General features: G+C 39.9%; 4 protein-coding genes and 1 long non-coding RNA gene across 5 annotated transcripts; 3 read left to right on the top strand and 2 right to left on the bottom strand.

The window, feature by feature from the left end:
* The first annotated feature begins 3696 nt into the window (after positions 1–3696).
* On the top strand, positions 3697–12947 carry ldhba (lactate dehydrogenase Ba). Its single transcript, XM_062383292.1, has 8 exons — positions 3697–3846; positions 8022–8157; positions 8506–8623; positions 8947–9120; positions 9249–9422; positions 9515–9632; positions 10251–10374; positions 12200–12947. Exons 2-8 carry the CDS (start codon positions 8029–8031, stop codon positions 12365–12367), a joined length of 1005 nt encoding a protein of 334 aa, XP_062239276.1. The 5' UTR covers positions 3697–3846; positions 8022–8028; the 3' UTR covers positions 12368–12947.
* Positions 12948–13114: 167 nt separating this feature from the next.
* Positions 13115–15449, bottom strand: kiss2 (kisspeptin 2). Its single transcript, XM_062383291.1, has 2 exons — positions 15254–15449; positions 13115–14140 (listed from the first exon to the last, which is right to left on the bottom strand). The coding sequence occupies exons 1-2, from the start codon at positions 15363–15365 to the stop codon at positions 13887–13889; spliced, it is 366 nt and encodes a 121-aa protein (XP_062239275.1). The 5' UTR covers positions 15366–15449; the 3' UTR covers positions 13115–13886.
* A 2287-nt stretch (positions 15450–17736) lies between these two features.
* gys2 (glycogen synthase 2) lies at positions 17737–35645 on the top strand. The gene is made up of 16 exons (XM_062382445.1): positions 17737–18045; positions 19997–20178; positions 24136–24327; positions 24413–24598; positions 25603–25747; positions 26001–26118; positions 26298–26418; positions 26563–26669; positions 27507–27566; positions 27707–27785; positions 30411–30524; positions 31394–31520; positions 32268–32363; positions 32514–32677; positions 33100–33180; positions 34996–35645. Exons 1-16 carry the CDS (start codon positions 17922–17924, stop codon positions 35212–35214), a joined length of 2115 nt encoding a protein of 704 aa, XP_062238429.1. The 5' UTR covers positions 17737–17921; the 3' UTR covers positions 35215–35645.
* Positions 35646–37240: 1595 nt separating this feature from the next.
* On the bottom strand, positions 37241–40067 carry spx (spexin hormone). Its single transcript, XM_062382447.1, has 6 exons — positions 39944–40067; positions 39418–39501; positions 39199–39256; positions 38668–38730; positions 38413–38499; positions 37241–37375 (listed from the first exon to the last, which is right to left on the bottom strand). Exons 1-6 carry the CDS (start codon positions 39947–39949, stop codon positions 37311–37313), a joined length of 363 nt encoding a protein of 120 aa, XP_062238431.1. The 5' UTR covers positions 39950–40067; the 3' UTR covers positions 37241–37310.
* Positions 40068–51370: 11303 nt separating this feature from the next.
* On the top strand, positions 51371–54101 carry LOC133948955 (uncharacterized). Its single transcript, XR_009920107.1, has 3 exons — positions 51371–51620; positions 52250–52303; positions 52565–54101. It is a non-coding gene; the product is annotated as an uncharacterized LOC133948955 (long non-coding RNA).
* The last annotated feature ends 6847 nt before the right edge of the window (positions 54102–60948 follow it).

Genomic DNA, 60948 nt, shown 5'->3' with positions numbered 1-60948 from the left:
CTTTGGGGAGCGTTGCTGTTGCAAAATCTAATTTTAAGACCTTTATTCTGTGCTGTATATTAAAAATGAATATGTGTTCAATGGGGGCAAACCTTGGGCAGGCTATACTACGGGACTGCGCAGAAATGTAATCAACAAGGAGTTAATAGGGCCCCAGCAAATCGGTGGCTATTCCCTCTTGCCTGAAAAAAGGATTTTCAGGATCAGTGACCGACAAAGATGGTGCTGAGCAGTGAGCCGAAAACTAAGGTTTCCTAATAAAAGTTACTCTGGAAATGTGTTGCTGATGTGACAGATGTTATGTTCAGGTTTCACCACAAGCTGCAGTTGAAAATAAAAACAGAAACCAAAATCTGATTCTTCTTAGACTGAATGAAGCTGAGAAGATACTTACTCGTTAAGCGAGCACCACAGACACTGCTGCAGCTTCGTATCCCTTTAGCTCCACTTACATAGAGTCACTCAGGTTTATCTTGTCGTAGGATTGTTCTGTGTTACCCAGTTGGCCTTCGATCGTGACTAACTTCATCCCTGCCTGCCAAAAACACGACACATGCTTTCGTCCACCCACAGCTGTACGAGGCTTTGGCCAGCTGTCTGTGCGTCCTGATTGGTCAGAGGCTTTCACGTTGCCTATCCAGGTCAGAAGGCTGACAATGAACATACACTGCTGCACACACCACTTCTCTTCCACGTTTAAAAAAAAAGGACTGACTGCAAGTGGCTGTATTAAATAACTGAGCTCACAAGCAAAAGCTCACCGACTCATTATATAATCCTGGCCAGTGTGTTAAACCCATAGACTGTATATAAGGTTAAACCCTACATTCTCCTTGCTGCTTTACTTCCTGGTGAAATGCATTGCTTACATAACTGATTACATGACAGACAAGCAAAATGAATACAGTACAATATTAGCATATAAAATGTGTTTGTAATAGTTACCTCATGATAAGGCTCAATCCGAGTGGAGCAAAGATGGTACAGTGTAATCCCATTTTGATGTGAAAGGACTATTTGACATAAAACCTACTGAATTAATTTTGTACTACTGATGTAATACATTATAGTTACCAATATTTTGATTCAAGTCAGGAGAGAATTAAAGAGAAACAGAAGAGAATGAGTCGTTAGAATAAATGTAGTTAAGGTCATTTTATTGTTTAATCAGTATGTGACCGTACAGTTCTCTGTGTTCCTTTCCCTTAATGATATTCAACTTCTTTGTTTGGGGCCTTTTCTTTCTTCCCCTGGCTCAGAGAACTATCCCTTTTCTGTGCGAATGGAAAATAAAGCCCCTGGAAGAGTGAACTGGAACTCGAAAAAAATACCAGCTTCTACGTTGATTACAGCCACAACTCACTTTGTCTTTTTTTCACACCAGGCAGCCTTGTTCCCTCTTGCATGGTGCATCCAGCTCTGCAGCCTCAAGGATAAACCCTCTGTTTACTCATCACTGAGACCAAAAATGTGGATTGTTTTTAGACCTAAATAATTGAATATTTGATGAGGTTTGCATGTCTTAGATTAAAAAGAGCAGGGTTGACTGATGATTGGAAGACAGAGAGAGTAGGCTACAAAGCAGGGGGGCCGTGTGTTATGTAAGAGCCTGTTAGTCCCGCCTTCTTCCACCGGCCAATCTAATCCTCCCCACTCATCACGCGCTAGGACCTCTCACGCAATCAGACACACAAAGGCCCTCAGCATGGCTGAGCGGGCGCCTTTAAGGGAACAGCATCCCCTCGCCCCATTGGATGACAAGGGAGGCCCAACAGCAGCCTACTATTGGGTACCAGCCTGTATCCCCACAGCCGTCGTCATCATCCTGTGTGACGTGCATGCAGCATCAGCAGGGCGATGCAGGGAACAACGTGTTCCCATGGATGGTCCAACACTGGCTGTCATTTCAGGGCAACGTGCAGTAGTCTCACTGTGGAGAAAAATGAATACAGGTCCAAGAGTGTGTTTCTAATGTGTGAAAATATAATATTTAACGTATTTTCCGAGACACATCCAATCAAATAGAGTCCTGTCTCCTGCTGAGGATTGTAAGTGAATAAACGGAGGTGAAAGTGGGAGGCTGATTAAGAAATTTTTGAACAATGGTGGAGACTGAGGGAGGGAGGGAGGGAGGAAAGGTCAAATCCTGTGTCTGGGTTCCTCTTTTTCTCTCTAATCCAGTGGATGAACCCATTAAAACTCGAACTGAACCTTGTCTGACCTCTTATTAATGTGCTGAAACCTCAGAGGGGACAGAACGTGCTTGATTACGACGAGGCAAGGTAAACATCCTCTAAACTTGTGCAGGTTGATGAGGATGAAGATGAGGTTGACATGATAAATGCTCTGTATTTAAATAGAGATTTCTACTCTTTGAACAATTTGAGGATACTTTGAAATGCGGAATGAGAAAGATTGATATAGGACCGACTCCATATCAGGTTAAAGGAAATTGAGATCTTATTGCTCTGTGCAGCTCATCCGCACATTTGTGAGTCCAAGGAAAAATAAATTATAAAAATGTAATAATAATAATAAAAGAAAATGTTAGCCATCTGTGAACATGTTTCATTGAGTTTTCTTGCGTTTCAATAGGATTTCACTCCATCCACAGGCGTCTCTTAACTCGAAGACTGAGGAGAGGATTGAGTTCTGTGTTTCCTGGTTAGCTGACTATAGCTGCTGCTGCCTTACTGGTTTAAAACCATACATAACCTTTACACATTTCTGCCTGTGTGGTTGTTGTATGTGGATTAACAAGGTAACTGCACTGTACTTGTGATAAACGTGATAAACGTGGTCACATTGTGTCCCTGACCGCCCCCAGAGGTGGTTTAACTGATCGCATCACAATCTGTCCTCAATGCTTAAACCTGTATCTAAATCTCTCGGATTGTAATCTGATTACTGAAACACAATGTATGTGCATGTGTTAATAGGGTAATAGAGGTTGAGATGAGTCTAATGATCAAGAATTTGATCCTGTCCATGAAGGAAACATGACATTACAAAATGGACCAAAAGTTTGAAAAGTAAAAGTCCTGCTTTCAGGTATTATCAGCAAATTCGTTAAAGTAGCCTATACAATAAAGATAATGGCGAAAAACGATTTTTTTTGTCATAAGGTGTTATTATATATTATATTACTACATTACTTTTGCTGTTTGGTAGCATTCAAATCTTGTACCATGTAAGTCAAAATGTAAATAAGCAAAGTAAAGTAGCTGTTCGTCAGAACTGCAGTTCTCCTTCAGTAAATGTATCAGTATGTGAGGACGACACAACAATGCAGAATAAAGTGAATATCGCTCTCAGATTTTTGTTATAGACCCTGGTGGCCCATTAACAGAAGGCCTGGGGGTCGAGTTACTATTGGATCTATCTGTCCGAAACTCAGAGCCACCTTTAATTACTGCAGTGTCAGCTCCAGCTGGAATTCTGTAGATGCCTGCAGTTTGAGTTGCACATTTAAAATTACCCTCCTCTCCACGAGGATGTGATGCCCTCAGATGAAGTTTATCTGTGTCTGTAGAAAAATAGGGACAGCATGAGGGAGATAAGCTGTTGACTCAACCAACTGGTTTGTTGGAATAACCCCAAAATTCCAGCAACAATGACAGGGAGATGAAAATGTCAATGGTTATTTTAAATACATTAACCATCAAAGATCACAGTGTTCCCTACGAGCATCACGCACAGGCTGGCACCTTGCGTGCGCCCCCCCGCCCCCTCACATGGTACAGTAGAACTCCAGCATCCTCCTCCTCCTCTTCCTCGCTGCAGCGCGCCTTCTTCTCCGCACTCTCGGAATAACTAACATCAAACTCAAGGCTCCTCAGAGAAAATGTAAGTCATTCCGCTTGTTTCCTCAGATCACGGAATTTTGTGTGCGCGATGGTCGGGGGCTGCCGCCGCCGCCGCCGCCGCCGTCACAGTGATGCGTGCACAGCGCCTCTGCAGCAATGGATGCTCCGACTTGAAGGAATCAGTGAATGCCAAGTTCAACTGTGAGTCGTAAGACTCCTACAAACAAAGGGTCAAGGCTTAATTGATGTTTCTGTCCCCGTTAGTTCAGATCGTTCTGCAGCCATCGGGTCATTTTATGATTTTTCTTTAGAGAGGTGAGAAATATGGATTATTGCAGCTTTTGTTACATTTTGTTCCAACTGTGCAAAGTGCAGCTGCTGCAGCTCATTGTGCTGAGCTGTGATGCATTTTAACTCAAACCTTTTCAGACTCTTGTTTCACATTTACACTTCTTGTAAATCTCCAAATCTGCGTTTGTGACCAGATCAAACTGTTCCCGTTGTGCACTTGTCGTTGAGGGCAGGTTGTGTAATTGCAGCCACAGTCTGTCAAAGACAATGGAGCGTCCCAGTGAGCTGACAGTGAACTTGAACTCTCCCCCTGTCTGAGTCGAATTATCTGCTTTCGTTTTTATTTAGATGTTTGAACCTTTGTCTCAGCATCAGCCGAACACAAGGGCTCCTGCAGAGCTGCAGGCTGTTACATTACACCACTGAAATCACAGAAAAAGAGAGGAACCACAGCAGCTCATCGACCTAAAATGATTAAATCACGAACAGGTTGTGTTGATGGGACTCATGAACCTATTACTTCGGCTGCTGAGCAGATTATGTAACGGCAAATAGAATTTAGGAGGCTAAAGTGAGGCATTGTGCTTCTCAGCAGCCCCATTGTTCCCTGAACAAGTGTCAGTCAGCTGCAGCCACAAGGTGTTTCCCTCTTTATGGACACAAAGAAGCTCCCTGGACCACCTACTCAAAAATGTCCATTAAAACCCTGATCTGAGCTGATACCCCACCTTGTTTGCAGACTTTATATTGCAACACAGAGCTTTGTTCTTTGTTGATATACTGAGAATAAAGGTAAGTGGTCCCCAAACCGAGGACCTGGGGCCTTCAGGGATCTTGGACATGCAGGATTATTAAATAGGATGCACTTGTGGACCCTCTTGTGTCAGAAGTCCATTATTTATTTTAACAGCACTCCCTATAGTCCTGCCATTCAAAGTGTCCATTTGACCTTCATATGATTTGAATGATGTGCTGTTAATAGAAGTTGTTAAATTAGAAAACACTGAGGAGCAGTGGCTGCATGATATTGATCATACACTAAAATAAGAAGTTTATTCTTTGATATCATGTCAATGACGAGACCATATCACCATATAATAACATATTATTCATTAGCTGCGTCAAGTTTATCTGTGTAACACATTACAATAACAAGGTAGTTCAAAATGCTTTATAAGAATATAGAAAAGGCCTCATGAGAAATTGTGTGTAGTCCACTCTGGCCTGAAACTGAGGTTGTTCTAGTTTTTATTTGTTACATTTAAAACCATTTTGACTTTGACAACAAATAAAGACTTTAGACAATTCTAAAACTAATAATGTGTATGTATGAATATTCATAATAAATAATAAGTTACAGTGAAAGGACCTTTTCCGTGTTTTGTGTTTTGTTTGGGGCTGGTGCCCCCAACCCTAACCCTGTTCTAGTTTCTACAACTCATGTTTTACATTTTATTCACCACCATATGTGAATAAACCTTCAAAATATGCAATGTATCTCCTCACTCTTCACTTCATGTAACGTATTCACCAGCTTTCACATAACATAGTATTAAGCAATGACAAGTGTCTGCCAAAATAAAATGTTTTTTTCCGTTGCTGAGTGTAATATGCATTTTTAGCATCCTCTTATTTTTCTTAGTCTGTGTTCATCTTAAAAATGATTTCTCTAAGCTTCAAGATTCAAGATTCAAGATTCAAGATTCAAGCTGTGACTCTTGTCGGTCAACTGTCCTCTTGTCACGCGATCACACTCTGTGACGTAACTGCTCTGCTGGTGCACGGAGCACATGCTGTGCATGTCATCGTTTATAAGTGTGGCTTCTGACTATTACAAAGTGGACTTTTTTATTGAAATACATGACAGCAGACACGCAAAAATGTATCTTTATTTTTTTTTTATATAGATGTAACACAGATAACACCTCGTGCTGCAAAAATAACCAAAGAACAACCTTCGGTCGGTGTTTGCAGACTAGAGCTGGAATGGAATACAACTTTAATTATAATGACCACAATTATAATGTTTTTCAATATTATCACTGTATTATTACAATGTTCATAACTGTTCTGACACTCTAAAATTATTTTATTTTATTATGATCATTATCTTTATGTCGTAATAACCATTTTACATCCATCAATCTATTGTCTGTTCTTTGAAATTCGAAGAATTATTCCTTGTCCTTGCACAAACTGCTCTATAATATACTGTCACTTTTTATTGTTTGTGTGTGGAACTTGTTTGAGGAGCTTTTCATAAACAGTCTATGTCGCAGAGAAAAGTAAAACAACTATCTGATTCCTAGTTACTACCTGTTTTATCTGCAATAAAGACTGTTTAGTTATTGTTTTTCATAAAATAAAACATAATTCAATTTTTTTGATATTGTTCAGGTATGGGATTTATATAAGTTAAAATACTTGACTGAACTGCTGTTATTTTTTTCATAAATTACATGTCAGCTATTTCAGAGGTCTGACAATCATCAATCTTCACACCGAAGATCACAAATTTTCAAAATAAAAGATTTATAATTCAGCTCAGTATAAAGCACTACAGCAACAAAGTGAACATTGTGCTTTTAGTTTGAAGACAACTTTCTAAAGACAAAGTGATTCCTTGAATGTTGATGCCAGGCTGGTTATCAGCACTTCGAGCATCATGTCTAAGCTTACATGATGAAATATAATACAATAATATATATATAATCTCACTATCAAAATATCTTGCAGCAAGGTTTGATTTGTCCAAAGACTGAGGGGCCACTGCCCCATCCCTACTGACAGAGCCCTGGTAGCCTGTTTATTCCAATAAGTATTAATATTGAATGTATTGTGTGTCGAAATTTAACACTGCAATTCTTTGGGCTCTTAAAAATGCACATGTTAATAAGGATTCCAAAAAGATGAAGGGTTTGCGAGATATGCGTTTCACATACACACAAATCTAACGCACTCACAGGCAGAGTTTTACATGTCTGTATATGAAATCATCCCATTCACAACTTACATAGTGTAAATGCAGATGAGCAAGAAGACAGTGACAGTAATTACAATGACAACACACATTTTGGATTAGAACACACACTGACAAATTCATTCAGCGGTTTGTGTGTAGGTGCTGTATTACAACAGAAAGTACATCATTCAGTTCGAATTTGTTCTACTGGTGTCATCGTGCAAACATCAGATGTGTGTGAAGAACTCCATGTTCTTCACGTTGTAGTAGCCATGACAACGTGCTCATGGATGTATCATTTACAGATGTGCATGTGCAGATTTGCGTGATGCCTGAGCAACCTTGTGTGTTGACACTGGGACAGTGATGATGCTGCTTCTGAGAGCGGACGTAATGAGGAAACACAACTATTTAAACTGCACTGGTTTGAAGTGTGTCAGTGGGTTGTTGTTGGTTGGTTTGTTTCTTGCACTTTGACTCACAGTGTCTCTCTTTTTGACGCCCATCAATGCCTCCTCCTGTCAGTGTGCGTAACCATGGTGAAACCGTAACTCGCATTTTGTTTTTACAAACCAGCATTAATTGTGTTGTTGCTTTGTGGATGATGTAATTATATACACGCAGTCTATAGCATTTCTGTGTTTTGCGGGCTAACATGCTTTATTTTGAAAAATTACTGCTGGTCCTCAGGATTGGCTGATAATGGCAGTAATAATTAGCTGCAGGACTTTACATCGACATTTATGTATCAAGCTGGGTGTAATTTGACTGCATGACTGTTCCTTTACTTCTATATCTACCCAAGACCCCCTGAGAGATAGATCTGTGTCTCTGTGACCTCTGACCTGTGTGTTGCTTCACACGACTGATGCACAGTCCTCTCACTGCTAATTGTATGAAGATCAAGGTTTGGATGAACATGTCATGTCTGAACCACTGACATGTCCCCTCTCTCCCTGCAGCTGCATCATGTCCTCAGTTCTGCAGAAGCTCATCAGCCCCATGGCCAGTGGCCCCGCTGAAACTCCCAGGAACAAGGTGACGGTGGTCGGGGTGGGCCAGGTGGGCATGGCCTGCGCCGTCAGCATCCTGCTGCGGGTAAGATACAACATCACAGTCAAGCTCCCTCTCTGTGTTGTTTAATAGGTTATTTTCACTGAATGTTCTATTATTGTAGGCTGTAACGCTACAGTTATCTCCACAGTCTGGCTTTTTTACAATAATAATACTAATTATTATATTTTTGTCTTTTGTGATTATTGTCTATCATGCCTTGATTTGTATTGTATGTTTTGTTAGGGTGTTGATCTTTTGTTTTGGTCTGTGTAATGAAAGTTAAATATAATTTTAAAAAATATTAAAAAATATGCTATTCATTACATTCACAAAGGTCATATTTCTGGTCTATACCATCGTCCGTCTTACTTCTGTTTGTCCGCTGGTCAGGACCTGTGTGACGAGCTGGCTCTGGTGGATGTGATGGAGGATCGTCTGAAAGGAGAGATGATGGACCTGCAGCACGGCAGCCTCTTCCTCAAGACCTCCAAGATAGTCGCTGACAAAGGTCAGGAGCTGAGGCTGCATACTGCTGCAGGCTCTTAAAGTGAATGCGTCAGCTGTGATGTGAAATCAGCTGATAACTGACACTATTAGACACTGTCAGTTCTGAGCAGTGAGTACTTGTTATCTGAGGCCATGAGTTTCAGGGCAAGTGGTCCCTGTGGCAATGTAACCTCTGGCTTGGAAGTGTGAATGCCTGTCAGAGCTCAGGCTAATGTGCATTAAGGTCCATTAATCCGTCATGTTATTGATTTATACATAAATACCTTAAATTAAGTGGTGATAATAAAGTGTACAATTCATCCTCGTCTACTCCTCCTCCCCCAGATTATTCTGTATCAGCCAACTCCCGCCTGGTTGTGGTGACGGCCGGCGTTCGCCAGCAGGAGGGAGAGAGCCGCCTCAACCTGGTGCAGAGGAACATCAACGTCTTCAAGTCCATCATCCCCCAGATCATCAAGTACAGCCCCAACTGCACACTCATCGTGGTCTCCAACCCTGGTGAAGACACCAACACACACACACACACAAACACACACACACACACACACACACACACACACACAGTTGCCTTTCTGTGTGCATCCAATATATCAATATGACCCCTGGGTGTAACATGCTCCCCACAGTGGATGTGCTCACATATGTCACCTGGAAGCTGAGTGGTCTCCCCAAGCACCGTGTCATCGGCAGCGGCACCAACCTGGACTCCGCCCGCTTTCGTTACCTGATGGCCGAACGCCTCGGCATTCACTCAAGCTCCTTCAACGGCTGGGTGCTCGGCGAGCACGGGGACACAAGCGGTGGGTACACACACAACAATGATGTTGGTCATCTCAAAAAGATTGTGAAACTGCAGGAAAAACAACCAAAGTAACTGTATGTGTTTTTCTAGTTCCTGTGTGGAGTGGAGCTAATGTAGCTGGAGTCAACCTGCAGCAGCTGAATCCGGACATCGGCACAGATTCTGATAAAGAGCAGTGGAAGGCCACACACAAAGAGGTGGTGGACAGGTACACTGTGTTAATATGAATACTATTGCTATTAATCGAAAGTGGTCAATGATCCATTCATGTATTATTATTGTTATTACTATTATTATGAATGCATGCTGTTAACATTAAAAATCCTCATTATTGTTATTATTAGTGGTGGTTGGGTTGGTATCAAATTAAGATTAAATTATTTCCTTTTCCCTGCTATAGTTACACCTCTGCGCCTGCATATAAGTAATGCTTGCAACAGTCATATTTTACAGTGTGTGTGCGTGTGCAAAAATCAGTAAACATTATTAAACAATTATTTGCATGCCGTACAACCAGTAGGTTTTTATTTATGCTAACTATAATATGGTTATTATATGTTTTCCTCTTCCAGGCTTAAAGGTGTACATAAAACACAGACAAAACTTTTACACTCATTACAACAACCTAAATGTACAGATTTCAATAAGTAGGTAACCTGCATGAGAAATAAAACAACATACAAACATTATTTATACTATATACTATAAAAAAAGTTTTAATAATATCCTCTGTATCAAAAATAGTTGAGATTTGAAACGGCCAACGATGTCTAACAGAGGCACATGTCATAATAATGTCATAACTAATTAATGGGTTGTGTCTCAGTGCTTATGAGGTCATCAAGCTGAAGGGCTACACCAACTGGGCCATCGGCCTGAGCGTGGCTGACCTGACGGAGAGCATCGTCAAGAACATGAGCCGGGTGCACCCCGTCTCCACCATGGTCAAGGTCAGTCACGTGCACGCACACACAAGCACTTGCAGATCGGGCCAGGCACAAAGCCTAACAGAAATCTGGCTGTGTTGTAAGTACTGGTAAGGGTCCAAGGGGGCTGCAGTGTTGAATTAGGTGCGATTTTGGAAACATGGTACGTTCAATGGGTGGGGCAGCGTGCTAAGAGGTAGACTGCAGACCGAGTTGAACATGTCTTCCTCTTCTACCTTGGATAAATTACAGCAGTGGTCGGCAATCGGTGGCCTCTGGCTTAAAAATGGCTTGTCAGCAATCATCCTTATTACTAGGCCCTGTCTCCCTACATTCAACATTTGGTCATTTCGTTATTATTTGAATGTTGATTGTCAATTAGAGTGTGTCGATAATCTAGGTTTGAGTTGTGTGTTGTATTATTTTGGAGCAAGTATGCGTTGACAGTTAATTTGTTAAGTCTATGATGTTGCTCTGTTTGGCTTTGTCAGCTATGTGGGGTCAGATCAGCAGGTGGATCAGGGAGAGTTAGGTTTGCACAGATCAGGTCTCTGAGACAGGAGGGGCTGGGCAGACTCAAGGTGACAGAGAACGGGTGGAGTTTATTGCATTAGATCACATTTAGTCAACTTATTGCATTTCTCTCCTGTATTTGTGAAGATAGGTTGAATTGTGAGGTCAGCAGCGGCCCAGCAGAGTCCTAAGTTGGTCTTGTGTTCGCCGTGTTGAGTGTGGTTTCTACTTTTCTTTCTGTTTAGCTCACCTTATACTTGCCCGCGCAGGTGGTAGGTTCCAGGCAGGTGAGGCTATAAAGGTAAATGCCAGTCAGTAGTGAAGGTGGGAGAGAGGGCTTGGCAGCTTGCTGTGAGGGTAGCATGATTTATTTTTGTTGTATTTCCTAGGGATCATTTTGTATTTCTGTTGTCTTATATCTTATATTGCTGTTTTTGTTAATAAAAAAAAAAAAATCACCTGCTCCTGCTTCTTCAGTATTCCCTTTTTTCCAGTTTACAGTACCAAATAACATCGTCCAACCCAATTTGGGGAAGTGGTGCTACATTCGGCTTAAAAAGACAAACTTACTGATTACTGATTAATCTGTGGATCAAAAAGTTAACTATACTCCTCCACTACTGCTGTGGCCTGTTAATACAGTGTCCCTGGCACCGTTCATCTCACACACAGGAGTATATACGTTTACACGATATCGGTGTCAAATGCTTTCTAAAGGAATACTTCAACATTCAAAATATGCTCGCAATATTTCCTTTTCTTTCTTAGATTGATATGCCTGGTATAGCAAGAAGACTGACTGACTGACTTGCTCTGTCCAACACTCATGAGTGACCACGTTGTTATTCATGTTCATTCTGTCAGTGTACACAGGTTGTTGAGGATCACCACTTATTGAATAAAATTTGTTTTCAAATGTGTAAAATCCTATTTCGCATCTGATTGATTCTGCTCCCCCCTCTCCTCTCTATCTATCCCTCACACATCGACACAGTAACACACACATTGACTATGGTAGTAAGACTGGTTCAACACAATATTGTTTGGTCTTAGGGAATAGAAATGACACGTGTTTGTTTGCATGTAAAGTGGGGAAATGGAATCTGGTCACAAGCAGTCACTGGAGACACATGAACGTGCAGAGGTTCTCCTGAGCTCATGTCTACTTGTGATATGATCTGTCAGCACCGATATTAATAGATATTTCCCTAAATGTGTAATTATTCCATTAGCACTGTGTCTGGCACGTATCACCCCCATGCAGCAATATGCCTATATATAGTATAAACATGTGACGTCCTCCTCACCTAATTGCTGCCGGCGTGTGTTTCCTCAGGACATGTACGGTATCGGCGAGGAGGTCTTCCTGTCTCTGCCCTGTGTGCTGAACAGCACCGGCGTCAGCAGCGTCGTCAACATGACCCTGACGGACGCCGAGGTGGGCCAGCTGAGGAAGAGTGCCGACACTCTGTGGGGCATCCAGAAGGACCTCAAGGACATTTGAGCCTACCTGCACACACACTCACAGTGGTGCTGAGGCCAGCTGACACACGCACACTCCCCTTCATAACATCCCTCTCTCTTAGACTGTGTCACTGTCTTGAAAGGATGATATCAGTGTTTTAAGCCCCAAAAACACTATAATAAGCACATTTGCCCCCAAACAGCTCATAGTTGGTGTTTGTGTTGGTGTTAGGAGATGTAAGCCGACCTCTGTTGTTGTACTCTGAATGGATATCTTGTGTTTCAGCTATTTTAGACCAGAACCGAGCACAATCCCCACAAGTGTCATAGTCCTCCTCCACCGCTTAGTGGTTCAGAGAAAGACCCTTCACATCCAAAAGCACACTGCTTCCCTGCTGCCTTCGCCTGAAACTGGTAAAGTGGTAGAGCAGACAAGCGACTGCACACATAGCTCATTATGAGTGTGAAGGTTTATCTCTCCCGCTTGTTTTAAAAAACTGAGCTAAAGAGGAGGTGTGGTGATGTCCAGCTCATGTTTTTTTTGTTTTTTTCTGACTGTCTGACCTTGTGTGTTGGAAACCACAACGTGTAACTTAATAAACTGAACATCATTAAGAGTGCCTTATGTATGCAAGTGTTTTATTCTGGAAAAATAGTTTCATCATTTGTCCAGTAAATGAGAAATACAAACCGCTATCTTGGTTAAAAGTTGCAAACACAACAAATACAATATTTTAAATGGATAGTATACAGTACATTTCACATTTCACATAAAACTGAAATTAAATATGTGTGCAGATCCAGGATAACATTTTCCCCTCGTATTGTGAGATTGTATTTTCCACATTTTCGCTGATATCTTAGGGATTCAATCATAGATCTTGATTTAAAAAATCTGGCATATTTTGGAAATTATATCTATTAAGTGTTACCATCTCTGAGTATTTGATTTTACAGGAACTGAATAAAGCGAATTGAATTGAAACTTTATCTACTATAACCAGTCTCATAATCCTAATGGGTGAATGTCGCAGAGAGAAAAGTCTTCCCTTCAAAGAAATGTTTTTACATATATGATAAATCCCAAACAGAAAAATGAATAGGCTATGTTTTGTAATTTTTTTGTCCGGTTAATACATGTTTCTTTCCATTTATTTCTTGTTAATTTAATATATTTATTTTTTCTATTTCCGTTCCATTTTATTTTTTATTTACAGACTAGTAATGTACCCAGAAACACTGCAAGCAAGGAATCCAGATGCTGAAAGGCAATACAGTGACACACAGTGGTTTAATTGAGCAACTTCAGAAAGTCAGTTTGTTTTATTCAGATTACTTACTACATCTACTGAGGTCATTAAGAGAAACCATTGCACAAAATGATTGTCCTTTGTCCTTGTCACATTTTTATAATTTCATTTTATTTCAATATTTCTTTCTCATAAATCTTCCATTGTTGTAGATGTCAAAGTCCTTTCAAAGTAAGGCTAGGTAAAAAAGTTTTATTCAGGGAACATGATGTGATCTTGTTAAACACATATGGAAAAGACTTGTCTCTCTCAGGTGGGCACCTCCAGTTCTCGTGGGAACAGAGAAAGGGGTGAGAATTGATTTGTCCGTGCTCTTTTAACGGCTCTACTGTACATGTAACGTTTCCCAAAGCGAAGGCTCAACGGGTTGAAGTTGAATTTACTCCTGCGGTCGTTGCACAGCAGCTGCCTCTGCTCCTCGTTCTCCCTCAGGGAGAAACATAGACTGGGCTCGTCCACCAGGTCGGCCTCAGTCCTCCTCTTGAGCATAGAGAGGACAGACCCTGGGGAGACAGACGGAGAAATCAGTCCAATGATGGAGGACACCAGTGAGTCATTGGGTGAAACTGCACAGTAATAAGCTTTGAGTGGTCATTGTGACTAGAAATCTTGCAAATCATCTGTGATTTAAAATGTTTGTGTCATAGTAATGAAGCAGTGATCAATTAAAACTAGCTGAACAATAAATATATGCTTCAATAAGTTTGTTTCCAAACAAATGTATTCATCTACATCTGCTCTACTTGTTGCTGCTATCACTAATAACATCTTTATATCCATATATATCACCCTTATTGTTTTCATTATAACAGCTTCTCAGAGCTGAAATCTGATGCTGTTCCTGGTCTCTGTCTCCTCTCTCTTTGGAATTGAATTGAATTGAATCTTTACATAAAAAAATACTCAAAGAACATCTTTCATTATTTAAGAGCTTTAAAATATTTAATTATTTTAGAGCTTGATACATTTTTCTACAGGATTTTCTTTGATGAAATCTTTAAGTAATTGCTCAATAATGTAGGGCCAGGATACTGACTGTTTTATGTTGTTTTTGCAAACCCCTCTTTAAATTTAGCTCTTTGAGATGGACTAATATTTTATTTGAAAATAATTTTGTGATCCCTCCTTGTATAGCCCCTTTCAAATAATCATCATTCAGGCTATTTGTGTATAGATCAGAAAAAACATTTGTAAAATGTTAATAATTAATAGGAAAATGTATAATTGATGTGGAAAACTAATATCTCAGATCAAAGTGATTCACAAACTCATTCATATAGTGCAGCTATGTGCAGAATTTTTATTTTATTTATTTAATTATAGTTTTATCCTCATTATTGATACAAAATGTGTTCGCAAAATGATATTGATGTACTCCATTTATATAGTTAAATAAACAATCAGTTGATTTCAATTGTTTTCTATAGTGTTTATGATTTTAATGTTATAATAAATATAAGTGAACAATGACTGAACGAATATAAACGTATACAATAAGATACTTGCATAAATCATGGACTATTATGTCCATTGTTGTCGCAAAATATAATGTTTTCCAAATATATAAAAAATTAGATACAGAAAAATGCTTTAGTCAAACTTTTCTGGTGACTTACCTGTTGCTTGTGTCCTTTGTGCTGAGTCATATCCTGGAAGCGCTGCTCCCTCACTCCCTGCATCCTGACCGATAATCAGGCCGCACACCACAGCCAGAGCAACAAGTCTCATCTGTGAGCACAAGATTCAGATCCTCCCTCTGGGTGTGAATGTTCCTCCACTCAGAAGATACTAAGCCCTTTCCTCCATTCAGGCCTGTTTTATATCTCCAACAGGTGACCTCGACCTCCTCGTTCTCCAAGCCTATCACAGCCGTCTGCGTCTCAGTACTGTAAATTGCGGAGCTATCCGACGTCCGTGGTGCTGAAATGCATCATTCATCACCTCTTCTCAGAAATGTTTGCTACCCAGACATTTCAGTCGGCTGATATGTTGCTGCAGGAAAATGGAAAGGTAGTGACCACATTTAGATAAAATAATAGACAGGAACAGGTCTGAAAGGGATTGATGCGTAATTATGCAAACTGGGCTGTGGTTTGGCCAACAGGGTGGACCATGTGGCTTCAGGAAAACTGTATTGTAATTCTACTTTACCCAGCGGGGCAGTAATAAATGGTTGGTATTTATGTAGCACTTTTCCAGTGGTGATGACAGCTCAATGCCCTTACAGTATAGTTTTATTGCCATTCACCCATTCACACACATTCATACATCTATGGGCAGCATCTTTTTCTATGAGGAGCAATTCAGGGTTCAGTATCTTGCCCAAGGACACTTTGGCTTGCAGATGAGGAAGACTGGGATCTAACCGCCGACCTTCTGGTGAGAAGACGACCACTCTGCCCCCTCAGCAAGAGCAGCCGGTATAGAGGTACTATTAGTTACATGTCGGTTCGGATAAAATCGTCAACTAAATAATATATAATGTAATGTAAATTTTCCTCCAGTATTAAGTAAAAGTAGCCGTACCATAATGTAAAAAGTTACTCAAGTCTTATAATAATAGTGTCCTCTGTAACTGATTGACATGAGGCCCCATGAAGAAACCCACTGCTTTTTTAAAAGAGCTCACATGTGACAAAGAGGTGCCGTACATTGCATTTTAGAAAAACCTAATTTATTTGTGTTAATGTAAAATTTTAAATTTTTACAAGTAGCTGGTTACTATAGCAGAAAACAAATGAACTTAACTAAAGCGGGCAATCAACGTTAAAATGTGCTGTAATAGTAGTATGAAATCAAAGCAGAGGATACTTACAGGGCCTGATTAATGTACTTAGTTACTTTCCACCACTTCTGTTAAAATATCCACATGTGCATGACACCAGTGTGTCTCCATGCCGGCACAAAGTACACATGGCCATGTTGATAACGCTGCAGCTGCATGTTGTACAGATGTGTGTTTGTGTACAGATGTGTGTTTGCAGACTTCACCAGGGGGGACGTACAGCTTTACTTCAAATCATTGTAAGAAAACAATACCACCGGGAAAGTGGGCTTGTACCTTTGTAATTACATTTCTTATAATGTCAAATATAAATAAACAAAATATAAAATGAACTAACAGGTTATTATACAGGTTATTATTAAAAATAAAAATGTTAAATCTTTAGAAATTAACCAGACGGACCTATGTACCCCCAGCTAACATTGCATATCTAAAATAAAAGATTGTCTCACCAGGTTTGAAAAACTGTTTAACTCCATAGTCTCGGTTTTTCATTTATTATTTGCTGATGCAGGTGTTGGGACATTGTTGCACAACAGTTTTGACAACCCTGAGGGATGAGAGGGCAGTATGTATAGTAAACTAAACGTGCACAGACCATGTTAGTGTAACGTGCCCCCCCCCCCCTTCACTCTCTCTCCCTCAGAGTCGGTGTGTTGTCTAAATCTCTGCGTGTTGAAGATATATTATAATGCAGGTTATGTATGGTTTTATATCATAAATCATCAAAATCCATATGTATTCAGTAATAACACACAAAACTCCTGTATCTCTTAAAAGAAAGTTGAAGACTTAGGTGCTACACAGTTGTAATTTTTTTATCTTTATGTGTATTCCATCTTAACCTCAATTTCAACTATAATTAAGTAGTGTTGTTACAGGCTCTAATTTAATCTCACGTTTTCCGTACTGGGTTCAATTTCCATCATATTTCCCAATGATTTTATACAACACTTTATGTTTCTTTGTATGTCTTCATATCCTTCATGTACATTTATTTCTGTAATGCACATTGTGCTGCATTTTATGAAAGATTAAGATTAATTAAATTACAAATTAGTACTATTTGTAATGATAATATTATAATAATAATGAATGAGGGCAAAAGATACCACGAAATATTAAACTATAAATACAACTGAAATATCCAACACTGCATGAGTGATGATTAGGATCATGAATGGATACACGCTACCACTTTCTATAATTGGTGAGTACCTCTGTACCCACCCTGTTTCCCAATCCCTTTCGGCTCATCACACACAACTCCACCTCACCTTTCACCCTGGTGTGTTTGTGTGTGTGTGTGTTTGTATGGAGGGTCAGCCTAAGTAGGTGTGGTGGTGGAAGCTCTTGTCTTTCCTGCTGTGTTCCAGTGGACTGTCCCTGCCGAGCTCAGGACCTTGACTCGCAGGTCTTTATGCAGGGTTCCTCTTCAGACTGCCGCAGAACTGCTTCACATTCCAGCTGCTCCCTGTTGTGCCTCCACAAGTTTCAAGATGCCACTATCTCGCTCCTTGTCCATGACGTCCCTGAGCGGGGTGCTGCCGTCCTGGGAAGAAGATGAGCTGCCCGTAGAGGATCTGCTGCTCTTTGAGGTGGCCTGGGAGGTCACCAACAAAGGTAAGTCTGACCCGACATCCGTCACTTTCATTCATCACAAGTGTGTAACGATTGATTCTTTAATTTCCAAAACAAAATGAGACACATGCTCCAACTGATGCATCCATGCAGTGAGAATGTGTCCATCTGCACTGAGCTGTCCAAAACATTTCATGATACTTATTGCACATAGCCTGTTTATTTCAAATGTATAGAGTATCACCTTTATTTTGGAAGACAAATTAAGAGAAAACATGAACATGGAAGATTAACTGACAGGAAGTGATTCCATACAGAGCATTTGAAAGTAAAACATCTTATCATATCGATAATATCTTGTGTAAAACTGACTCTTTGCCCCTGGAAGAGCAAATATTGAAATATGCTGAAAGTGGACTTAGGCTCCTCCCTGTGAGGAGTTAAACATTAAACTGCAGATAAGTAATGAAAGAGGAGCTGCTTTGACTGATGAATTCTAATATATATAATATATACACTTAAAGGCTCAAACATAGGACATTTTCTAAAATCTGAGAATGACAATTACTCATCCCCATAAATTCTATTTTTCTACAAAAAACTCCTGGCATGTTGCAGCACAAACTGAAGTCTGCAAATATGTGTGTATCCTACCAGTAATTCATCACTGACTTGTACAATCTGTATTAAAAAAGACCCACAATCATTGTTAAATATTGTTACACATCTCGACAGTGGAGGGGTAACACATCACAAAACACAGCCTGACCTTTGACCTGTCTGTTAGTCTACGTGACTGTCACTTTTACCAAATGGCCTCTCAGATTTTTTACAGTTTGCAGAAGTAATAACTTTTGTCAAAAAGATCACAATTACAATATTCCTCTTTCCTGTGAATTTAACTTAACAGCGACTTCACATATCATGTCCAAAGAGTTTAGTGTCTGGAAAGCAAATGTACGGCTTCATTGTTTCTAATGCATCACGTGGCTTCATGTTGTGGAACAGTTAAGAGGTTATGGTTCATTCTGCTGTTTTCCCTGCCCTCTCCTTTTACATAACCACCGCTCTCTGATGCAGTTCGGACGTCACAATGAGCTCAGCGACAGCCGCTGGTCTCTCATTTCATTATTTGTCTTTTAGTTGCCAGGTCTTGTCAAAACATTTCCACGTGTTTTAGTTACAAAATAGAAAAGTCTGACACATCATTCAACAAACCACACAAAATACTGCAGTAAGAACCAGGTGACTCAGAGGAAATATTTACATTTTAAACATTGAATTTCGATTTGAGTTGTCTAAAGGCCAAAACACCTAAAGCTGTCTTATATCAAGAACCTAGAAGAGACATGTGGACCTTTTAAATTGTTTGTTGAAGTTAGTCGCTGTAAAATCTGGAATTTATGACAACCTAATTTTTTTTTAATCTTAATCAAAATTCGAATAATTTGTTAGAATACTACAAGGGATAAACAGCTGGTAATGATGGAAATGAAGAAGAAAAAAAGAGATAAATGTACTGTTCTTCAGACCCCTTCATGCTCATGTTGAACAAAAATAGTGTTATGCCCTTTAGAATTTTCGACAACCTGAGGTATATTTAGTTGATCTGACATAGTTTGGAAAGACACACACCACATTTTCACATAGGGATCTCACTGCTGACAATGTATATCAGAGCAAAAACCAAGAAATAACTTTTATAGACAGGATTATGTTGATGCACAGGTCACAAATCAGTTCTGCTGCATTGAAGGTTAATGTCAAAAGTTTAAGAAAGTAAAGGGGACTGATTTCATTCTCAACGCTTTGAAACAACATGTCAAGCAACTACAAAGTTCACTAAAGAATCAAAACCAATAAATCAGGTGACCTTTGACCCTTACTGGTACACTGAGATGGTACAGAGGCAAAAGCTTTGTCATTGTTCATGATATTATTATTATTAAAGGAAGGAACGAGTGAAAGACATGAGACTTGTGTGAACCTGCAGTTGGAGGAATCTACACAGTGATCCAGACCAAGGCAAAGATCACAGCGGATGAATGGGGGGAGAACTATTACATGATGGGGCCCTACTCCGAACAAAACTTCCAGACCCAGGTGGAGGCCTGTGAGCCGCCCAACCCCGCCATCAGGAAGGCCATGGATGCCCTCATCCAGAACGACTGCCAGGTATGTGTGTGTCTCAAGTGTCCTCGAGCAAATACCTGTATGCAAATTGTTTTTAATGAAAAAATGTAAAGTCTTAAAGGGCGGTAATATTAAAATAATTACTACTACTAATACCACTAATAATAATAATAATAATAATTACCATTATCATTATCATTATCATTATCATTATCATTATCATTATCATTATAATCATTAGCTAATCATTTCAATTTTGTATCCTACTAATGTACAGAGTTTGTTGATTTACAATGATTTGTACAATTATAAGCTAATGTTTTATTAATACAAAAACCACCATATATAATTACAAATATGGAGTATAAATCTTAAATGTTTATGATGTTTTGAAAATACATGTTAATTGTGTAACTGTTATAATTACTTTATTTACACAATTCAAACAACGTCACCTCTAACCACTGTCGGTGACGAGAACAGTATGGTCTATTGCTACCTACATATCATCCACCACTAGATGGCAGTCACACACCAGATACCTTTATAATTCACGGTAGATACTATGGGTGTGATACAATATATGCATCTGATGTGTTTGTAAAGGCACTAATGGGGCAGTTATGGTACATGGGCTAGTTACTGAACCCCAAACTCTCCCAACTAGTTAGTGTGATTGGAGAAAAATAATGGAGACATGGGCGGAAAAGGAAGGACAAAAGAAAGTTAGGGGGAAGAGAGTGGAAGAGCCAAGACAGATCCCAGTAACAGTTAATTGTAAAGCTCTGTCGGACTGATATTATTATTAAAATAGTAAAAGTGACACTTATAGAGTAAGTATATTAGCATTTCAGCCGCATTTATTATTAATAATAATCATGATAGTGTGGCAGATGACCATGCCACCCACAGCAGCCAGAGACAAACAGTTCAGTTTTAAGCATCTTTTATCAAAGACCAGGTGCAAACATAAACTTAAATCAAACATAAAGAGGCCAGCAGTTTCTGCTGTTGTGTCTCTGAGTTTGTCCGAGTGTTCGCCCATGTGCTCGGTCCTGAGTGTCTTGACCAGCCTTTTAAGCATGAGGATCAATCAGCTAACAGCTGTCACTTGGCTGATTGCCCCTCTGGGCTCTCCAAGCCCCCTCACCTCCACGAAGAAGAAGAAAGAGAAGCTTAATTATTTTGTTGTTGTTTTACATTGCATTGTCATTTTAGCTGACGCTTTTGTCCAAAGCGACTTACATTTTTAGAACACTCAGCATTTATGAGGGTCCATTTTAGGGGTTCAGTATCTTGCCAAGGACACTTAGGCATGCAGATGGGAAAGAGTGGGATTCGAACCGGCAACCATCTTGCTGCAGAACACCCGCTCTATCCCCTAGGCCACGCTGACTACTTTGACTAATATTTGTAAGATAGTATAGTAAGATTCAGATAGCATGGCCTGTCATTCTTTCACATTGAGGCAAGTCGTTAAAATATTGTTTGCCACTTCCAATCTGTATGCTAAGCAATACTCAGTTGATTTGTTAAGTTAACCAACTCAGACTTTTCATTGAGCTGTGGAGTTTTGTTCAGTCAACATGCATCAACAGCTCAATTCCAATATGGAAGTGAGTTTGACAACCACATGGACAGTTCATCGACGTGAGACAGGTTTGATTCAAGGGCTTGTCTGGAACTTTTTCAGTCTAAATTAAATGTTTCAGCTCCCACATTGACATTCCATTATCATACGGACAGGCAGAATATAATGTGTTCAAGGGCTGAATTTATTAGAAATGAGATTGGCATCCACATGGACAGTCTGTTTTGGGGGGAAAGGTTGGAGTCGTCCAGGATTTGAACACCAGACCTCTCACATCCATAGTAGCCTTGCTGGTAAACAGTATTGGTGTTTGTTCACGAAGGAATCAACCATCATGCCTTTTCATTCTTTGACATTGATAAAAAACCGGCATATCATTCTCTCTTGCTAACACTGTCTATACTAAGCAACAGTCAATTTCTGCAGGGCATATATTGATATTTAGATCCTTTATCTTTGAAGAGTCTGGCCTATTTTGATAGAGATTTCCATTGTCACCCTCTTTTCATGGCCTTTCATTCATCCATGTTGATGACAATAAACTAGAAAATAGACAACCACATAGGCAGTCCATTGTAATGAGACAGATTGGAGTCAAGGGCAAACCCGGGACTTGATCACAGCTTAAGGTACCATTATGATTCTGGGCCAATAAACCTGAATTAATTACTATTAATTAACTATAAATAACTTGATTTCAGAGTAAGGTGGGCAGTAAACAATACCAACAGTTTCTTTGTAGAAAAATGACCCTCCTAAGAAAGTTTTTTGTAAGATATCAGGGTGGTAGAAATCTTGGTTAATGTTTAGAATTAGAAAATTATCTTGGGCTTAAAAAGGTTGTTGACCACTATCATAACCTGTAAATTCCTTCATATAAATGACATTAGGCAAAGCATTGTTTTTACTCCTTCCAATCTCTATGATCAGCAATAATGACATATTCTTTAATCTTTATTCATGAACGGGGTCTTTCAATTCAAATGAGAACAGGACCAGTTGATTTCGAAGTTCAAGTTCCAATTTCCTAGCGTTTAATCAATCAAATCAATCAATCAAATTTTATTTGTATAGCCCATATTCACAAATTACAATTCATCTCATAGGGCTTTAACAGGGTGTGACATCCTCTGTCCTTAACCCTCAGCAAGAGTAAGTAAAAACTACAAAAAACCCTTTTAACAGGGTAAAAATATGTAGAAACCTCAGAGAGAGCCACATGTGAGGGATCCCTCTCCCAGGACGGACAGAAGTGCAATAGATGCCACGTGCAGGAGAACATCATCAATAATCAAAGTCTCTAGCAGCATTGATGAAGCACAGTCCATGCTCAGCAACCATCTAGACCACGATCCACCATCCAGACCAGACGCCACTTCAGTCCTCAGTCACCGTCCACCGCCGCCCACCAGGAGGACCCATCACAAGCCACCACTGCGGTCCTGGTCCACCGCCCGTGCCCAATGCCAACGCGACACAGGGTCCGCCACCAGCACCACGATCAGCCCACATGACTCAGAATCCGCCACACTGGATCCAACACCGCGACCCCCGGTGCGCGATCCACAAACCGTAATCCATGGTGCGGCCACAGAGGCCCTGGATCTGCGGGTGATAAAGCAAAGGGATTCCGGGGAAGGGGGATAGGGATGGAGAAGAGGAAGGAGAAGCTGGAAAGAGAAGCTCCGTGTGTCATGTGTCATAAAATAGAACAAGTAACGTTCTGGCGCACTAATTAGCTCTAACTATAAGCTTTATCAAAAAGGAAGGTTTTGAGCCTACTTTTAAACGAACAGATGGTGACTGCCTCCCGAACTGAAAGTGGTAGATTATTCCACAGCCGAGGGGCTTGATGGCTAAAAGCTCTGGCTCCTACTCTACTTTTAGAGAATTTAGGGACGACAAGTAGGCTTGAATTCTGGGAGCGGAGTGCTCTAGTGGGTTTATAAGGTATTAACAGCTCTTTAAGGTATAAAGGCGCTATATTATTAAGGGCCTTGAAGGTGAGGAGGAGAATTTTAAATTCTATTCTAGATTTAACTGGAAGCCAGTGTAGCGATGCTAATATTGGAGAAATGTGCTCTCTTCTCTTTGTTCTCATCAGGACACGTGCTGCAGCATTTTGGACAAGCTGTAGAGTCTTTAACGACTTCCTGCTGGAGCCTGATAATAATGAATTACAATAGTCCAGTCTCGATGTAACAAAGGCGTGGACTAGTTTTTCTGCATCTTTTTGTGAAAGGACATGTCTAATTTTTGAAATATTACGCAAGTGGAAAAAAGCGGTCCTAGAAATTTGTTTTAAGTGACTATAATTTGTTTTAAGTGACTATGTTTTAATGACATATGTACATTAACTATGTGTACTTCCCCCTAATTATTTTTCTGCATTTATGATGATGCTGCAGGTTCATTTTGGCCGCTGGCTAATCGAAGGCAGCCCCTATGTGATCCTGTTTGACATCAGCTCTGCAGCCTGGAACTTGGACCGTTGGAAGGGGGACCTGTGGCAGACCTGCAACATTGGCCTGCCCTACCATGACAGAGAGGCCAATGACTCACTCATCCTGGGCTCCTTGGTAGCCTGGTTCTTCCGAGAGGTCAGCCGGTGTGTCTGTGTGACGCTCAGCACGCTGCTCATGAACTCGTGAAGAGTAACCATGGTTGTCCTCTACTCTTTTCCAGCTGACAGACAACCTTGGAGACAATCCAAATGTTATTTGTCATTTCCATGAGTGGCAGGCGGGTCCTGGGCTTATTTTCTCCCGCTCCCGTAAGATTCCAATAGCAACGGTGTTCACGACACACGCCACCCTGCTGGGAAGATACCTCTGTGCTGGGAATACCGACTTTTATAACAACCTGGACACGGTGAGAGGCTATGCAGTATACACAAACCTGCCAATATGTGCTGTTGAGTGTGCTTGGATTATGTTCTATTAACTACTACTGGTTCAACCATAACCTTAAACTACGTCATCCCCTCAATGCTGACGTAGTCCTTCTCCCACATAAACACACAGCAGATTTATTTTCACATTTTAGCATTCAGCCTTTTACAGCCACTCAGAGCACCATTAGTGATATTGAGCCGTGCGAAGGGTCAGTGTGTTGTTCACATTCTAAATGTCAACATGGACCTAAAGGCCTCTCACCGACTGAATGGATACTGACAACTTGTCCATCAATTATCCATCCAGCCGGAACAGGAAGCCCAGCTTTTCTGTCAATGAAATCATATCAATATGCATTTTCAGCTCTGTTGACTGAAGAAAGTAATGAAATCAATATAATATAACAAACGGAATTAATTAGTTTGAAAAAAATGATCTACTCCTCAACTTGTCTTTGTTCCATTTGGCCTGTACTTCTGGAGGTGCAATCTGGCTTCTCTCGTGTTTTAAATCTGAAACATCCACTAATTCTACAAAGGTTTATGTCACATTAGAAAAGGGTTAAGTATTTTCTTTGATCAATATAATATAATATAATATAATATAATATAATATAATATAATATAATATAATATAATATAATATAATATAATATACATTTGTGTGTGTGTGTGTGTGTGTGTTTGTGTGTGTGTGTGTGTGTGTGTGTGTGTGTGACTGAATCAGCTGCAATTAGTTGACATCAATGACAGACAGATTCAAAATATGTTAACCCCTTGACAAAAGTTTTATGATATTGTTTGTCTCAAGGACATTTCAGATTTAGCTGGAAAGTTTGCGAGCCGCATCTTTAAGTTAGAATGAGAATTCTTGAAGCAATGGCACCTTAAACTGTATTGGCCTCCCCCTTCTCTCTCTATCTCTGTGTGTGTGTGTGTGTGTGTGTGTGTGTCTTTGTGTGTGTGTGTACATGTATTGCAGTTCGACATTGACAAGGAGGCCGGGGAAAGACAGATCTACCATCGCTACTGTCTGGAGAGAGCCGCGGTCCACTGTGCTCATGTCTTCACCACAGTTTCCGATATCACAGCTGTGGAGGCCAGCCACATTCTGCACAGGAGGCCAGGTGGGGAAGCTGCTCACTGCCGTAGTCCAGTACTGAATGGCCTCCAGAGAATGAATGGGTTTTAGTCACTGTCTGCCTGTCCAACTCCTGCTCTAACTGACTGCAATATCTTCGAATATTCATGTCCCGGAGATGTCGAAACCAGCTTTGCTGATGCCCCTCCCCCCTCATGCAACCCTATCAGGACAAGCTAACTGATCATTTGAACTGTGTGCCTGTCATTAACGCCCTCCTGTTGCTGTTGATGGTACAGATGTGGTGACCCCAAATGGGCTCAATGTGAAGAAGTTCTCTGCCATGCACGAGTTTCAAAATATGCACTGCACCAGCAAGGCCCGCATACAAGAATTTGTCAGAGGACACTTTTATGGGTGAGTGAGTTTTTTGTATTAGTTGTGATCCATCTCATGTTGAAGTAACCCAGTGTTTCTGTTAAAGTAAAGAGCCATGAGAATTTATTGTTTTCATATCTGGTCTGTGGATGGATGGATGGATGGGCGGATGGACGGATGGGAAATGATGACTTTCTGACAATAAAACCTCTTTGCAGTCATTTGGACTTCAACCTGGAGAAAACCCTTTTCTTTTTCATTGCTGGACGCTACGAGTTCTCAAACAAGGGAGCTGACATTTTTCTCGAATCACTGTCCAGACTCAACTACCTGCTGCGGGTGAGGTCCTTTGGTTATATACCTTCGGTACTATTGTACTGTGTGGAGATACAGTAGTATATACTAATACTATACTGTATATTAAGCCTGCATTCCTGTCCACTTCACTTGTTGTTATCCTGTCACTCTTCACTTTCTCCATAGGTCCACAACAATGATGTAACAGTGGTAGTTTTCTTTATCATGCCTGCCAAAACCAACAACTTTAATGTGGAGTCATTGAAGGGGCAGGCGATACGCAAACAGCTCTGGTATGTCACACTGTAGTTTGAATTACAGTCCAATGCCAAGATAGCAAGACGATACTGGCGGGAGACCAGAAGATCAGTGGTTTGATCCCCAGCTCCCCCAGTCTGCATTTGGGAATGACCCAGGGCAGGATACTGAACTATGTGTATGAGTGATGTCACAGAGAAAGCACTGCGTATAGAAACACTTTAGGGATGTATGCACAGGTGAATTCGACTAGTGCTTGGAAGTGCTTGCTTGGTCAAAAAGTATATTGATATGTACTGTTTTTCTGTGAAGAGGGAGCTGTTAAGCAACTCTTAACATCCCCAAAAAGCCTTGTGGTCAGGCTGTCACGGCAGCATGTTAGTGGTGTAAGATGTCTTTTAAATGGTGGAAATAGAGCTCCTGATAGCTCAAGGCTCTTAACTAAATGTATTCATCTATTTATCTTCGTTATAGATACATTTTGCGCACTGTGGCCTTCAGTGATAGGATAGCATTTAAGCAATAAAGAGGGAGAAAGAACAGGGAAGAAAAGGGCCAGTAATACAGCATCCCTGGGCCTTCCAACCTGAACTCATTTTCAGTCATTGCTGCAATGGCCCTGTGAGAAGACACTTTTATTACAACTGCTGCCTATTCGGTTTTAGTCTGAAGTCCTTATTGCCAGTGAAAGAGAGCAAGGCACCCTCTCTAACCTTTAGCATTAAAGGCGGGTTTCTCACACATTAGCCACCGATATCATCATATTAGATATTCATTTTGAGAGGCTGCCTTAGTTTACTATAATGTCTGTGATTTAATGAGTGTGGTTCTAAATTGTATTTCTGAGTCAAATTCCCCAATTTTCGTTGCAGGGATACAGCTCATACTGTGAAAGAAAAGTTTGGGAAAAATCTGTACGATGCTCTTCTAAAGTAAGATTAGAAAACACTGCACGTGAACTCACAGCTTTATTGATAATGCAGACAGATAACATTGATATCAAATTGCTGTTTACATCCACATTAGTCCTCTTGTGTCGTTAATAACTATATATTTTATGATCTGTCGTCAGAGGGGTGATCCCTGATATGAACACCATCCTGGACCGAGACGACTTCAGCATGATGAAGAGAGCCATCTTCTCCACGCAGGTACTGGAGGCTGTTTGTGCTACTTCTTGATCTTGTGATTAAACAATTAGTGGTATTGTTTTCTGTTTCATTTTGCCATCTTATGTCTTCAGAATTTTGATGGGTCTAATACTGACATTTCAATTCTTCTATTGACCCTCTTCTTTTTATTAGTCCTACACAGTCAGAGGAAGGTAAAGAGTCATTGTAAATCGCTGTTCTCTGAACATGAAAGTTGGTGCATACTCATAGATCCACACAAAGTCTGTGTGGGTTTGCTGGTCAGAAACATACAGCATGTCTTCCAATTCATTGAAAATAGAGGAATATTTTTCCAATTTCCATACTAAACTGGAATACACCAGGCAGGATGAAAACCTTCCTGATATGGTTTTTGGCCATAGCACAAAACCATATCAGGATGAGGGTATTCGTAACAGTTGATATAAATCATTATTATTATTATAATTTTTTGTTCAAAGGTTGATTTTTTTGCACTTAAGTGACGGTTTTAGATTGAAATTATTCAGAGAACAATAAGCATTTGAAGAGAAGCAAAACATTTTATAACTCTGGGGCATGCCCTGCTCTGTATTTATGCTGTGACCTCTTGAACCAGCCATATGATTTGATTACACCGGCGTGATATATATATATATATATATATATATATATATATCTGTGGAAAGATAAACATGATGCTGTGGAAGATAAATCTCCATACTTTCCAATTCTTCTGATTTTATGAATGGATTAGTCATGTCCCCAGGAGGGATCAATGCGAGCTGTAGATGAATTGCAGAGGGACAAAAAGGGGATTCCATGGAGCACAGAGAACATCACAGCCGTAAACAAGCCAAGAGCAGTTTAATTACCTTCCTCTGCCCCAGACTGTGCATCAATAGCTTCAGTGTTTCAGTGTGATGTATGTTACAGCACACAGTTACAAGCTGAGAGTGTATACAAAGGTCTTTCTCGATTAAATTAATTCATGCCAAAGTCAATATTTCAATGGTCGGAAATGGAGTGTGAGCGGTATTGACGACTACTGTGAGGCGAGTGATGGATAAGAAGCTCACTCTTATTGGTAATTGGGGGATGTTCTATTGTGATTAGTTTTCTGTTGCCAATATTTCATTGGTACCCCCCCCCCCATTTCTCCTTCACCCCGGCTCTTCAAAAACAGCCTTGTTTATATCACACACGTCCACATCAACAATGTGTCCCGCATATGTAGTGCTTCTTTACATGTCATGTGGACTTAAAGTGTAGAGAAAATCTATTCCAATCCATTGTAAATCCCATCGTCTTTCTAGAGCTTTTCTAGTCTTGATGACTACTCGAAGAGCTTTACATTACACTTTCACACCCAAACATTTAAACAGTGCATCTATGGGCAGCACTTTTTCTATGAGAAGTGCACAAGAGTCAGGGGCAATTTTGGGGTTCAGGTTCTCGCTCAAGGATACTTGGGCATGCGGAACTGGGAAGACTGGGGTCGAACTGCTGACTTTCTGGTGAAAGAACAACCTGCTCTACCCCCTGAGCCACTGCCGCCCTGTGTTGTCCATTGTCCACTGATTGCTTGGTCTAATCCATAACTCGGTTCCATTCCAGAAGACTTCACACATTAAGTAGTTGGTGCAGGTATTTGGGTTGTTCTTATAACAGCAATTTAAATTCAGGCTATATATATTATATTCTGCAGAATACAAACGCACAGGCACCCACAGACATTTACATTTACATTTGTTTTACCCTCTGTATCTAATCACTGATGGCAAATGGGATTTATTTATACGCAGTCTTGATTAGCACTCAGAGGGCTTTACAATACACTTTCTGCCATATACGCACTTATTCATACAGTGTGCAACACTATCTCTATCACACACACAATGCTGGCAGAGCCACTAGGAGCAAGTTGGGGTTCCGTCCCCCTAACCTTCTGGAGTCATAGCCGCACAAAAATACAGTGAGGAAAACACCAGTGAACAACTGTAATTTGGTAGATAAATTAAAAGTGATAACGAAGACTTGGTATGTTGTGTTGATTTCCAGAGGAATTTCTTAGAAGAAATTCTCTCATTAAAAAGACAACAAATATTATTTCTTTAAAATGATTCCTTCTCTAATATTTCGATCAACATGCTGCCTGTAAAATTAAATGATTGTAAAATAAAGCGTTGCTGGCTTTGTTTTGTGTTGTGATCAGATTAGGTTCAGATAACGCCTGCTCTGATCTGATATTCTCAGAATCCCACTCTGAAAGGTTACCGGCCGCAAAACATTTACCGAGACACTCATTATGTCATTGCACTGCTTTAGGCGTGTGTGGTCATTCTGCTGTATGCTGTGTTTGACATGTATTATGAACACAGCTGTGTAAAGGCAGGGATTCTCCGTCCTGTGGTGTTCACAGCTCACAACAACATCATTCAGTCTATTATCCTGATGCATTGGGAATAAGTTGTATTGATATATAAATTGATTGACGTCAATATCCCTGAGGGAAAATTGATTGGCAGTGTGGCTAACCCTTGCAATGACGTCATGATCGTACCAAGGATCACTCTGAGTGCTAAAATGTACGTGTTTTTATTTTAACAGTAACTGTTTTAATACACTTTACACTCCTTCCTGCAGCGACAAACCCTCCCCCCAGTGACAACGCACAACATGCTGGATGACGCCACAGACCCCATCCTGTCCAACATAAGGCGCATCGGCCTCTTCAATTCCAGGAACGACCGCGTAAAGGTAGACAGCACATTCTGTATGTGTACTTTATGTTGCATTAAATGCTGTTGCAGCTCAAACGCAGGGTTTGCATTTAGGCATTTAAGTGAAAAGCACTTTGCAGTAAAAACATAAAAGAAGGTAGCTATCTGACTACCATATTTCATTATCATGCATCGTAACATTATGGTAGTGGATCTGTTGGTGTTTCTTACTGTTTTTATGAGAAGCTAGCCACAGAAGCATCCATGGACAGCTTGTTTTAATTTTAATTGGCACAAAAATCATGGATCTATGGCAAGCAAACACATCTACCTTCTAATTCCACAAACATCTTTCTGTCTAATAGTATGTGGAATGCATTTCTCGCGTTTTGTTCATCTTAACGTCTTCACACTCGGGATGTGTATTCTTAATCAATCAATCAATCAATCAATCAATCGTAATAACTTCTTGCCCTTTTGAAGTGTGACAACTTCAGCCCCCCAAAAAAATAATTATTAGAATATGATTACATTATTGAATACAATTTACATTTTTTAAAGGATTTGTTTTAAACCCGACAAATAATGAAACAACCAGCAAACAATGTTATAACTCATAACAATAGTATAACAACTTATTACATTATGGGCAAAACGTTATTACATCATTGGTTCAGAAAATGTGCATCTAAGGTAGTGTATATTGTGCACAAAGTTAATCATTGTGAACAAGAAGAAGCATCAGCCTGAGGGGGGCATGACAAGGTCAAGAGGTCACCAAAACATTAAGATGCATCCTCTGGGAACCATTACAATTCTGTCCTTCCTGTTGGACTAATGAACAGCTAATTAAGTCCAATGCTGACGAATGAACTTTTGTTTCTATTCTATCTCTCCTCATTTCAGATAGTTTTCCACCCTGAGTTCCTGTCTTCCACCAGTCCCCTGCTGCCAATGGACTATGAGGACTTTGTCCGTGGCTGTCACCTTGGAGTGTTCCCCTCCTACTATGAACCATGGGGATACACACCTGGTAGCCTTTCAGATTCACATTGCAACATGTTACATGCACATGCACATCCCAAACAAATGCTTCATGTTCCTGGGAATAAAGAGGTACTGCAGGTGTTACAGAAGACGCCACAATGAAGCTATGATCATATACTCACTGCAGTGTTCTTAACCACTACAACCTTTGCACTGAGGTAAATTGAGGTACACTGCAACCACAGCTCTAAACACTGTCCCAGTGCTCCGACATCTCCACAAATCAACAACCTTTATTTCACAATGTACACGTCATATAAAAAATATATCACTTGCGATGGCTATTTATCTTAATACTTAACATCTTGATAGCCCCATCTTTACAATTCTGTGGAAATCTGAGGTGTAGAAAGTGAATCAGCTCATACTTGACATTTGTCCCTTAAACACTTTGAAATAACTGAAACACTGAAACCAAACCGTTAAGGGCTAAAAAAACTGTTATAATTTGAAACTTTGGTTAAGCTCCCTCTTTTTTTTACATTTAATTAATTTGGTAAATGCAATTAGAAAATGGTGAAAAATGCCCAAATTTTGTGTAGTACAAGTTAGATCTAAAACCCAAATTACACAATTCATTAGAAGACAAAGACAAGGAAAACCTGAATCCATCAGTTTTTTGGCTTGAAAAAGGATTTCAACTATTAATTAAAAATAATATAATCAATCCATGTTGCAGCTCTAAAATACCCTGGCTATTTTCAGAACCGTGCTGTGTGGTGCTGTGTTTCAGGTGAATGTACAGTAATGGGCATCCCCAGTGTGACCACAAACCTGTCAGGTTTCGGCTGCTTCATGGAGGAGCATGTCTCAGACCCCTCTGCCTATGGTACGGACACCAACACACACACACACACGCACACACACACACGCACATACACACACACAAACACAGTTTAAGGCGTTATATCCTCAAGGACTGTCCATGATTGTCGTTCTTCTCCTTTCTCCTCTTTCTCTCTCTCTCTCTCTCTCAAAGGGGTCTACATTATGGACCGGCGGTTCCGTTCTGCCGATGAGTCCTGTAACCAGCTGACCCAGTTCATGTTCAGTTTTTGTCAGCAGTCACGGCGCCAGCGCATCATCCAACGCAACCGCACAGAGAGGCTGTCTGATCTGCTGGACTGGAGATACCTGGGGCGGGTAAGTTGCTTGATGAGCGGTAGACTGAGTGGAGGACTGTGATATGATGTTTATCAGGCATTTATTTTCGGTATATTAGGTTTGACACTGAGCTGTGCTTGAGAAAAAGAGGGTCAAGCACAGTCCAACTCCAGAATGGGGTCCAGACCCAGTTAAAATCTGTTTAATCTGTCACTTTTTTCAAAGGGTTAGTATTTACTCAGGACTACATTTTGCGGCTGTGGCTAAGGGGTAGAGTGGTCATCCTTCAACCTGAAGGTCGGCGGTTCAATCCCAAGTCTGACCCATCTGCATGCAGAAGTGTCCTTAGGCTAAATTATAAAGCTTAAATGTCTTAATAACAAACAAAAGAGAAAACTTGCATGTGCACTTAACTTTTGTCAAATTGTTGATGCACATCTCTGCTGACTTGTGATTGGCAGTTCTACATACATGCCCGTCATCTGGCACTTAGCAGAGCTTTCCCAGAGAAGTTCAACATGGACCCCATCGCCCCTCGGAAGGTGAGTCACACTCTACAATAAACGTGAATGAGTGAATGAATGAATACCTTCACCCTGGCTCCAGCTGGACAAATGATTGGCTTCAGCAGCTGCGTTTTCACTGCAGCAACTTAAAGTGCTTTTACAGCAGGGACCAGGGTGTAAATTCAGCCTTGGAGAAATCTTATTATCCACCAAAGAGTCCCTGCTCAAGGGTGTGAGTGGTGGAAGGTGGGGGTTGTGTGGTGCTCAGACTTTTATGAAAGTGTAGGAACCTTTCGGGTGGGGTTGGCAAAGCTCATAAAATCAGTTTGCCTACTTGACGTCTAGCATTTCATGTGTTTGGAATACTCTCTTTTAGGGCTGCACGATATTAGAAAATCATGCGATAATGTTGTTGAACACCGCGTTGACGATATGACTTGCGAAACAAATGCTTAAGTATAGGTGTTTTTGGTTGGTTGCTAGAATAAATCCCATACAGGGAGTAACCCTCACTGCATGGGATTTATTGACACTGAAAAAATTTAACAGATAAACCCTGAACAGCCCCGTCAATTTACTGATTATCTATAATTTATTATCTAGGGCAGGTCCAAGCAGTCTTTTGCGACACATATATATCGCACAAGTTGATATTGCGATGACGGTGAATTTGACATTTATTGTGTAGCCCTATCACTTGTGACACTTTTCCACAAGTTTCGACCATTTCCAAAGCAGTAAATCACAACCAACAGTATCACAATTTGAATCTCCTCTATGTTTATTCATGATTCACATAGCACTATCCTTGTTGTATAGTCTTTTGTAGTCCTGCCACTTGGTGTTCTGGAGGGGAACAGCTTGTTGTGATAGTAATTCATCAGCCACATAATTAGCCTTTTGTCTCCTTGTCTTTAGAACATGGTGGAAATGTAGGAAAACAAAGGTCTGCAGAGACCTCTGGGTACTTTTAGTTGAATAGCAACTAACGGTTTAAACATTTTGAATGGCATCTTTAACCAAGCAACATTTTGAATCAATCCAATTACTGAAGTGGGAAATTAGACATATTGTAAAGTGTATATTCAAAGTTATTAATTGTATCTATCAAAGCTTTTCCACCAAGTTTGACATTTTCTGTTTGTTAAAGCCCAATATCGTTGTCTCTACAAAGTGAAATAAAAATTGTTATATTTCCAATTGAAATGTTCTTTGAGAACCTGTAACATAGCCTTCCTCTGCTTCAACATGTATGTACATGATCCCTTTCAGAGGGCACAGTGTTGGATTTAATCCACATTTGGCAGGCTGTAATTGACAGTGTAACATTTGGATGAATGACAAGACGTCATTGTGGATGATGCTGAGGTCGAACACTTTTGTTCTAATAAGACCTTCACCTTTCTACCTTTGCTCTCCCTCCTCTGATACAAGGACTGTCTGATTCATGGTCTTCAGATTTTATTACCATTTGGATATGAAAGTCATAAATAGATTCAATGTGGACCAAAACTGATTTATATGAGAGAGCTTTGTCTAGGTGAAAAAGAAGGAGGGAAGGAGGAAGAGAGGAAAAAATGGAATGATAAGGGGAAATAAAGGGGAAAATGGAAGGAAGAAGAAAAAAAAGGAGAGGAGGAAGGGAGGAACGGAAGAAAGTGGACAGAGAAGAGGGAGCGAAAATGGAAAATTAAAGGAAGAGACTAAAAATTACATTGCTGCGTGAGAAGCAGCTGATAGTAATGGGTAATGTCATTGCAGCAGGTTAAAAAGTCTGTTATGTAAATAAACTGAACTTCGTACCCGGTACCCTTGCACGATAAAATGATAATCACCCTATTTTAACCACAGACAGAGGGTTTCCGCTACCCCCGCCCCTTCTCAGTGCCCCCCTCTCCCTCAGCCTCCCTCCACTCCACCCCCCACCACAGTGATGCGGAGGACGAGGATTACGAGCCCTACAATGAAGACGAGGAGGCTGAGAGGGACCGGCTGAACATCAAATCTCCTTTTGTGCTGGGAGCCTTGCCTAAGGGAAAGAAGCAACCACCTGGAGAGTCAGTGAACTGAGATTCACCAGTAGCAGCTGTAGATTAAACATAGCTTTATTCAGTCACCCAGTGCTTCTGCTCAGTGTGTACAGATGACAGACAAAACAAAATGAATGTCTCAATCCGATTATCTGATATACTGCACTCTACTCTAGTTCCCTTTTCCTACTGGAGTAAATGTACCCACTGCCATGACCAACTGTACTTCCATTTCTGCTGCTGCAAGGTCCCAAGAAAACGTATACTCTATCCGCTACATCCAAGGCTTGGTGGAATTGCATTGTGGTGTTCCCCAAGGCTTTATCCTTGCCCACTGTTGTCTTTAGCATAGAATATTCATCTCAGTGTCATTATACAGAATAAAGATGTCTTTTGTTTTAATTGAATTCAGTAATTGTACTGCCCTTAATAACTGCTTTAGTGAAATTAAAATGCTTCCACAAATTCTAATCCTGTTTCCCTGTTAATTGTCAACTATTCATTTCATAGTAAGCTATCTTTGAGAATGTATTCATTAATATACAATATTCATTAATATACTCTCATCTACTCTTTTAAAACATAAATATGTTTATATGTTTACGACTCATTCTATTCTCAGGGTTGTACACATAAATGTAGCCAATCAAATGTAATTTGACCCCACAGGTCAGCTAGTCCAATAATGCAAACAATTATTTTCGCAAGCTTGTTGGTTGTAAGCGAGGGCCAGACATGGACATTTGGATTTCATCATATTTACATTTACAGAAACTGTCTTTCAAGGTCCGCTGTGTAAGATTTAGCGATCTATTGACAGAAATTTTGTATAAAATTATCCTAGTGATGTTTTTATGAGTGTGTTTCATCTAAATCATTCAAATTGTTGTTTTATATAAACTAAACACCCTTTGAGTTTTTATGAAAACTGAAGCCTACCAAAGGTTCTCTTTCATGTTTAGAAGGAGAGGATGAGGTGAGCGGTATTCAGCTGCAACATGACACTTCACCACTAGATGTCACTAAATTCTACACACTGCAACTTTAAGGTCTTAATAACTCCATACTCCTCCTCCTCCTCCTCCTCCTGCTCCTTCTCCTACTCCTCCTCCTCCTCCAATAGACCTCTCGCCACACTTTGAGGGATCCAACTCCTTTGTGTAGGATCTGATTTGGATCCTTCATAAATTCCCAGGAAACATCCCCACAATATTGAGTTAGGTAACCTAAGGAAAATGTTTGAATCTAAAGTTCAAAGAATGTTTCAAGAACGTTATGCCATAATGCTCTGACAATATTATCACAAAGCTTTTTTATAGGGTTCAATATAGAGAACTTTATCCAACCATTAAAATAAACATCCCAGGAACATAATAACAACTTTTAGCTGACAATATACTAGAACATGCCTGATAATGTTCTCAAAACATTTTAAGAAGAAAACATTTTAACTTGGTTCTCTCAGCTCTCATTTATACTTTGTACTTATTAAACATTTTATGTGTTTATGATCGGCTGCGCAAATTTCCACTCTCCAGCCTGTCTGATTCCTGCCGGCTTCCCCCTCCCCTAAAATATCCACTGTTCTTTATTCACTGATAAACAACCATGCTTACAATGGACACTTTTTTAAATACAAGTGATTTAACTTGTTTCATTCCATCCACCAAATATTTAAATCTGGCTATGGGGATTTTGAGCATTAGTGAGATTCAGCAGTGATGTCAGCCAGTATGATATAAATGTATAGGTGGAATGAAAAGAATGATATGCAAATAAAAAAATTTGAAATGTTTGCTGCTGAAAGGTTTCTTGTTATAAAATGATTGTAATTTGCTCTTCACTTAAAATGTTAATAATCTACCTGATTTATTTGTAGAATTGAAATGAATTCTATGTGTTCAGCCTTACACGTTATGACCAAAAGAAAAATACACTCTACATTTTGTCAAGTTGAACTCAGACCCAAAGTGCTATGAATTGAAATTCCTTTTATTAAAACAACACAATTCAGACACAGAATTCATATTTACAAAAAAACAGCTGCTCTTCTCCCTCAAGCAGGACTGAACTAGTTACTTTCACAGATAAATATGTTGGTGTCTTCTGGCAGTTTTACAAATGTATGAAAGGTTATCAGAAGAATTCTCTCTTCCACACCGGCAGTTCCTGGAAATAGACCTCGTCTGGATTTTCATCAGCTAGAGAGATGGAAAATTAGCATTGTATTATGGAATTAAAATATAAATCTTGAGACAGAACCACAGCAAAGAATATGTTATGCTTCATCGAGAATTCATAAAAGGTTATTAGAAGATCATGGATTAGAGGGACACATTTAACCTTGAAAGTGAAATAAAGATCCATAAATTTGATATGTCAGTAATAATAATAATAATAATTTTATTCATAGAGCACTTTGCAAAATCTACAAAGTGCTTTGTCTGTGGCTGCGGCAGTCCGATCCCCAGTCTTCCCCATCTACATGCTGAAGTATCCTTGGGCAAGATGCTGAACACTGAATTGCCCTTCATAGAACAACAAAGTGCTGCTAACAGATGCACTGTATGAATGTGTGTGTAAATGGATGAATGCAAAACTGTAATGTAAAGTGCTTTGAGTGGTCATCAAGACAAGAAAAGTGCTATATAAATACAAAACCATTTACAAGGGCAGCAAAATAAAACCGACAGGTCATCTAATCTTGAGCAAAGCAAAAATTAAGGAACCACAATTATTTAAAGACAATGTGTGTGGGAATGCTGTATCTGTATTCATGCACCTGTGTTTCTAAAAGCAGCTATGTTGCGAGCAGGATGGTGAGAAGGATTGAGATGAAAACCACTTATGTTGTAATATAAATTATCCGGTATTAATCCTCTTTGGGCAAAGTTTCCCCCCACCTACCAAACATTTACAGTTTCAGTTTGAATTCCTCATCTGGGTTAGCTTTCACTTTGCACAGCGTTCTCACAACAGCAGGTGTTTTGTTGACTTTTTCTTTCACCCTGAGATTTGCTTCTCATAGGAGACGCAGGATGCTCTAAACCCCTCTGAATGCTGTTGGCTATACATTTACTACAGAAAGAATGATGGCTCATTGATATAGACTTAAAATAAATAATTAACACAAATGTAAAGAATTAATATTGACTATACTTTGCGCCACCTCTTCTAAACTACACCTGTTATCATTGACCCACACATCTGTGTCCTATGGAACAGATGTAGCTCTCACCTCCCTCTTTGGCCTGCTGCAGGAAGTTGAGCAGGACAGTAGCGGCCTGGTCCACACTCAGCTTCTCTGTGTTCTGACTGCGGGTCTCTGACAGGGAACAAACACCAAGCCCAGATTATTTGACTATTATGATTCCACCTCCAAGGTTGGTTCTAGAAACATTGGGGGAAAGTTTCTGTCTTTATCTCTATAAGAACACGTGTTTGCTTTTATCCTTAATGCAAAAAAAAAAATGTTGAGTAAACTTCGTTGTACCTAGGTGTAATGTGTCATAGATATCTCCTTCTTTTCGGTCCTCTGAGATGAACCTGCGTCCCTCTGCAAAGCAAATAAGACAGATATATATAATTATTATTATTTGCAAAATTGCAGTTAGTGCATTAAGTAAGAGTAATATCTTAAAGTCTTCAATTTTAAGTCAATAGATAACTGAAACATAAATGAACAGACATATAATATAACCATGCAGCCATATAATAATTGAATAAATGAAAAATTTTGGTTCATTATTTTAACAATAAAAGTGTAATACAATGCTAATTTCACATGAATGAGCATGACCTTTTTGTCTCTTTATTCCCAGGCTGTCATCTCTCATCACAAAGTCATGTTTGTCTTGATTGACAGACAGAAAAAGATTTCATTACATGGACAAAACATTTTGAAATAAAATATCATGGTTATATTACATGACGTGTCTGTCATCATTCACTCCATTGTGTCAGGTTTATTTGTTTAGTGCTGAACACCTCTAAACGGACAGGTAGTAAATAGATAAATGCATACGTGTGCCCTTGAGGTACAACATGGCCTGCGGGCTCCAGTTCCTTCGTTGGAAAGAGCCCTTTGATTAACAGAAGAAGAATACGTTTTATGTTTATGCCTTTTAATTACGCCATTCGATATTCGACATTATGATCATTATGATAACTTGTTTTTCTACAGTTATAAAGTTTTCACATCACGGGCAATGTAGTTATATAGGGAGATTTACACCGGTTTTACCTTCGGTGCGCCCCACGACTGCGAGACAAACGTCGCCAGTAGTAACAGGGTGAGAACACAAGTAAGGGTGATGGTCCTCAGACCCTGTGGGAGACAAACAGGAATTGGAAACAACAACACCGCAGCGTCGTTCCTTGAGAGAGGCTCCCACTGACGTCCGTTTCAGTGCGTAACTAACCCATTACGCACAGAATACGCGTTTAATACGCGCAGTTTCACCATCATGGGGTAACTTTGAAACGTTTAAAAATTAATATAACTATTTAGAGACATGAAAAAATATATAAAAACAAATATAGTGACAAATGAACGTTGTCTTAATTTCAAATTGTCAATTTGTTTGTCAATTGCAGTATTTGCAATACCTTCTATTCGTCTTGACCGCAGTTCTCGTAAAAAAAAGAGGGTATTTTTTTCTTTTTGTTACAAAATTGTCAGGATATAACTTTAAACAAAGAAAGAATAACTCCCTGTACGCAGAACTTTCCGCGTAATTAAATCTGAACTTGTGGTGCGTTGCACTTACTTTCATTGTAACGGAGGTCCTGTGAGCCTGGTGTCCGGTGGAGAGGCCAAGAGAGGTTCCGAGTAGTGACTGGAGGTACCGCTCTCTCTCTCTCTCTCTCTCTGTATTTATATCCTCCGGGGTGGGGAACCCTCGGTGCTGCGCGCTCCTTCATGATGCCAGCAGCTATAGGTCAAGCCAATTTGATGAGACGAGGGCGACCGAAGGAATGAATGAACCGATCAATTCTGCCCCTGACATCAGGAGGGGGGGCGGCTGCGGTGCACTGTAAATATTTCTGAATTAAAACAGCTGCTTCCAGCTCCCCGGCAGTGTTTCACAATTACTCATGGAGCCACAGGCCTGATGCGGGCTGATATCGATAAAACCAGTAACCCCCCCCCCCCCCCCCCCCCCCTGTGGGGATATTGATATGTTTGCACCTTGCTCACTGAAGCAGAACTGAAGAGGAACATGTCCAGTAATGAATGGAATGAGTCCAGGTTCCGTGATGTCAGTCCGAGTGATGTCAGACAGTCGCATAGATGTCACGTCGCCCCAGGGTCGTTTCCAGCTATTATGGGGGCCTCCCAAAAAAATTGCTGTCCAACAAAAACTCCATGCCAAAAAACATAACCATATATAAACAAAAAATGATTATACTTTACATCAAATGAGTTAACAGATGGGTAGAAGCTAGAAATCAGATTTCTCTCTGGACAATTTTAATTTCTTTCTGAAAAACAAAAAATTTAGCAACATATGGAAGAAAAGATTAATTTAAGGATTTAGATATAGCAACACTGTCACTAGGACTTTATGGTTGAACAGTGAAATTGTACTTCTTATTTTCGAATGATATCAGAGAGCAACACCATTTGGATATTATTTTAGCAAAACAAATCTGTCGCCCAACATAAAGCGAGGTCTTATCACTGCAATTAAAAAACCTCTCAGAGTTAAATTTTCATTAGACAATTGGATAACAATATTATGCAATGACTACAAACTATTTGCACATGCTTACACAAACTGATTAAATGAGGCTTTACACAAATAATGGAAGAAAGTCAATCGGCCGAAGTATACATAATCATATTCGACTAATTTATGTTTACCTGATTATAAAGATTTTATTGATACCAATAATTTTGTGAACATCTGATTCCATTAAACACTAAATTTTACAGGACGCATTACACTGTTGGTTTTCGGGTAACTTTTTGAATACAAAAAAATTGTTTACATGGACATAAAGTTCAGATTCACTGAACACGTGGATCACTGGGAACACCTAGATTTAAAGATTGAGAGTACAGAATTTAGTGACATCTCGTGGAGAAGGTGCATGTTGCAGCTGAATACCCCTAACCTACCCTTCTCTTACAAACAAGAAAGATAACCTATGGTAGCCTTCGGTTGTCATATAAACTCAAAAGGTGTTTAGTTTGTCCAGTCTGGGCAACTGTAATAGCATGGTGACCACCGTAGAGAGGACCCACACTCCTGTAAATGTAAAGTTTTTATATATAAAGGCTCATTCTAGGGTAAAGAAAAACATTTTTGTAACAATTCTATGAAACACACTAGTGAAATATCACTTGGATTATTTTTCATTCATTTTCTGCCTATAGATCACTTTCACCTAAATCTAAAACACTGAACCTTTGAGGTATTCGGCAGTGGTGGCCAATCTCTGCAAAACTATTTATGTTGACCAGCCATCTACTAATAGCGATGATCCAGAAATACAAGGCATCCTAATCTTTGAAAAGGAATTTAAATTAAGTCCATTTGTGGAGGACCCATTTATTTTATCAAGACTAAAATTCATGGTAGAAACACAATGACATTTCATTATTTTCCAAAGCATCAGGATTATTCCCTTTTATCCAGTAATTTGAATTACTTCTCATTCATACTTGTACTTTTCTACTTATTCTTCTTATGTTTTAATTATAGTTGAATCCAAAGGGAAACATATAGAAAATAGGGCTACGTTGTAGCACTAACAGGCCCGAGCACAGGCAATTTCAAGTCTGTTGCGGACGGGGAAGAGAGAGCGATCGATGACCAAGCTCATGTCTCTGCCTTGCGTGCGTTTTAAGCTCTGCAGCAACAATAAACGCTTCACTTCCTGTAGCCAGCAGGTGGTGCTATGATTTTAATTCATGGTGTCTTTGTAGATGTCATCAGGTCGCGACTCTTGTCTTACATGTCTAGTTTGGAGTTGATTGGACAAAATATGTCCAAGATACAGACGCTCGTGTTTTGATGGCGTGTGATCAGACTTTGACTCCACGCCATGGTCAGAGTTTGGTGTTTTCCTATTTTGTAACAGGTAAAAATAGCAGTTAAATGTCAACAGTTGTCTTTATTGTCGTTCTATTATTTAATAAATGCAACAAACTATAGTTTTTATATATATTGTATGACTATATATGTATATATATATATATATATATATATATATATATATATATAACTTTATAACCTGTGTTATCAAATATGTTGTGCGGCACCAGCCAGCTTTAAATTGGGGGAAGAGTGGAGGAAATAGTGAAGGTTGCCTACCCCTGCCTTAGGTGACACAATTTGTGCCATGGTCAAATTATGATCCTACACTGCCCTCTAGTGACTTAATATTGCGGTACAAGTAGGTGTGCCGGCAATATAAAGCTACTAGAGGTCAGTATAAGACCATGAAACACAGACATGGTTGAAAATGAAAACAAGTCTTTTCTTTTTGCACATCAAGATTTTAAGCCTCACCACGGTCACACGGATTGATGAAAAGTTTAAATTTTGATAACTTTAGATATTCATCTTGTTTTGTAGAGTCTCATCTAATTTTTAAGTTGATCTGATGAAAGCTCTCCGAGTAGTACATAAAAACATAACACGTCTTAAAAACAAGACATTTCCTGTTGCCAACAGGGGGCGCTGTGATTGTAAGTCACAATTTCTGCACCGATGTCTTCTGGTCGTGACTCTTGTCGTATGTGTCTAGTTTGAACTCGATTGGACAAAATAAGTCTGAGATACAGAAGCTTGTGTTTTGATGGCGTTTCATCAAACTTTAACGCCACACCACAGTCAGACGGTTTTACTAAAACTTAATCCTTCAATAACTTTAGATCTCCATTTTGTTGTGATGACGATCGTCTAAATTGTAAGTTGATATGATGAAAGCTGTACGAGGAGTACTTAAAAGAAAAAATATGGAATATGACCAAAATGGCCACTAAAGTCAAACTGGCGGGCTTCCTGTTGCGTTATTCATAATGCACTGATGGACTTTTTTGTGCATCTAGTCATGATACACAAAAGTCTTTGTTTTTTTGAGGAACGGTGAATGCTAAATGAGGGGCTTTTCCGTAGGTGGCGCTCTTGAGGCATTTTGCCACGCCCTTTTCAAAATACTCCAGAATACGTAAATTTTCGCCGCCTTCGAATTTACTGCAAACTCCTACAACGTTTTGAGCACATTAAAGCCCTCAAAAAGCCAATTCATTTAAACTGGAGAAAAATAATAATAACTAGGGCTACGTTGTAGCACTAACAGGCCCGAGCACAGGCAATTTCAAGTCTGTTGCAGTCGGGGAAGAGAGAACGTTCGATGACCAAGCGCTCGTCTCAGCGTTGCATGCATTTGCGCACTGCTGCAAGATAAACGCTTCACTTCCTGTAGCCAGCAGGTGGCGCTATGATTTTAAGTCATGGTGTCTTTGTTGATGTCATGAGGTCGCGCTTCTTGTCTTACATGTGTAGTTTGAACTCGATTGGACCAAATATGTCCAAGATACAGAAGCTTGTGTTTTGATGGCGTTTAGTCACATTTTGACGCCTCGCCACGGTCACACGGTGTGGCGAAAAATTGATCTTTCAATAACTTTAGATCTCCATCTTGTTGTGATGACACTCGTCTAAATTTTCAGTTGATCTGATGAAAGCTCTCTAAGAAGTACTTGAAAATAAAAAACATGGAATATGGTCCAAATCGAAAATGGCGGGGTTCCTGTTGCGTTTTGCAAATTGCTCCGCGCGTTTTTTGTGCATCTGGTGATGATACACAACTGTCTTCAATTTCGTGAGGATCAGTGAATTCTAAATGAGGTGTTTCTCCATAAATGAGGGGAAGCTCTGTTGGTGGCGCTGTTGAGACATTTTGCCACGCCCATTCTTTAAAACCATCTGAATATCTTCAAGGGAGGGGGGCTGATGATACACACATGTAGTTTGAGGGAGATGGACCAATGAACACGGAAGTTAAAGCGTTTTCGTGTGTCATGGCGAGCTGATGTGACGCCCCGCCACAGTCAGACGGTGTGTCGAAAAGTTGTTTCTTTGATAACTTTAGATCTCCATCTTGTTGTGATGCCACCCGTCTAAATTTTAAATTGATGTGATGAAAGCTCTCCGACAAATAAATCAAAGCGCACGATGTACAAAAACAAGACATTTCCTGATGCCACCAGGGGGCGCTTTCCTTTTAAGTCATGATTTCTAGGTAGATGTCTTCCGGTGGCGACTCTTGTCTTATATGTGTAGTTTGGAGTCGATTGGACAAAATATGTCCAAGGTACAGAAGCTTGTGTTTTCATGGCGTTCATCACACTTTGCCGCCCCGCCACGGTCAGATGGTGTGTCAGAAAGTTGTTTCTTTGATAACTTTTTATCTCCATCTTGTTGTGATGACAGTCATCAAAATTTGTAGTTGATCTGATGAAAGCTCTCTGAGAAGTACATCAAAATATAACTAGTACCAAAAAATAGACATTTCCTGTTGCCACCAGGGGGCGCTGTGATTTTATGTCATGACTGCTGTGTTGATGTCTTCAGGTCGGCACTCTTGTCTTACGGGACTCTTGTCTTACGGGACTCTTGTCTTATGTTTAGTTTGGAGTCGATTGGACCAAATATGTCTGAGATACAGACGCTCGTGTTTTCATGCCGTTTCGTCACACTTTGATGCCACGCCACGGTCAGATGGTGTGTCTAAAAGTTAATTCTTTGATAACTTTAGATCTTCATCTTGTTGTGATTACACTCGTCTAAATTTTTAGTTGATCTTATAAAAGCTGTACGAGAAGTATATCAAAGTAAAAAACATGTAATATGGCCTAAATGGCCACTAAATCAAAAATGGCGGACTTCCTGTTGAGTTTTTCATAATGCTCCTTGAGGCTTTTTTGTGCATCTGGTCATGATACACAACTGTCTTCATTTTCGTGAGGATCAGTGAATGCTAAATGAGGGGCTCTCCGTAAATGAGGGGAAGCTCCGTTGGTGGCGCTGTTGAGCCATTTTGGCACGCCCACTTCCAAATACCCCAGAATAAGTCCATTTTCACGACTTTCTAACTTACTGTAAACTTTTAAAACTTTTTGAGCATGTTAAAGCACTCAAAAAGCCAATGAGTTTAAACAGAGAAAAATAATAATAACTAGGGCTACGTTGTAGCACTAACGGGCCTGAGCACAGGCAATTTCAAGTCTGTTGCGGTCGGGGAAGAGAGAACGTTCGATGACCAAGCGCTCGTCTCCACATTGCCTGCGTTTGCCCTGTCCGGCAAGGATGATAGCTCCACTTCTTCTGGATAGCCGCTGGTGCTGAACTAGGGCTAAGTAACCTTCAAACTATCCAACATAACCTATTGCTTTATCTATCATCATATGCTTACATGCCTCAAGTTTTTTGTAATATGTAATTGTTATAAAAGTTACCGTTTATTTATCACGTCTAATGAACAGATTGAAGCAAGATAACTCCACAGTCTTGTTTTGGTTGTGACATTATTTTTTTTAATAAGTTACTATCAATACGCTACACGTGTACGTTTCATGTGATAGTAACTGTTTCACCAATATTCTGATACAGGATGGTATATCCGCCATTACTATTTTCACATCGTTTATTTAGTCTGTCATGGAGTTGTAGAGTGAATTAGACAGTAGTGATAAGATTATAATGTCCACACATCAGTGTTGTAAACACTTCTCCAATTAATTATATAATTATGTTTTCACACTGAGGGAAGTGGAGAGACTTGATGTGGACTGTTATCAACAGCTCTGTGGGAGATCATCACCTTGAATATTACAGATGAGGTAGAAAGACATTTTATCTATGTGTACAATGTTGTATTTCTTTGTCACGTTTTATCAAAAGCGATTTAAAGTATGTGCATTTAACCATTAGGATACAAACCCAGACCCTAGTACATCGGTTCTAGCTGAAATATGTAGTGCTTCATAAACAACACAAAACATTCATAACAGTACGCTTGTGCTCCTCATTAATGCTGCTCCTGATGTCCCCAGCAGCAACATGGTGGAGATCTGCAGCTTCATGCTGGTCAACTGGAAGACAACTGATTAAGATTAAAAGATTAAGATTAAGATCCATTTATTCATCCCAAACAAGCTCTCCAAGAAGTACTTGAAAATAAAAAACATGGAATATGGTCCAAATCGCAAATGGCGGGGTTCCTGTTGCGTTTTTCAAATTGCTCCGAGCGCGTTTTTTGTGCATCTGGTGATGATACACAACTGTCTTCAATTTCGTGAGGATCAGTGAATTCTAAATGAGGTGTTTCTCCATAAATGAGGGGAAGCTCCGTTGGTGGCGCTGTTGAGCCATTTTGCCACGCCCATTCTTTAAAACCATCTGAATATCTTCAAGGGAGGGGGGTTGATGATACACACATGTAGTTTGAGGGAGATGGACCCATGAACACGGAAGTTAAAGCGTTTTTGTGTGTCATGGCGAGCTGATGTGACGCCCCGCCACAGTCAGACAGTGTGACGAAAAGTTGTTTCTTTGATAACTTTAGATCTCCATCTTGTTGTGATTACACTCGTCTAAATTTTAAATTGATGTGATGAAAGCTCTCCGACAAGTAAATCAAAGCGCACGATGTACAAAAACAAGACATGTCCTGATGCCACCAGGGGGCGCTTTCCTTTTAAGTCATGATTTCTAGGTAGATGTCTTCCGGGCGCGACTCTTGTCTTATATGTGTAGTTTGGAGTCGATTGGACAAAATATGTCTAAGTTACAGAAGCTCGCTTATATTGGCGTTTAGTCGAACTTTGAGACCTCACCACGGTCACACGGTATGATGAAAAGTTTAAATATTGATAACTTTAGATCTTCATCTTGTTTTGTAGAGTCTCATCTAATTTTTAAGTTGATCTGATGAAAGCTGTCTGAGTAGTACATAAAAACATAACACGTACCAAAAACAAGACATTTCCTGTTGCCACCAGGGGGCGCTGTGATTGTAAGTCACAATTTCTGCACCGATGTCTTCTGGTGGCGACTCTTGTCGTATGTGTCTAGTTTGGACTCAATTGGACAAAATATGTCTGAAATATGGAAGCTTGTGTTTTGATGGCGTTTCATCAAACTTTAACGCCACACCACGGTCAGACTTTTTTGCTAAAACGTAATCCTTCAATAACTTAATTTTACGCCGCCTTCGAATTTGCTGCAAACTCCTACAACTTTTTGAGCACATTAAAGCCCTCAAAAAGCCAATGAGTTTAAACAGAGAAAAATAATAATAATAATAATAATCATTTCAATTTCAATAGGGCCTCCCACCGATTTCGGTGCTCGGGCCCTAATAATGACATCCACAAGAAGTATTGACATTATGAAATGTATATTTAAGGGTGAGAAGGAATTTTTTTGTGTAAGTGATCTATTTTATTGCAGTGGTAACTGCATAATAATCAAAATGATATGGCAGGCCTCATATGTATGAGTTTAAATCACATGCTTCACTTCACTTGTGATTCAGTTATATAAAACCATTTATACTAGTACACAAACTCTTCCCAGAATGTAAAACCCAATCCAGTGGATTGACGTGAAGGCCCTTACCTGAGATGGATTGGTGTGCAGAAAATGTTTCCTCCGTGAGTTAGACAAAAAGCAAGAAGGCCAGTGCTGATTTCTCCTCACATACAAGCTCAGTCAAGATGTCCTGGTGCTTTTCTTATCATCTGTCAGAGGAGCGTTCAACAACAATACCACTGCAAAACTGTTCAAAATGGCCTACAGGCATCTTTTGGTTAAACATAAGGTGAAGACTGGAACAGGAAATTTTCTCCTCAGGAGCAACACCCATGTCAGTGTACAACATGGGTAAGTTGGATCTGAAAACCTGTTGAAGTCCAAACATGGTTACCCACTCACTTGGTGTTGAAGAAGATCAAGGGGTGTTGTTTTTAAATTTGAGAACCTAAGGCAAGCTTCGACGGATGCATGGCTTAGCACGAGCTGGTACAACTTGACTCTCTTCCCTCTCAAATTATGGGAATCAGTAAAACACAGGGTTAGTTTTGATTAACAACAATGATCAGGTTCTTCTTGCAGCTTATTTGCTGAACAATGTTTTTTATTTTTTATTTGTTCTACACAATTATGACTTTCTTCTTGTAATACTAACATTTTCTTCTAAAAATCTCAGAATTTGTCCCTTACAACATGGCTCTACTACACCGTGGTAGGCTAATAGGTTACCCTTTGGAAAATGTTGAACATTCTTTAATACTGCTCAGTTTTAAACATTTGTTCCAACCCCTCTATTCAGGGACCTATGCAAGGATGCTGTTTGTGGACTTCAGCTCGGCGTTCAACACCATCATCCCAGAAGTCCTCCTCACCAAACTCATCCAGCTCACTGCGCCTGCCTCCACCTGTGGTGCGGTTGCAAGAACCTAGAGCTGAACACGCTTAAAACCGTGGAGATGACAGTCGACTTCAGGAGGAGCCCCCCAGCACTGCACCCCCTCACCATACTCAACAGTACTGTGTTAGCTGTGGAATCATTCAGGTTTCTGGGATCCACAATCTCCAGGAACCTGAAGTGGGAACCCAACATCAACACAATTCTCAAGCAGGCTCAGCAGAGGTTGTACTTCCTGCGCCAGCTTAGGAAGCACAACCTGCCTCAGGAGCTGCTGATCCTGTTTTACACTGCAGTCATCGAGTCTGTTCTGTGCACATCAATAACTGTCTGGTTTGGATCGGCCACCAAACTAGATAAGAACAGACTCCAACGGACAGTCAGGTCTGCGGGAAAGATCATCGGTGCCAACCTGCCCACTATCCAGGACCTGTACACTTCCAGAGTCAGGAAACGGGCAGGAAAGATCACTGCAGACCCCTCACACCCTGGACACAACCTATTACATCTCCTCCCCTCCGAGAGGCGCTACAGATCTCTGTTCATCAAAACCTCCAGAAACAAAAACAGTTTCTTCCCCCTCGCTGTCTTACTCCTGAACAGCCAATCCACTGTGGCACTGTGCAATAACCCTGGATCTTTATAATAACCACTGTACAAATATTCCAAAGTTATATTATATTGTAATTATATTTAATTATATTATTTATTTCACCCTCACTGTACAACTGTAATACTCATTTCTTTCTTTTTCTTAGACCATCGCATTGTTTGTTTTGTTTTGTGTTGTTATGTGTATTCTATGTAAGAACATTGAGAGCCACTTCACCATGACAAATTCCTTGTTTGTACAACTTACTTGGCCAATTAAACCTGATTCTGATTCTGAGGTAATTACCTCAATTGCTAGACCTACATCAAGAATGAAGATTGATATTTCAAGAAATGTTTACATTAAGATTTAACATTTAGATTTAATTAGTATATAAGCCCACACTTTAATTTATATACAATATAATTTTATGATTTTGTGTTAGTGCATAAACTGTATTACATAATTTTTCATTAATTTGTCTTCATATTTTCGAAAATGAGCTCAACCCCAAAATAGTCGGATAAACCACTAATCTTGATCCTCGTGCAGGTCCCTAGTGACTGTGAAGGTCACTGCTTGTTAGGGCCCGAGCACCGAATGGTGAGAGGCCCTATTGAATCTGTAAGGATTTTTATTAGGGCCCGAGCACCGAAATCGGTGGGAGGCCCTATTGAAATTGAAATGATTATTATTAGGGCCCGAGCACCGAAATCGGTGGGAGGCCCTATTGAAATTGAAATGATTATTATTATTATTATTATTATTATTTTTCTTAGCTTAAATGAATTGGCTTTTTGAGGGCTTTAATGTGCTCAAAAAGTTGTAGGAGTTTGCAGTAAATTCGAAGGCGGCGTAAAATTACGTATTCTGGAGTATTTTGAAAAGGGCGTGGCAAAATGGCTCAAGAGCGCCACCTACGGAAAAGCCCCTCATTTAGCATTCACCGATCCTCAAAAAAAACAAAGATTATTGTGTATCATGACTAGATGCACAAAAAAGTCCATCAGTGCATTATGAATAACGCAACAGGAAGCCCGCCAGTTTGACTTTAGTGGCCATTTTGGTCATATTCCATATTTTTTCTTTGATGTACTTGTCGTACAGCTTTCATCAGATCAACTTCAAATTTAGACGATCGTCATCACAACAAATTGGAGATCTAAAGTTATTGAAGGATTACGTTTTAGCAAAACCGTCTGACCGTGGTGTGGCGTTAAAGTTTGATGAAACGCCATCAAAACACAAGCTTCCATATTTAAGACATATTTTGTCCAATTGAGTCCAAACTAGACACATTCGACAAGAGTCGCCACCAGAAGACATGGGTGCAGAAATTGTGACTTACAATCACAGCGCCCCCTGGTGGTAACACGAAATGTCTTGTTTTGGTACGTGTTATGTTTTTATGTACTACTCAGACAGCTTTCATCAGATCAACTTAAAAATTAGATGAGACTCTACAAAACAAGATGAAGATCTAAAGTTATCAGAATTTAAACTTTTCATCATACCGTGTGACCGTGGTGAGGTCTCAAAGTTCGACTAAACGCCAATATAAGCGAGCTTCTGTAACTTAGACATATTTTGTCCAATCGACTCCAAACTACACATATAAGACAAGAGTCGCGACCGGAAGACATCTACCTAGAAATCATGACTTAAAAGGAAAGCGCCCCCTGGTGGCATCAGGAAATGTCTTGTTTTGGTCATCTTACTCTTTGATGTATTTCCCTCCAGCCACTTTACTAAACCATGTCAAACTGTGTCAAATTGGTCTCAAGATATTGATAATGTAGGCATAACATTATTGTGACTTTTCATCATGCAGATTGTTAATGGCGTGGCATCAAAGTTCATCAGCTCACCATGACCAATGAAACTCATTTTAACAGAGTTACCCTGAACGCAGCATGAGACCGCTTTCGGTTTGTTACGTCTCACACTTGGATGTATTTCTCCTCATTCACTTTGCTAAACCATGTCAAACTGTGTCACATGGGTCTCAATATATTGATAATGTAGGCATAACATTGCTGTGAGTTTTCATCATGCGGATTATTCATAGCTTTGCAGCAGACTTCTTCAACTCGCCATGACAAACGAAGCTGCATTTAACACAGCTGCAAGTGAACGCCTCATGAGACTCTGGAAAAAGTTACGTCGTCACAAGCTGCGGAGCTGTGTATCACGAAGAACCGGAGAACGGTTGGCGAGTCTGGATGAGAGGACGGCGGCGGAGTCACCGTGGACGTTGTTAGCTCAGCAGGTTAGAGTGTGGGACGCACTCAAAGCTTTTTTCCCCCGTCCGTCGTGTCTTTTCCTGTGTGAACTCTGCCGCTCTCAACAGCAGCACTGGCTATGAGCTAGCTCCTGCTAGCTCTAACGAAGCATCTCTCAACTGCTACGTAAGTTAAACGGACACTTCTGACTGACTGTGATGATAAGCAAAAGAGACACTGTGGATGTGTGATGTGTTGTACTGCATTTGTTTGATCTGTTTACTAATACTAGCTCTAATAAATACTGTATAAATTATATTTTGCTCCTGAATTGAACTGTGTTAAAGGGGTTCACATGGAAAATATATGTTCAATTATGTAAAGGGTGATTTTTGTTACTATTATACTAATGGAGATTTAGCACTTGCTACACATTGTAAGAGCAGCTGTTCAAAGGAGCACTACGTCTTTTAAGGCTCTTTATTCAGAGTCACGGTGTTGATGTCCTGTCACGTGTTACAGTGAAAAATAACCGTGTCTCCCACCTTCAGTATTTAAATCGTTAATCTCAGACAGACTTCACTGAATTCTTTTGTTAAATATGAGTAAGTCATAGCCTTGTAACTTTACTAGAACAGACAGTGTCATACAGAGTTGTGGGCTTATATGCACTACCTATTTCCTAATCTGAAATGATTATGCTCTGATTAACTTTGAACTAATATTTTATTTTTACCATTTAAAAGTCTGTTAATTACTTAACCTGGCCCATGTATGACTTTACATATCTGTGTATTGGTTTCATGTTCCTCTAGAAGGTCCAACTTGACACACAACTTGAATCCAACCAGACTGAACACTGACTCCAGGTACAGACCTGATTTCATTACTTAAAAACAATCAAAGTATTGCACATAATACATAATGTATTAAATTATAATGCAATACTTTTAATGTGAAATAGCTCCATTAAAAACATTCATTGTCATGGTAGTGCACGTTTTAATCCAAAAGCATATTCAAATACACAGTTGAATATCCACAGAAAATAAGATTACACACTTTGTTCATATGTAACTCTTCCTCTACAATAATGACGATCACTTTCATGTTTCCTATCATTTTATTAGGGACAGACGAGCCTGAAGGACACAGCTGTGATGACCATGTTCTGTCTCTTATGGCAAAGCAGAAATATAAAACACTGGGTTCTTATCTAAAGTGTATCAAATCAGATCTCCACCATGTTGCTGCTGAGGACATCAGGTGCTGCAGTTCTTCATCTATGAAGAGAAAAAACGCACTGTTAAAGAATGTTTTGTGTTGTGTATAAAGCACAACAGATTTCAGATAGAACTGTTGTACTGTGGTCTTGGTTTATATCCTCATGGTGAAATGTACATATTTTAAGTCCCTTCTGATAAAAGTGCTGAAAGAAATACAACATTGTACAAATACATAAAATGTCTTTCTACCTCATCAGTACTATTCAAGGTGATAATCTCCCACAGACCTATTGATAACAGTCCAAATCAAGTCTTTCCACTTCTCTCAGTGTGAAAACATAATTCTATAATTAATTTGAGAACTGTTTACAACACTGATGTGTGGAGATTAAAATCATACCTAAACTGTCTAATTCACTGTAAAACTCCATGACATTCGCAGGCCATCTGTAGTTAAGGGAGCAACGCATGGAGTGATGTGTAGATTACTAGTTTGATGATGCATGAGGAGAGGCGGTGGTCGAGTGGCAGAAACTTGGACTATGGGCAGAGAAGGTCTCTGGTTCGTCTTTGGTTCGACTCCATGGAGAGACAACAAAAGTCGAACCTGGATTGATCTGTCCAAAAATCCAAGAGTCTCCCTACCCTCTCTAGTGCCCATGAGCAAGGCACCTCACTCCCCCAACATCTGCTCCCCCGAGCGCCGTACATGGTCGCTCACTGCTCTGTGTGTCCTGCACCAGATGGGTAAAAAGCAGAGATTAAATTTCCCTACCTGCATGAGTGTGCCTTTGCATGTCTGTGCATGTGTTTGGGATGAATAAATGGATTTTAATCTTAATCTTTTAATCTTAATCAGTTGTCTTCCAGTTGACCAGCATGAAGCTGCAGATCTCCACCATGTTGCTGCTGGGGACATCAGGAGCTGCATTAATGAGGAGCAGAAGCGTACTGTTATGAATGTTTTGTGTTGTTTATGAAGCACTACTTATTTCAGCTAGAACCGATGTACTAGGGTCTGGGTTTGTATCCTAATGGTTAAATGCACATACTTTAAATCGCTTTTGATAAAACGTGACAAAGAAATACAACATTGTACACATAGATAAAATGTCTTTCTACCTCATCTGTAATATTCAAGGTGATGATCTCCCACAGAGCTGTTGATAACAGTCCACATCAAGTCTCTCCACTTCCCTCAGTGTGAAAACATAATTATATAATTAATTGGAGAAGTGTTTACAACACTGATGTGTGGACATTATAATGTTATCACTACTGTCTAATTCACTCTACAACTCCATGACAGACTAAATAAACGATGTGAAAATAGTAATGGCGGATATACCATCCTGTATCAGAATATTGGTGAAACAGTTACTATCACATGAAACGTACACGTGTAGCGTATTGATAGTAACTCATTAAAAAAAATAATGTCACAACCAAAACAAGACTGTCGAGTTATCTTGCTTCAATCTGTTCATTAGACGTGATAAATAAACAGTAACTTTTATAACAATTACATATTACAAAAAACTTTAGGCATGTAAGCATATGATGATAGATAAAGCAATAGGTTATGTTGGATAGTTTGAAGGTTACTTACCTCTAGTTCAGCACCAGCGGCTGGCCAGAAGAAGTGGAGCGATCTTCCTTGCCGCACAGGGCAAACGCAGGCAATGTGGAGACGAGCGCTTGGTCATCGAACGTTCTCTCTTCCCCGACCGCAACAGACTTGAAATTGCCTGTGCTCGGGCCCGTTAGTGCTACAACGTAGCCCTAGTTATTATTATTATTATTATTATTTTTCTTAGCTTAAATGAATTGGCTTTTTGAGGGCTTTAATGTGCTCAAAAAGTTGTAGGAGTTTGCAGTAAATTCGAAGGCGGCGTAAAATTACGTATTCTGGAGTATTTTGAAAAGGGCGTGGCAAAATGGCTCAAGAGCGCCACCTACGGAAAAGCCCCTCATTTAGCATTCACCGATCCTCAAAAAAAACAAAGATTATTGTGTATCATGACTAGATGCACAAAAAAGTCCATCAGTGCATTATGAATAACGCAACAGGAAGCCCGCCAGTTTGACTTTAGTGGCCATTTTGGTCATATTCCATATTTTTTCTTTGATGTACTTGTCGTACAGCTTTCATCAGATAAACTTCAAATTTAGACGATCGTCATCACAACAAATTGGAGATCTAAAGTTATTGAAGGATTACGTTTTAGCAAAACCGTCTGACCGTGGTGTGGCGTTAAAGTTTGATGAAACGCCATCAAAACACAAGCTTCCATATTTCAGACATATTTTGTCCAATTGAGTCCAAACTAGACACATTCGACAAGAGTCGCCACCAGAAGACATGGGTGCAGAAATTGTGACTTACAATCACAGCGCCCCCTGGTGGTAACGCGAAATGTCTTATTTTGGTACGTGTTATGTTTTTATGTACTACTCAGACAGCTTTCATCAGATCAACTTAAAAATTAGATGAGACTCTACAAAACAAGATGAAGATCTAAAGTTATCAGAATTTAAACTTTTCATCATACCGTGTGACCGTGGTGAGGTCTCAAAGTTCGACTAAACGCCAATATAAGCGAGCTTCTGTAACTTAGACATATTTTGTCCAATCGACTCCAAACTACACATATAAGACAAGAGTCGCGACCGGAAGACATCTACCTAGAAATCATGACTTAAAAGGAAAGCGCCCCCTGGTGGCATCAGGAAATGTCTTGTTTTGGTCATCTTACTCTTTGATGTATTTCCCTCCAGCCACTTTACTAAACCATGTCAAACTGTGTCAAATTGGTCTCAAGATATTGATAATGTAGGCATAACATTATTGTGACTTTTCATCATGCAGATTGTTAATGGCGTGGCATCAAAGTTCATCAGCTCATCATGACCTATGAAACCCATTTTAACAGAGTTACCCTGAACGCAGCATGAGACCGCTTTCGGTTTGTTACGTCTCACACTTGGATGTATTTCTCCTCATTCACTTTGCTAAACCATGTCAAACTGTGTCACATGGGTCTCAATATATTGATAATGTAGGCATAACATTGCTGTGAGTTTTCATCATGCGGATTATTCATAGCTTTGCAGCAGACTTCTTCAACTCGCCATGACAAACGAAGCTGCATTTAACACAGCTGCAAGTGAACGCCTCATGAGTTACGTCGTCACAAGCTGCGGAGCTGTGTATCACGAAGAACCGGAGAACGGTTGGCGAGTCTGGATGAGAGGACGGCGGCGGAGTCACTGTGGACGTTGTTCGCTCAGCAGGTTAGAGTGTGGGACTCAAAGCTTTTTTCCCCCGTCCGTCGTGTCTTTTCCTGTGTGAACTCTGCCGCTCTCAACAGCAGCACTGCCTATGAGCTAGCTCCTGCTACCTCCAACGAAGCATCTCTCAACTGCTACGTAAGTTAAACGGACACTTCTGACTGACTGTGATGATAAGCAAAAGAGACACTGTGGATGTGTGATGTGTTGTACTGCATTTGTTTGATCTGTTTACTAATACTAGCTCTAATAAATACTGTATAAATTATATTTTGCTCCTGAATTGAACTGTGTTAAAGGGGTTCACATGGAAAATATATGTTCAATTATGTAAAGGGTGATTTTTGTTACTATTATACTAATGGAGATTTAGCACTTGCTACACATTGTAAGAGCAGCTGTTCAAAGGAGCACTACGTCTTTTAAGGCTCTTTATTCAGAGTCACGGTGTTGATGTCCTGTCACGTGTTACAGTGAAAAATAACCGTGTCTCCCACCTTCAGTATTTAAATCGTTAATCTCAGACAGACTTCACTGAATTCTTTTGTTAAATATGAGTAAGTCATAGCCTTGTAACTTTACTAGAACAGACAGTGTCATACAGAGTTGTGGGTTTATATGCACTACCTATTTCCTAATCTGAAATGATTATGCTCTGATTAACTTTGAACTAATATTTTATTTTTACCATTTAAAAGTCTGTTAATTACTTAACCTGGCCCATGTATGACTTTACATATCTGTGTATTGGTTTCATGTTCCTCTAGAAGGTCCAACTTGACACACAACTTGAATCCAACCAGACTGAACACTGACTCCAGGTACAGACCTGATTTCATTACTTAAAAACAATCAAAGTATTGCACATAATACATAATGTATTAAATTATAATGCAATACTTTTAATGTGAAATAGCTCCATTAAAAACATTCATTGTCATGGTAGTGCACGTTTTAATCCAAAAGCATATTCAAATACACAGTTGAATATCCACAGAAAATAAGATTACACACTTTGTTCATATGTAACTCTTCCTCTACAATAATGACGATCACTTTCATGTTTCCTATCATTTTATTAGGGACAGACGAGCCTGAAGGACACAGCTGTGATGACCATGTTCTGTCTCTTATGGCAAAGCAGAAATATAAAACACTGGGTTCTTATCTAAAGTGTATCAAATCAGATCTCCACCATGTTGCTGCTGAGGACATCAGGTGCTGCAGTTCTTCATCTATGAAGAGAAAAAACGCACTGTTAAAGAATGTTTTGTGTTGTGTATAAAGCACAACAGATTTCAGATAGAACTGTTGTACTGTGGTCTTGGTTTATATCCTCATGGTGAAATGTACATATTTTAAGTCCCTTCTGATAAAAGTGCTGAAAGAAATACAACATTGTACAAATACATAAAATGTCTTTCTACCTCATCAGTACTATTCAAGGTGATAATCTCCCACAGACCTATTGATAACAGTCCAAATCAAGTCTTTCCACTTCTCTCAGTGTGAAAACATAATTCTATAATTAATTTGAGAACTGTTTACAACACTGATGTGTGGAGATTAAAATCATACCTAAACTGTCTAATTCACTGTAAAACTCCATGACATTCGCAGGCCATCTGTAGTTAAGGGAGCAACGCATGGAGTGATGTGTAGATTACTAGTTTGATGATGCATGAGGAGAGGCGGTGGTCGAGTGGCAGAAACTTGGACTATGGGCAGAGAAGGTCTCTGGTTCGTCTTTGGTTCGACTCCATGGAGAGACAACAAAAGTCGCACCTGGATTGATCTGTCCAAAAATCCAAGAGTCTCCCTACCCTCTCTAGTGCCCATGAGCAAGGCACCTCACTCCCCCAACATCTGCTCCCCCGAGTGCCGTACATGGTCGCTCACTGCTCTGTGTGTCCTGCACCAGATGGGTAAAAAGCAGCGATTAAATGTCCCTACCTGCATGAGTGTGCCTTTGCATGTCTGTGCATGTGTTTTGGATGAATACATGGATTTTAATCTTAATCTTTTAATCTTAATCAGTTGTCTTCCAGTTGACCAGCATGAAGCTGCAGATCTCCACCATGTTGCTGCTGGGGACATCAGGAGCTGCATTAATGAGGAGCAGAAGCGTACTGTTATGAATGTTTTGTGTTGTTTATGAAGCACTACTTATTTCAGCTAGAACCGATGTACTAGGGTCTGGGTTTGTATCCTAATGGTTAAATGCACATACTTTAAATCGCTTTTGATAAAACGTGACAAAGAAATACAACATTGTACACATAGATAAAATGTCTTTCTACCTCATCTGTAATATTCAAGGTGATGATCTCCCACAGAGCTGTTGATAACAGTCCACATCAAGTCTCTCCACTTCCCTCAGTGTGAAAACATAATTATATAATTAATTGGAGAAGTGTTTACAACACTGATGTGTGGACATTATAATGTTATCACTACTGTCTAATTCACTCTACAACTCCATGACAGACTAAATAAACGATGTGAAAATAGTAATGGCGGATATACCATCCTGTATCAGAATATTGGTGAAACAGTTACTATCACATGAAACGTACACGTGTAGCGTATTGATAGTAACTCATTAAAAAAAATAATGTCACAACCAAAACAAGACTGTCGAGTTATCTTGCTTCAATCTGTTCATTAGACGTGATAAATAAACGGTAACTTTTATAACAATTACATATTACAAAAAACTTGAGGCATGTAAGCATATGATGATAGATAAAGCAATATGTTATGTTGGATAGTTTCAAGGTTACTTACCTCTAGTTCAGCACCAGCGGCTGGCCAGAAGAAGTGGAGCGATCTTCCTTGCCGCACAGGGCAAACGCAGGCAATGTGGAGACGAGCGCTTGGTCATCGAACGTTCTCTCTTCCCCGACCGCAACAGACTTGAAATTGCCTGTGCTCGGGCCCGTTAGTGCTACAACGTAGCCCTAGTTAGGGCCCGAGCACCGAAATCGGTGGGAGGCCCTATTGAAATTGAAATGATTATTATTATTATTATTATTATTTTTCTTAGCTTAAATGAATTGGCTTTTTGAGGGCTTTAATGTGCTCAAAAAGTTGTAGGAGTTTGCAGTAAATTCGAAGGCGGCGTAAAATTACGTATTCTGGAGTATTTTGAAAAGGGCGTGGCAAAATGGCTCAAGAGCGCCACCTACGGAAAAGCCCCTCATTTAGCATTCACCGATCCTCAAAAAAAACAAAGATTATTGTGTATCATGACTAGATGCACAAAAAAGTCCATCAGTGCATTATGAATAACGCAACAGGAAGCCCGCCAGTTTGACTTTAGTGGCCATTTTGGTCATATTCCATATTTTTTCTTTGATGTACTTGTCGTACAGCTTTCATCAGATCAACTTCAAATTTAGACGATCGTCATCACAACAAATTGGAGATCTAAAGTTATTGAAGGATTACGTTTTAGCAAAACCGTCTGACCGTGGTGTGGCGTTAAAGTTTGATGAAACGCCATCAAAACACAAGCTTCCATATTTCAGACATATTTTGTCCAATTGAGTCCAAACTAGACACATTCGACAAGAGTCGCCACCAGAAGACATGGGTGCAGAAATTGTGACTTACAATCACAGCGCCCCCTGGTGGTAACGCGAAATGTCTTGTTTTGGTACGTGTTATGTTTTTATGTACTACTCAGACAGCTTTCATCAGATCAACTTAAAAATTAGATGAGACTCTACAAAACAAGATGAAGATCTAAAGTTATCAGAATTTAAACTTTTCATCATACCGTGTGACCGTGGTGAGGTCTTAAAGTTCGACTAAACGCCAATATAAGCGAGCTTCTGTAACTTAGACATATTTTGTCCAATCGACTCCAAACTACACATATAAGACAAGAGTCGCGACCGGAAGACATCTACCTAGAAATCATGACTTAAAAGGAAAGCGCCCCCTGGTGGCATCAGGAAATGTCTTGTTTTGGTCATCTTACTCTTTGATGTATTTCCCTCCAGCCACTTTACTAAACCATGTCAAACTGTGTCAAATTGGTCTCAAGATATTGATAATGTAGGCATAACATTATTGTGACTTTTCATCATGCAGATTGTTAATGGCGTGGCATCAAAGTTCATCAGCTCACCATGACCAATGAATCCCATTTTAACAGAGTTACCCTGAACGCAGCATGAGACCGCTTTCGGTTTGTTACGTCTCACACTTGGATGAATTTCTCCTCATTCACTTTGCTAAACCATGTCAAACTGTGTCACATGGGTCTCAATATATTGATAATGTAGGCATAACATTGCTGTGAGTTTTCATCATGCGGATTATTCATAGCTTTGCAGCAGACTTCTTCAACTCGCCATGACAAACGAAGCTGCATTTAACACAGCTGCAAGTGAACGCCTCATGAGACTCTGAAAGAAGTTACGTCGTCACAAGCTGCGGAGCTGTGTATCACGAAGAACCGGAGAACGGTTGGCGAGTCTGGATGAGAGGACGGCGGCGGAGTCACTGTGGACGTTGTTCGCTCAGCAGGTTAGAGTGTGGGACTCAAAGGTTTTTGTCCCCTCTCCCGTCTTGTCTTTTCCTGTGTGAACTCTGCCGCTCTCAACAGCAGCACTGGCTATGAGCTAGCTCCTGCTAGCTCCGACGAAGCATCTCTCAACTGCTACGTAAGTTAAACGGACACTTCTGACTGACTGTGATGATAAGCAAAAGAGACACTGTGGATGTGTGATGTGTTGTACTGCATTTGTTTGATCTGTTTACTAATACTAGCTCTAATAAATACTGTATAAATTATATTTTGCTCCTGAATTGAACTGTGTTAAAGGGGTTCACATGGAAAATATATGTTCAATTATGTAAAGGGTGATTTTTGTTACTATTATACTAATGGAGATTTAGCACTTGCTACACATTGTAAGAGCAGCTGTTCAAAGGAGCACTACGTCTTTTAAGGCTCTTTATTCAGAGTCACGGTGTTGATGTCCTGT

Source organism: Platichthys flesus, chromosome 23 (genome assembly GCF_949316205.1).
Source record: "Platichthys flesus chromosome 23, fPlaFle2.1, whole genome shotgun sequence".
NCBI lineage: Eukaryota > Metazoa > Chordata > Actinopteri > Pleuronectiformes > Pleuronectidae > Platichthys > Platichthys flesus.
Note: the sequence above shows the minus strand (reverse complement) of the source record. Positions and strands in the feature narration are given on the sequence as shown.

Bases quoted from the DNA above. Each gene is read 5' to 3' on its own strand.
- gys2 (XM_062382445.1), top strand. From the start codon at position 17,922: ATGCCACTATCTCGCTCCTTGTCCATGACGTCCCTGAGCGGGGTGCTG. The intron at 26,119-26,297 runs GTGAGTGAGTTT...ACCTCTTTGCAG, and splicing joins GTCAGAGGACACTTTTATGG to TCATTTGGACTTCAACCTGG. The intron at 27,567-27,706 runs GTAAGATTAGAA...ATCTGTCGTCAG, and splicing joins CTGTACGATGCTCTTCTAAA to AGGGGTGATCCCTGATATGA.
- ldhba (XM_062383292.1), top strand. From the start codon at position 8,029: ATGTCCTCAGTTCTGCAGAAGCTCATCAGCCCCATGGCCAGTGGCCCC. The intron at 9,633-10,250 runs GTACACTGTGTT...GTTGTGTCTCAG, and splicing joins CACAAAGAGGTGGTGGACAG to TGCTTATGAGGTCATCAAGC. The intron at 10,375-12,199 runs GTCAGTCACGTG...GTGTTTCCTCAG, and splicing joins CCGTCTCCACCATGGTCAAG to GACATGTACGGTATCGGCGA.
- kiss2 (XM_062383291.1), bottom strand. From the start codon at position 15,365: ATGAGACTTGTTGCTCTGGCTGTGGTGTGCGGCCTGATTATCGGTCAG. The intron at 14,141-15,253 runs GTAAGTCACCAG...CTGTCTCCCCAG, and splicing joins ACAAAGGACACAAGCAACAG to GGTCTGTCCTCTCTATGCTC.
- spx (XM_062382447.1), bottom strand. The intron at 39,257-39,417 runs GTAAAACCGGTG...TGTTAATCAAAG, and splicing joins AGTCGTGGGGCGCACCGAAG to GGCTCTTTCCAACGAAGGAA. The intron at 38,731-39,198 runs GTATGCATTTAT...TTTGCTTTGCAG, and splicing joins GTTGTACCTCAAGGGCACAC to AGGGACGCAGGTTCATCTCA.